Source organism: Mixophyes fleayi, chromosome 3 (genome assembly GCF_038048845.1).
Source record: "Mixophyes fleayi isolate aMixFle1 chromosome 3, aMixFle1.hap1, whole genome shotgun sequence".
Lineage (NCBI taxonomy): Eukaryota > Metazoa > Chordata > Amphibia > Anura > Limnodynastidae > Mixophyes > Mixophyes fleayi.
In genome coordinates, this window is record NC_134404.1 from 60,607,133 (window position 1) to 60,679,221 (window position 72,089).

General features: G+C 40.6%; 1 protein-coding gene across 1 annotated transcript; it reads left to right on the top strand.

The window, feature by feature from the left end:
* The first annotated feature begins 5,034 nt into the window (after positions 1-5,034).
* LOC142143595 (alpha-1,4-N-acetylglucosaminyltransferase-like) lies at positions 5,035-39,152 on the top strand. Its single transcript, XM_075201562.1, has 2 exons — positions 5,035-5,309; positions 38,466-39,152. Exons 1-2 carry the CDS (start codon positions 5,088-5,090, stop codon positions 39,051-39,053), a joined length of 810 nt encoding a protein of 269 aa, XP_075057663.1. The 5' UTR covers positions 5,035-5,087; the 3' UTR covers positions 39,054-39,152.
* Positions 39,153-72,089: the final 32,937 nt, after the last annotated feature.

Sequence of the window (72,089 nt, forward strand, 5' to 3'; positions counted from 1 at the left end):
TGAAGGGTGTCATAAACAGACAGACACTATACTGCCTTTGTTCATTTCTATTTTATTATTCAGTCTATGCAGGCTGGGTTTTTTTTTCTATTTAACTACAAGTGGAGGGTGTCATATACATACAGACACCAAACTGCCTTTGTCCATTTCTATTTTATTGTACAGTCTATGCAGGCTGGTTTTTTTTCTATTTAGCTAAAAGTGGAGAGTGTCAGATACAGACAGACACTAAACTGCCTTTTTCTCAGGGCCATCTTTTCCATTGGGCATGATGGGCAGCTGGCTGGGGTCCCTACGAGCAAGGGGGCCTCATAGGCACGGCTCTTAATGAGAATAAATAATCCTGCAAAAGAAAAAAAACCTGTAAAAAAAACCTTTAAGGGTCACTGAGCAAGTACATCTATCTATCTATATCTCTATATATCTATATATGTATCTGTATACATCTATATATCTATATCTAGGGGCCCCGGTGCACTGCTTTGCCTGGGGGCCCATAATGTTGTTAAGATGGCACTCCTTTTTCCATTTCTATTTTATTGTACAGTCTATGCAAGCTGGTTTTTTTCTATTTACCTACACTTGGAGGGTGTCATATACAGACAGACACCAAACTAACTTTGTCAATTTCTGTTTTATTGTACAGTTTATGCAGGCTGGGTTTTTTTTCTATTTAACTACATGTGGAGGGTGTCATATACAGACAGACACAAAACTGCCCTTGTCCATTTCTATTTTATTGTATAGTCTATGGAGGTTGTTTTTTTTTTTCTATTTAACTACAAGTGGAGGGTGTCAGATACAGACAGACACAAAACTGCCTTTGTCCATTTCTATTTTATTGTACAGTCTATGCAGGCTGGGGTTTTTTCTATTTAACTAAAAGTGGAGAGTGTCAGATACAGACAGACACCAAACTGCCTTTTTCTCAGGGCCATCTTTTCCATTGGGCATGATAGGCAGCTGGCCGGGGTCCCTACGAGCAAGGGGGCCTCATAGGCACGGCTCTTAATGAGAATAAATAATCCTGCAAAAGAAAAAAAACCTGCAAAAAAAACCTTTAAGGGTCACTGAGCAAGTACATCTATCTATCTATATCTCTATATATCTATATATGTATCTGTATACATCTATATATCTATATCTAGGGGCCTCGGTGCACTGCTTTGCCCGGGGGCCCATAATGTTGTTAAGATGGCACTGCTTTGTCCATTTCTATTTTATTGTACAGTTTATGCAAGCTGGTTTTTTTCTATTTACCTACACTTGGAGGGTGTCATATACAGACAGACACCAAACTACCTTTGTCAATTTCTGTTTTATTGTACAGTCTATGCAGGCTGGGTTTTTTTCTATTTAACTACATGTGGAGGGTGTCATATACAGACAGACACAAAACTGCCCTTGTCCATTTCTATTTTATTGTACAGTCTATGGAGGTTGTTTTTTTTTTCTATTTAACTACAAGTGGAGGGTGTCAGATACAGACAGACACAAAACTGCCTTTGTCCATTTCTATTTTATTGTACAGTCTATGCAGGCTGGAGTTTTTTCTATTTAACTACAAGTGGAGGGTGTCAGATACAGACAGACACCAAACTACCTTTGTCAATTTCTATTTTATTGTACAGTCTATGCAGGCTGGTTTTTTTTCTATTTAACTACAAGTGAAGGGTGTCATAAATAGACAGACACTATACTGCCTTTGTTCATTTATATTTTATTGTACAGTCTATGCAGGCTGGTTTTTTTTCTATTTAACTACAAGTAGAGGGTGTCAGATACAGACAGATATCAAACTGCCTTTGTCCATTTCTATTTTATTGCACAGTCTATCCAGGCTGGGGTTTTTTCTATTTAACTACAAGTGAAGAATGTCGTATACAGACAGACACCAAACTGCCTTTGTCCATTTCTATTTTATTGTACAGTCTATGCAGGCTGCGTTTTTTCTATTTAACTACAAGTGGAGGCTGTCAGATACAGACAGACACCAAACTGTCTTTGTCCATTTCTATTTTATTGTACAGTCTATGCAGGCTTTTTTTTCCTATTTACCTTCACTTGGAGGGTGTCATATACAGACAGGCACCAAACTGCCTTTGTCAAATTCTATTTCATTGTACAGTCTATGCAGGCTGGTTTTTTTTCTATTTAACTAGAAGTGGAGGGTGTCATATACAGACAGACACCAAACTGCCTTTGTCCATTTCTATTTTATTATACAGTCTAAGCAGGCTGTTTTTTTTTTCTATTTAACTACAAGTGGAGGGTGTCAGATACAGACAGACACCAAACTGCCTTTGTCCATTTCTATTTTATTGTACAGTCTATGCAAGTTGTTTTTTTTCTATTTAACTACAAATGAAGGGTGTCATATACAGACAGACACCAAACTGCCATTGTCCATTTCTATTTTATTGTACAGTCTATGGAGGCTGCTTTTTTTCTATTTAACTACAAGTGGAGGGTTTCAGATACAGACAGACACCAAACTGCCTTGTCCATTTCTATTTTATTGTACAGTCTATCAAGGCTGGTTTTTTTCTATTTAACTACAAGTGAAGGGTGTCATATACAGACAGACACCAAACTGACTTTGTCTATTTCTATTTTATTGTACAGTTTATGCAGGCTGGGTTTTTCTCTATTTAACTACAAGTGGAGAGTGTCATATACAGACAGACACAAAACAGCCTTTGCCCATTTCTATTTTATTGTACAGTCTATGCAGGCTGTTTTTTTTCTATTACTTACACCTGGAGGGTGTCATACGCAGACAGACACTATACTGCCTTTGCTCATTTCTATTTTATTGTTCAGTCTATGCAGGCTGGGTTTTTTATTTAACTACACTTGAAGGGTGTCATATACAGACAGACACCAAACTGCCTTTGTCAATTTCTATTTTATTGTACAGTCTATGCAGGCTGGGTTTTTAATTTAACTACACTTGAAGGATGTTATATACAGACAGACACCAAACTGCCTTTGTCCATTTCTATTTTATTGTACAGTCTATGCAGGCTGGGTTTTTTCTATTTAACTACAAGTGGAGGGTGTCATATACAGACAGACACCAAACTGCCTTTGTCCATTTCTATTTTATTGTACAGTCTACGCAGGCTGTTTTTTTATTTATTTAACTACAAGTGGAGGGTGTAATATACAGACAGACACCAAACTGCCTTTGTCCATTTCTATTTTATTGTACCGTCTATGCAGGCTGTTTTTTTTTCTATTTAACTACAAGTGGAGGGTGTCAGATACAGACAGACACCAAACTGCTTTCGCCCATTTCTATTTTATTGTACAGTCTATGCAGGTTGCTTCTTCTATTTCAATTTTAATCAATGGGAAACTTCTAGACCAATGGTTCCCAAACTGTTCGCCTAGGCTCCCTGGGTTGCCTCGGTTATCTCACAGGGGTGCCTCAGCCAGGGGCAATGGTAAGCAAGTCGGGGGGCTACTTGGCAACTATTTTGGCTTAGGGGTGGCTTGAAAAAATTATGGAGACCCTAAGGGTGCCTTGTATTGAAAAAGTTTGGGATCCACTGATCCAGAACATCTGCTTTGGGCATTTCTATTTAATTGTACAGTCTTTGCAGGCTGCTTCTTCTTCTTCTATTTCATTTTTAATATCTTGAAATCATCTAGATCCAAACAGAACATCTGCTTTTGGCATTTCTATTTATAAAATAGTCTTTGCAGGCTGCTCCTTTTTCTATTTAACTATAAGTGTAGAGTGTAATATACACCCAAAAAAGATGACTACATTGCCAATAGTCAAAGATGGGGAGGAGGACAAGCAGGCTTGTCTATAGAATTTGCATGCAAGTGTTACATTACATTGAATAATCATGAATTTCTATAGCTCCTTTTACACCGTTGGCTGCCACCCTGGATTGGTTTGTGTAGCTGTAGAATTAAGGACGGCCTACCTGGGATTAAACTGCATTTTTCCTAATTTGCACTAATAAGGTTTGGGTGTACACTAGAGCCAAACAGAAAAGATGCTTTGGGCATTTCTATTGATCGTACAGTGTTTGCAGGCTGCTTTTTTTCTATTTAACTATAACTGTAGGGTGTAATTTACAGATAGACACCAAACTGCCTTATTTGATATGAATTTCGATCAATCTTTTTAGTGCATTGTCTGGCACCCTGGATTGGTGTGTGTCTGATAAAAGCACACATCCCGGGGGGTTCAGCGCTTGTTGACATTTATTAGCTGTAGAATTACCTCACTTATCCAAGAAACAGGTGGAGCACTAAATTATGTTATTTTACCCCGTAAAAAATTAATTTTTTACAAATTGCAAAACAAAACCAAACAAAACCAAAACCAAAACACGCAAGGGCGGTTTTGCCAAAACTAAAACATGAAGATAATCCAGACCCAAAACCAAAACCAAAACATGGAGGTCAATGACCATCTCTAGTTGTAGCTGACCCTCAATTTGCCTTCTCCTCCACCATGTCTTGTTTTTAATAAACTGTGACCTTTATTGACAAAATTTACTGGTGTCCGTGTTTTTTTATTTATTTACTTACAGTAATAAGTATTAACATGTGAATAAGATTTTAGTACAATGAAATAGAGGCATCAACACTATCAGTTTTTGGGATCCAGATTACCTTTGATCTTTTCAGCTTGCCATAGCAGATTATATGATACATGTTCATCTGTTTTACTTTATTTACAACTTTCTGTTGAAATATTAAAATGTGTTAATCTGTATTACATTGTCTGAGCTACCTAATAATGAATGTACTTTCTCTCACAGTTTGACAACCACACTACAACAATGTTGAAAGCCCTGAGGATATTGGTCTTTTTCCTTTTCTTGGTAGCCATTGGGTTCTTCTGCAGAATCACCTACAAACAACATATTTATCCATTCATATCTTTATTCTCAGAAGAAAATATATTTAAAGGTTTGACCTCAAAACTGTTAGCAAATCACAAAGATGCCACAAATGAGTTGCCTAATAAAGCAACAGGAATGATTTCCTCCAGTCCCCTAAATCCACTCGACATTTTAGGAGGAGGGGATAGTATCATATTTTTGGAGACCACAGACAGAATGCAGCCACCTTCACTAGTGCTATGTGCCATTGAGTCAGCAGCTCGTGTGTACAAGGACAGACCAGTGGTCTACTTCATGAAAGGATTGAATAACAGTAACTCTGAAGATACAGCAAAGACATATTTCCCCACCCTGTCATCTTTAAAAAATGTGTTATTCTTCCCTCTGAGAATGGAAGACGTTTTTAGGGACACCCCACTTCTCCCCTGGTATGCAAAGGTAAGGTACTGTGTTTTAATTTAGAGTTTGCTACTTCAATGCAGAGAACACATATACAATTTGATTGCACCGTTTCCTGTTCTGTCAAACTGTTTAAATTCCAGAGAACAAAAAAATATGTCTCTTTCTGCGTTGTTGTTTCATTTCTTTACCCTGGGGGTCCCAAGTTTCCCAAAAATTTTTATATTTTTGAACATTGAGGGACTAAATAAATTTTATGGTTTTAAGTGTGATAAATCTTCATGGGTGAAAATTAGATAAATTTTTAGCTTTATGACAATAGAAAGTATAAGGTGCTCATATCTTATTCAATTCATTATACTTTCACAAGTGTGCATAGAATTGATATTGCCCCTACTTTGACTGGCAATATTGTATGCAGTAGGAAAAAAATGAATATTTTCTCTGATTCCATCCAAACAGTGTGAACCCAGGAACTTCTCCCCCATGCCAAGTTGTTTGTATCGACCTTAAAGGTTGAAATTTAAAAGAAAAAAAAAACAGCAATAGGGCTTTTTTGTTGGGTGAGATTTGGGATAAAAGGATTATCTCAGGTTCCCAACATTCTTTTGAATAGGGGAGTTTATTTATCAAGTATACCTGTTCTGTGATTACACTTTAAGAATACATATATTATATCTTATGCCACAAAAAATTTTAAAAAAGAAAAAAATGTTTATCTTTCTGTATAGCTTTCACCAGGGCATATGAAAATTGCTCACCTGCCACTGTAAAATTGCAGGGTAAAGTAACTTCTTAATGAGTGTCAATGACAAAAAAAATACACTTATCACCATAATAAGATGAATTTTGGGCCTTTAAAAAATAAATAAATAAATGGACAGTACCCTTTCCAAAACCTCAACTAGCCCCAGTGCTACACATCCTGTGCTGGGTCCCATTATAGTAGGGAAAAGCAAGCATACACGCCCTTCCAAAGACGACTACACCTGTGGTGCTTGCGTACTGAAAAAGATTTGAGCCCCTGGATTGGCAAATCTAGAGCATCCGTATTCCCAGTATATTATACCAGGGTCCCTACGAACCCTGTTCATTAGGTCAAAAGTGTAAAAATAGGCAACTAAAACACAAATACACATTTTTTTAAAATACAGTTCAATTGAATAAAATAGACTCCAAACCATTGTTGTCCATTTTATTATAAAATAAAATATTTGTTTTGTGATGCAATACAATGGCTTCTGGTTTTGTAATCCAATTTGAAACTGTTCTGTCTTTGTAATCCAAAAGAAGAACCCTCTCCCCATACAAGCATATGCAATTACTTGCTACAAGCATCCTCCACTGAATGATGGTGAGCCGGAGTGTCTGTTAGCCACTCTGTCTGCTTGTGTTTGGCAGCTAAGGGAGGTTTTGAATATTTCAGATCACACTCATTTAATAGCGGGAGTTTATCAGCTTTGTGTTTTTTTTCCATTGTAACAAATGGTTAAGTTGATAAAACAAATAGAGAATATATAAGCATTGCACCTATCTTATACACAGAGGGCCTGATTCATTAAGGAAAGTAATGCAAAAAGAGGAAATTGTCTTCTGCAGAAACCATGATTCAATGTATGGGGTGCAAATTAGTTTATTACTTTGCACATCAGCTAAAATAGGATTTTTACTTACCGTAAAATCTGTTTTTCTGACTCCATTGGGGGACACTGCGGTACACTGGGGTATAGTAGGTGGACTATGTACATGATACACTCCTCCCCTACTATGCCCCTCCTCTGTCACAGTAAGCTCAGTTTTGTAGAACCAAGCAGAGAGGAAGAACCAACAAGGCAAAAACCAGAATAAAGTAACTAAAACAGAACAGAACAATTTTCAGTTGAAAGCGAGGGTGTGCAATGTCCCCCAATGGAGTCAGAGAAAAAGATTTTACAGTGAGTAAAAATTCTATTTTCACTTTTCTACCATTGGGGAACAAAGTGGTACACTGAAGACATACTAAAGCTGCCCCCTAAGGTAAAGATTGTGCCCAAAACTTGCATCCGTGGATGCAAAGCCCTGCGACCTACAGAATTTTGAAAAGGTGTGGACAGACGACCACGTCGCCGCTCGGCACATCTGCTGCGCCGAAGCACCGTGATGTGCTGCCCATGATGCAACTGCAGCCCTGGTGGAATCCGGCTTTAAGGAATCCAGCACAGGGTGAGATGCACATACATAAGCCAAGCGAATGGTGGAAGTGATCCAGCGAGCAATGGACTACTTTGCGGCAGGCCAACCCCTCTTATGTGCGTCATAACGGATAAAAAGGTTTTTCGTCTTTCGGATAGAAGATATGCGATCAACATAACTCTGAAGGGTGCAAATAACGTCCAATCAAGGTAGAGTCTAATCCAAAGATGCTGAAGAAAGACGATATGTTGGAAGGACAATTTCCTGATTCAACTGGAACCCAGGGCCATCTACTCCATTGGGCCCAATGGGCAGGTGCCCTGGGGCCCTACGAGCAAGGGGGCCCCATAGGCAGGGCTCTTAATTAGAATAAATAATCCTGCAAAAGAAAAAACCTGCAAAAAAAACTTCAAGGGTCACTGAGCAAGTACATCTATCTATCTCTATCTCTTTATATCTATATCTATATCTATATCTGTATCTGTATCTGTATCTCTATACATCTATATATCTATATATATATATATATATATATATATATATATATATATATGTAGGGGCCACAGTGCACTGCTTTGCCCGGGGGCCCATAATGTTGTTAAGATGGCCCTGCTGGAACCGGGTCACCACCTTCGGAACAAAATGATGGTTTAGTTTTGAGGACCGCCCTATCCTCATGGAAAACTTGGAATGGAGAATTGCAGCAATGTGCTCCCAGCTCTGACACACACCGAGCCCAAGCAATAGCTAAGAGAAATACTGCCTTCCAAGTGACATGACATAGGTCCACTGAATCCAAAAGCTCAAAGGGAGCTCTAATTAGAGCCCTCAGCAATAGATTGAGGCCCCATGGTTCCACGAGATGAATAAATGGTGGCTGAACGTGTAAGACACCCTAAAGGAACGTTTGTACTTCCGGGAGAGATGCCAGCTGGTGCTGAAAATATAAAGAAAGTGCAGACACCTGCCTTTTAAAAGAACCTAGACAAAGTCCCTTACCCAGACCCATCTGCAAAAAGGATTCACATTAGAGGATGTATACCTTCCGGACCCGATGATAGATGACCAAAGATGAAGATTTTCGTGCTCTGATCATGGTACTCACTACACCTTTCAATAAACCCCTCGCCCTGAGAATTAAGATTTCAAGAGCCACACAATCAATTTCAGCTGTTCTAATTAATGGTAGAGAAGAGGACCCTGGACAAGAAGGTCTGGTCGAACCGACAGATGTGATGGAGGCTACATTGACATTCTCTGAATGTCTGTGCCGTGCATGGCCAATTTGGAGCCACTAGAATTGCAGGGACGTGTTCTTTTTTTAATTTTATTAGCAACTGGTGAAGCATTGGGAATGGAGGAAACAGATACAGGAGATTGAAGCACCATGAGATCATCATGGCATCCAAGTACCCCACAGGGAGATCCCTTGACTGAGCAATAAAGCCTGAAAATTTAGACGGAATGCAATAAGATCGATCTCTGGAGTGCCCCAACGATGTACCAGAATAGCACAGACCTCTCTGTGGAGAGGAAGTCGGCTTCCCAATTGTCCAAAAATGGCAGAGATGATCAGAACATAACTTTACAACCAGGAAATGATCCTAGATGTCTCTTGCGTTGCCATGGAGCTGTGTGTTCCCCTCTTCCTGATCGTTCAGATAAGCCATTGACGTGGTATTGTCTGACTGTATCTTTAATGGTTTCCCAGTTAGAAACCTATGCCCCTGAAGTAACACTCAATGAACCACTCTAAATTTCAGGACATTGATGGATAGTGTGGTCTCCTGAGGGGACCAGAGAACCTGATACCTAAATTTTGTCTTCTCAACCACCATGAGAGAGATGAGCTTGTGGCTCTGGACAGTTTGATGCTCTGCCTCTCCAAATGTTCATGGGAGCAGGAAAATTTCAAAAGAATCTCTCTCTGGTGAGGTAGAGAGTGGAATTGTGGCAACAGTTTCATGCAACAGAGAATAGATACTTCCCGTCGCACCATGCAAATCCTGGTCTTGTGCAGAAGTGAAAGGACCTTGTCTTCCAGAAGGTAGACCCTCTTGGTTGCCATGTTGAAATTGAGACCCATCAACCGCATCTGCTGAGATGGATTGAGAGAGGATTTGGGTAGGTTCAGCACCCAGCCATGCTCCTCTAGAAAGAGAATGGTGATCAGGATGTGGTGTAAGAGCAGAGCTGTGGACTGTGAGTTCAGTAGGAGATTGTCCAGAGAAGGAATGATCATGACTCCCTGGGAATGCAATAGTCCTGCCATCACCTTGGTAAAGACCCTCGGGGCAGTGGCCAGGCTGAATGGTAGAGCCCTGAATTGAACATGATGTTTCTGTACGGCAAAAAGGAGGAGACACTGGTGTCCCTCATAAATGGGTACATGTAAATAGGCATCCCCGATGTCTGTGGAGGCCATGAACTCTCCCTGTTCCATGCTTGCAATACCCGTGCGCAGGGATTCCATCCGGAATCTGAGCATGTAGACCTGTTTGTTGAGCGTCTGTGAATTCAGTAAATTCAGGAGGTTGGAGTAATACCCTCACCCTCCCTCCTGCTGCAGGACTGGAAAAATCACTCCAGATGATAGGAGCTTTCTGATGGCGTCCTGAAGTACCATGCACCTGATGGTACAAGAGGGAAGTGCTCTGGTAAAGAAACATCTTGCAGGAAACTGCACTAGGTTAACCTCGTGTTACAATCCCCCGCACCCAAGTGTCTGTGGTTGAAACCTGCCATTGCTACTGAAAGCGTAGTAGATGAGCCCCTCCACAGTACTTACGGGTGGGATCTTGTCACACCTCAAGCTTGTCCACTGTCCTGAGAGTTCCATGTCTGGCTGAGCCCCAGTCTCTATGATACCCTCCTCTAGGGGCTGATGACTATCCTATAGTGGGATTTCCGCAAACTTTACCGAAGGACCAAAACCTTGACTTTTTAAGTTTAGTGGACCTAACGGGTAGAGAGGTACTTTTGCCCCTGTGGCCACCTGAATAATCTATTATAATTCAGACCCAAACAATGTGATGCCATCAAAAGGCAAAGCTTCCAAGGTGCACGTAGAGTCTGCATCCAGCGCCCGGAGCATAACCACAAGTTACGACAGGCTGCACTGATGGGGCCCGAGAACCTAGAGTTGACTGACACAGCATCCATAGATGCTTGACCCACATAATCGGAAGCCTCCTGAATGTGTTCTATTAATGTAAGAAGATTAGTTCAATGTACATTTTCCTGGAGACCCTTAATCAACTGTTCTGAACACAGCTGAATGGCTTTATTAACCCAGGCTATGGACATGTTGTGTCTAAACAAGTTACCTGCCACCAGGTAAGTCAAGCGAAGTGTAAGATCATATTTTATGTCCATTGGATACCACAGAGAAACCCTGCCCTGCACAGGAATCGCCGTAGAAGTGGACAAACAAGCAACTGAGCGGTCCACTCTTGGGGTAACCTCCCACTTATGAAATTTCTCAGATGGTAGTGGATAGAGATTTGAATCTGCCTGGCACTTGATAATGTTTCTTTGGATTCTGCCAAACGTCGAACACAATGTCCAACATCCTGAAGGGTAGGTGGAAAACAAACAACCTGTTTCCTAGGTCTTTTGAAGAAAGAAAAAGGCAAAGGGGTCCTCCGCCTCCGGCTCTGCAAAGCCTAATGAGTGTCTGACTCCCAGAATAAGATTATCCACATTGAAAACTCCTCTGAGCCTAGTGCATCCTCTCCGTCTGATTCTAAAAACAGCTCACCATCTTCCCCTGATGAGTGTTTGGAATCTGGATGGGGACTTGGAACTATACGAATACTTCTATGGGAGACAGTAAGTGAGCATGTCAAACCCTAGGTGGATTCGGTCAGTAATACTGGCAATTGTGTCTCAGTCAGGGAAGAACCACCTGCTACAGCCAGAAAGAACACAGACTGTGTGTGTAGTGCAGTCAAAGAAGGGTCACACTGTCCTAAAGATAATTTACCATTACACTTTGCAAAGGTATAATGCTGCACAGACGTTCCACTGGTTCCGCTGGTGTCTCTTAGCGCTGCAGAGTATTAAACATGCCCAGACCCGCAGCTGCTATTCCGGTGAGCGAATTGCCTCCTATGGAGTGCAATCACCTGACTTATCCCCAGTATAGACTGTTCACTTTCATGGGAAATTTTGCCGGCAAGTCACCCGGGTCATTATTAAAGTCTTGACAGCTTCACAACTGCCCAACACTATCAGCAACCAACCACTGCCATTTAGGTGTTGAAATACGTACAACAGACTATGGGTTTGTTTATATGCATGTAGTTACCATCGAGGGTCAGCAGATGGCGCTGTATTCATACAGAGGTGTATTGTTTGTCTGCTGTATATGCATGTACTTGTTTGTATATTTCCTGTCTCATGTCTCTGTGTTCTAGAAGAAACTCTCCGGGAAAGGAGGTGAGCTGAGCAGCTCATGTTACTGATATGTTATGTTAAGAAGCTATTACTGAAAGCTGTTGTTATACTGATCCTGGTACTTAGTACTATATAAAGAAGATATACATCTCAAGACTCGTTCTGTCTGAATATAAGGTAACTCCTGAGGTGATTCTTTATCTATGAGACCTCCTGCTGCACACCTATGGTATCATCCATCGCAGCCTGCCAAAAGGTTATGGGCCCAGACTGGAGTCTATACAAGATAAAGTTATCAGGAGTGCATCCTAAGCAGCATCCAGATCACGAGCTGCACTGCAAGTCCCAGCAGGCACAGACAGCAGACTGTGTAAAGTACACAAGAAACACCCAGGAGAACCTTGGAGAGAAAACTGTGAGTAAAACAAGTTTAATACCACAGAAGAATAGAGAGATTCATACACGGAAGGGTTATGGCCAATTACACAGATCTCAGACTAGCTGCTAGCAAGCTTTCTAATGAGAACTATCAGACATGAAAGTTTAAAGTAGAAATGCTATTAACCAGAGATGATTTATGGGAAGTCATAAGTGCAGACAGACCTGAAGGAGAGGATCAGCAGTAGATTAAGAAGGACAAACAGGCAAGAGCCACCATAAGTTTACTAGTGGAAGATGATCAGCTTATACACATAAGACAAGAGAGTACAGCTAAAGACATGTGGATTGCATTACAGAGGGTGCATGAAGGATCAAGTTTGAACAGCAAACTATTCCTATTAAGAAAACTATACCAAATGAGATTTAACAAAGGCAAGACAATGCAAGAACACATCAGTGCACTACTAGAGATAACCATACAGCTCAGGTCAATGGGAGAAGAAATCAAAAGCAACCACATAGTAGCTATCCTCCTGTGCAGCTTACCAGATACATACAGTGCACTAATAAATGCACTAGAAATGAGACCTGAAGCAGAAATCACACTAGACTTTGTGAAGAACAGACTTATAGAGGAGTATCAATGCAGAAAGGAGCTTGCAGAGTGCAATACTGAGAGTGACATAGAGAAAGCACTTAAAATGGTGGACACTAAGCCACACACCAGGGAAACAAGAGCATGTTTCAGATGCAAGAAAATGGGTCACCTGAAAAAAGATTGCACCATATGGAAGAGAGAGCAGCACAAACCACCAGAAAGATTACACAAACAAAGAGCCAAAGCCACACTTACAGATACAGGAGCACACAATTGGAATGGAAAATTTAAAGCGACAGTAACCCAATTGTCAGAAAAGTGGTATGTAGACTCAGGAGCGACTAGTCATATGACAAACAACAAGGACTTCTTTACTGAACTTGATTTGAACCATAAAGAAACAATCTACCTGGCAGATGGAACAAATATCATTGCAGAAGGGAAAGGGAATGGTCAATTCCTATGCTCCAAGGGTAATGGCAGCTATGCAGAGATACCCGTAACAGATGTGCTATATGTTCCCAAGCTTGAAGGAGCATTGCTGTCAGTAAAGAATCTAGTAGAAAAAGGACTTACTGTAAAGTTTCAGAATAATAAGTGTTTTATCCAAAATGGAAGAGAAACGCTAGCTACAGCCAGAATAAGAGAACATTTATACTGTCTGGATATCGCAGAACAGCAGGCAAAGCTGAGCGCACAGAAACACGCTGACTGTATTCACAAGTGGCATAGAAGATTAGGACATAGACACCCAGATTGCATAAAGGAAATGCAGAGGAGAGACCTAGCCAGGGATCTCACAGTGTCAGACTGTTCGGAAATGATGAAATGCCAATGCTGCATAAAAGCAAAAGCAACAAGGATGACAATTCCTAAGAAAAGTGAAAACAGAGCTTCCAGACCACTAGACCTGGTACATAGTGATGTATGTGGACCTATGAAAACGCGAACCGTAGGAGACAAAAGGTATATGCTGACATTCATTGACGACTATTCCAGGTTCACAGTCACTTATCTAATACAAAGTAAAGATGAAGTCTTAGAAAAGCTGCAAGACTATGTGACCTTGACCAGAAACAGGTTTAAGAGAAATATGCTAACTCTTCGCAGTGACAATGAAGGCGAGTTCACAGGCCAGAAAATAGAACAGTACTTAAGAGGACTCGGTATTGAGCATCAGAAGACAGTACCATATACACCAGAGCAAAATGGTGTATCTGAGAGGAAAAACAGATCACTAACAGAAATGATAAGGTGCATGCTTACATATTCAGGACTACCTGACAAATATTGGGGTGAAGCAGCAGCAACAGCCACCTATCTTCAAAATAGACTACTTTCCAAGGCAGTAAGGAAGACACCATACAAGCTGTGGCGTGGTAAGAAACCCAGCTTAAAGCACATTAGAGTTTTTGGATGCAGAGCCTTCATCTACATTCCCGCTGAAAAACGAAGCAAGTTGCAGAACCAAGCAGTAGAGGGCGTTCTAGTTGGCTACAGTGAACATTCAAAAGGCTACAGAATCTTAAATCCAAAAACTGGAAAAAATAATTATAAGCAACAGTGTGACATTCATAGAAGAAACACGAAATGATGTCATAATTCCGGTAGACTCTACTGAAGAAGAAAGTACAGAATCCAAAGAAACAGATGAAGTAGAGATCACTCAAGAAGTTGAAGTACAACACAAGACAGATACCAGCGACACTCGGGAGAGTACATCTGAGGGGGTGAGACGCTCTTCAAGAGAAAATAAGGGAAAACCACCTGCACGTTTATCTTACAAAGCAAAAGCTATTAACATACAAGAACCTACATCATGGGAAGAAATTGCCAATTTTTCAGAAAGAGAAGCACAGAAATGGTTAAGAGCCGCAAAGGAAGAAATGGAATCAATGGAAGACAACCAGACATGGACATTGACCAGACTACCAGTAGACAAAAATGCCATAGGATATAAATGGACTTTTAAGGTCAAGTATGATTCTGAAGTAAAAATAGAAAGATACAAGGCAAGACTGGTCGCTAAAGGATATTCACAGAAATTTGGAGAAGATTATGATGAAACGTTTGCTCCAGTTGTGAAGCACACTACCATTAGAACCTTACTCCTAACAGCAGCCATAAAAGGTATGCAAGTGAAACATTTCGATGTAAAGACGGCTTTCCTACATGGTGAACTAAAGGAATATATATACATGGAACAACCACCAGGCTTTGTGAATTCTCAAAACCCAGATCATGTATGTAAGCTTAACAAGAGTATATATGGTCTTAAACAAGCAGCAAGAGCATGGAATACAAAGATAAATGGAGATCTGACAGAGAAGGGATTCATCAGAAGTAAAGCAGACCCATGTCTCTAAACAAAGTTGGCAGAGGAAAGATGGTTCTATGTATTGATCTACGTGGACGATTTGCTAGTTTGTTTTGAACAAGAAGGGGACGAAATTGAATTGCTACAAGAACTAAACCGTCAGTTTGAAACAAAAGACCTCAGCCACATAACACATTACTTGGGAATGCAAATCTCAAGAGAAGATGATGGAACATTCACACTAAGTCAGAAATACAAGATTCAGGAAACCATTGAGGAATTTGGTATACAGGAAGTAAAGACAGCAAGCACTCCTATGGAGACAAGTTATGTAAAAGAACCAAATGATCAGAGCAACCTGTTACAGGATAACCATCTATACAGAAAGGCCATAGGAAAATTGCTATATATTGCAACCGTCACCAGACCAGATATCTCCACAGCAGTCGGGATTTTAAGCAGAAAAGTTTCTAAACCAACCAAGATGGATTGGAATGCAGTCAAGAGGGTAATTCGTTACCTAAAGAGAACGATTAAAAAGAAGCTTAAGCTCTCAGCAAGCACAAAAGTCACAAGTTAACAGGATATGTTGACGCAGATTGGGCTGGAGACACAAGTGACAGAAAATCCACAAGTGGATATCTATTCTCTATCGGAGAAGGATTAATCAGCTGGACAAGCAAGAAGCAGTCTTCCGTGGCACTATCCTCTACAGAGGCTGAATATATCGCAGCAGCTCACGCCAGTCGAGAAGTGGTATGGTTAATGCAACTACTATCAGACCTAGAAATGCCTCAAGAAGAACCTATCAAGATATATGAGGATAATCAATGATGCCTTGCATTAGCGCAAACAGAGTGAACCCAAGAACCAAGCACATTGATGTCAAGCATCACTTCCTGAGGGATCTACAGGAACAAGGTCTTATAGAGTTGAACTATTGCCCAACAGAAGATATGACAGCTGATATCCTGACTAAGCCTCTTGTCAGAGAGAGACATCGGAGACTTACGTCAAAGATGGGTCTAACTGAAGAAACCCAGTCTGTTGAGAAGGGGTGTTGAAATACGTACAGCAGACTATAGGTTTGTTTATATGCATGTAGTTACCATGGAGGGTCAGCAGATGGCGCTGTATTTATACAGAGGTGTATTGTTTGTCTGCTGTATATGCATGTACTTGTTTGTATATTTCCTGTCTCATGTCTCTGTGTTCTAGAAGAAACTCTCCGGGAAAGGAGGTGAGCTGAGCAGCTCATGTTACTGATATGTTATGTTAAGAAGCTATTACTGAAAGCTGTTATACTGATCCTGGTACTTAGTACTATATAAAGAAGATATACATCCTAAGACTCGGTCTGTATGAATATAAGGTAACTCCTGAGGTGATTCTTTATCTATGAGACCTCCTGCTGCACACCTATGGTATCATCCATCGCAGCCTGCCAACATTAGGCAGGTCTGAATAGTTTACCAGCAGATTGTGTCTCTACTGCTCGTTACTAAGGGAGGGAAATTGCAACTGCCAGCACTGGTGTAAGGGGAGCTGGCAGGCTTCTCACCACTGCGCAGAGACCTGGAGTCAATGAAGCCAACTGGCTATTCACTCTGCTGGGTCTTTTACAATGGTCCCTGCGGTGCACCTGTAATGGGAGAGAAGAATAAAATAAAAACATGAACAAATAATGCTAACTACTGTATAAGCAGGAGCCTAACAGACGTGTCCTATTTCCTATGCACTTAACAAAAACTAAGCTCACTGTGACAGAGGAGGGGCAGTAGTAAGGATTCCATGTTTTGATCCCCGAGACACTTTATTATCACTTTTGCCTTATGGCAAGGTGCTCCATCGTGCTGAAAAAGGCATTGTTCGTCACCAAACTGTACTTGGATGGTTGGGAGCCATTATTCTTGGAGGATGTTTTGTTACCATTCTTTATTCAAGCCCTTGGTTGAGAAGCAACCTCACACATGAATGATCTCAGGATGCTTTACTGTTTGCATAACATAGGACTGATGGTAGCGCTCACCTTTCGTTCTCCGGACAAGCATTTTTCCAGATGCCCCAAGCAATCTGAAAGGGGATTCATCAGAGAAAATGACATTACCCCAGTCCTCAGCAGTCCAATCCCTGTATCTTTTGCAGAATATCAGTCTGTCCCTGATGTTTTTCCAGGAGAAAAGGTGGCTTCCTTGCGGGCCTTCTTGACACCAGGCCATCCTCCAAAAGTACAAAAAGACATATAAATATACGGTGCTAATATGGAGTACAGTAAAGAATGTCAGTAAACATAAGTGTCAAATAACACTGGTAAATATCAATTATTTGTAGTGTTTCTTCAATAAATTCAAACCAATAAGGAAGGCGACCACATCACCAGAAACTACATGCAAGTGATTGGATATAACTCTTATATATGAAAAAAAAAAAAGATTGACCTTCCATCATCTACTGTTGTGGTCCTCGATCTATCAGCATTTATACCATTGCTGTATTACTCTTTCTGGTTTCCTTCCTCATTGGTTTGAAACATTCTATCAAGTCTTGATGTTTGCCAGCGTGATTTGACATTTATGTTTATTGGCATACTTTACTGTACTACATATTAGCACCAGTCCTATGTAAATGTCTATTTGTACCAATTATATTCCAGACTAGCTGGTTTATCAGAGTCCTCACATAGGTGGCTGCTGTTAGATTTTATATTTTGTGTTTGCGCTGGAATACCACCTATATTGATTCATTCATCCACCAAAAGTCTTCGCCTCACTGTGCATGCAGATGTACTCACACCTGCCTGCTGCCATTCCTGAGCAAGCTCTGCACTGGCGGTGCCTCGATCCTGCAGCTGAATCAACTTTATGAGACGGTCCTGGAGCTCGATAGACGCTCTTGGGCACCCTGAAGCCTTCTTCGCAACTATTGAACCTCTCTCCTTGAAATTCTTGATAATCCGATAAATGGTTAATTTAGGTGCAATCTTACTAACAGCAATTTCCTTGCCTGTGAAAGCCTTTTTATGCAAAGCAATGATGACCGCACATATTTCCTTGCAGCTAATCACGGTTAACAGAGGAAGAACAATGATTTCAAGCACCACCCTCCTTTTAAAGCTTCCAGTCTGTTATTCTAACTCAATCATCATGACAGGGTGATCTCCAGCATTGTCAATACCCATCATCAACATTCTCACCTGTGTTAATGAAAGAATCACTGACCTGATGTCAGCTAGTCCTTTTGTGGCAAGGCTGAAATGCAGTGGAAATGTTGTTTTGGGATAAAGCTCATTGTCATGGCAAAGAGGGACTTTGAAATGAATTGCAATTCATCTGATCACTCTTCATGACATTCTGGAATACATTCAAATTGCCATCATAAAAACGGAGGCAGCAGACTTTGTGAAAAATAATATTTGTGTCATTCTCAAATCTTTGGGTCATGACTGTACACTGAAATTTAAAGTTGATCTAGGATATGCACTACCCCAACTATAAATCTGTCCCCACATTTTAAATTTACCTCCATCTCCAATGCAACATGGTTTTGCCAAGCTGCAAAATTACTCCTTTTTCTTGCCTTACCTTCCTCACTGAATCAAGCCCAGAATCTTTGCTAATGCAGATTGCTTTTATTGGGTTTCCCAAAATCTAATTTCTTGTCAATTCCCCTCCACTTTAGGTTGGTCAAATTATGTCTCGAGATCACCTCACATTTGTTAGCTTTTGCCTCTTGTCTGCTCCTCTTGTGTCTGTTCCTTTGACTTTCTTGTTAAGCTTCCCCAAATGTCTTTGTAGGAAGAAATGAAACAATAAATGACAAATGATATTACCAATGTTTCATACACATAAAGGGCCTGATTCATCTTCGGACACAACGCCAATGAACACAATTGTATGCAATTTATGCCTAAATGCAAATGATATTTACTACTGCCTACAACTTGAAGGGCGGAACGGGGTAGGGGAAGGTGGCTGATGAAAGTAGGTATTGTACAGTAAAGCAAGCCAAGGGCATGCCAATGCAATTGTGACCCATTAGAGTACTGGGTTTCTCTTATGTTCTCCTAACCATATAATTTGCACCAGTTACAGGGTAGGTGTAAATGCCAACTGATAGTGATGACTTTCACATTATCATCTTTGTATATAAAGCTACACATATGCGTGCTACTAGATAGCACAGAACGTGTATGCAAGTAAGAGAAACTATAAAAATTGCATTGTGTGTATAGCATGTATTAAGAACATCTTTATTTATCTATTTAATGTAAAAAAAATGTTTACATTCCATGCTTTTTAAAAACCCAACTTATGTGCAGATTGAAATGTAGGTTTTCGACTTAATTTTTTATTATAGCATTGAATGTTGAATGGGGTAATACTGCTGTCATTTTTAAGAAAACTTATGTGTAACACCCTAGAGGAATGGAGTGACTACAATGCAAGGACTTACTACTTTTTCCTCTATGCTGTCCTTCATCCTTCTTCGCAGTTTAGATTCAGTTGATATGAGAATGAATATGGGTGACAGAGGGGCACTGATACTGGTAAAATTACTCACTCCCAACTCAATAACCAACAGCAAGAACCTTTAACCTTTTATTTCTGGATCAGAGAGGTTAAGGTAGAGAAGGCAATTTATAAATTATATATTCAATACACATGTTATGGCATACTTGCCAACTCCCGGAAACTTGCTTCCGGGAGTTGGGGGGCGTGACTGGAGGGCGGGGGGCTGTACGTTGCAGGGGGCAGGGTAAAAAAATTACGCGATTGGCCTCGCCCCGCCCCCTCCCGCCCTCCAAAATGGCGTGATTCACAGAGAATTGCGTCAAATGACGCGATTCTCTGTGAAATCTTGGAGCCCGGGAGACTGACCCGAATTTCGGGAGTCTATATGCAGCAAGCGGCGGGACCACGATGATGTGCGATTCACGTCCCAAGCCCCGCCCCATGTCACTTTACTACTTCGGTCTTTAGGTACCGGGAAGTTAGCTTGCTCTCCCAGGAGTCCAGGAGGTCTCCCAGAAATTCGAGAGTCTCCCGGACATTCCGGGAGAGTAGGCACTTATGTGCCTCCTACAGGTCAGGTGTGGAGGATATTAATATGTTATAAACAGTACAATGGCAAAGTCAGTGTAGTACACTTATGGGAAAACTAAGAGTGGTAAATAAGGAAGGTTTCAATTTTTTTTTCGTATTTCAAATATTATGGAATATTATGGAAGTACAGAACGGTAAAGGGTCGTAAATTCTGATTATCACTGACCATAGTTAGACTGTTCCTTGTATCCTTAAGGAGTGGTGTTGTGACGAAAGAAGCGTTTAATTTCACCTCAACCAGCATCACATTTTTCACATAAATAGGGACTGCCATCAACATACTCTTTACCCCTATGGTTCGCTCCCTGGTAGTTGTATTGTACCACAAACTATTATGGTGTAATCATGTATTTATCATAATGTTGTTACCAGATATGCTTGTTTTTATTATTTTTAAGCAAACACTTTATTTGAATCAACTGTATGCTAAACCAAGTTCCTTTTACTTTCCAAAAGAGTTGCTGTGGAACTACTTCACCCAGCAAGAAGCTAATTAAAGTGCTCTTGCCTAGTTAATAGTAATTTCAGTATTCAGGAGGGGGGTCCTATTGTCCATATTGTCCTGCGATTGGTCTGGCCACAGCAAACTGTAAGGGGATTATCCAGTCTGGACGATGCCTTGCATATGCCAAAGCAACATGTAGTTTTCAATAGGAAAAATTTGTTCTTAGTTATGTACTGTACGCAGGTGTTGAAGATGGAACATTTATATTTATACTTTACTAAATGTACTGCAAAGCATATGTGTTTACTGGTTATCCTACTTAAATATCTGCCTGCAGCCAGAGAGCCAAGTTCTGTTGTACAACCACACCAACGGCTAAGCACTATAACTTTTCCATCATTAGAGGGCCTAGATGTTTTTTTAGAGGGGGCAATTTAGTCCCCGCCCCCTCTAAGAAAAAATTTAGGCCCGCTAATGATGGAAAAGGTATAGTACTTAGCCTTTGGTGTGGTTGTACAACAGAGCTTGGCTCGCCATCAGAGCTTTTTTCGATAGTGGCAAAATGATTGCCTTTATGTAAATGACAAAATATTGAGGCGCATACTTCGCTATATTTTAAAAACATATATGAACTTACATTTTGAGTGTATGAGTCACATGTATTCATCATCTAAAAAATGTATAGTTATAGCAAATGACAAACCTTTAAACATTTCACATATTGCATTTATCTCTTCTTGGCAAAAATCAACCAAGAAACAATTTGGTTTCCAAGCGGGGTTCCATTCTTTGAAATGTGTAATGTCTCCAGGATACATGCGGATGTTTCTTGCTGGGTTGCAAAGGCACCAACTTTGGCATAGCAGACATTTGTTCTAACGCATAGGAAAAAAAGTGGAAGTGTATATCGAGTAGTTTGATATGTCACATCTAATAGTGTAATCTGATTGCTATACTTTAGTAAAGTCTTCTTTTGCACTCTGTTTGATAGCATAAGATAAATGTATTCTTATCCATCATTTCTTCTGAAGCAGTATTCGGTCAAAAGTAAATGTTCATTTCTGGAGTTTCTTGCTTCCATTCATTCAACATGTTTACAACATTCTTTTGGTCTTGGTTATTGAGCTTTGGCAGACATATTTGGCTTTGTACATTAGATTCGCAAAATATCTTCTTGGTGGAATGAAACCGTCTTCGTGATTGTGATTGCGCTGGTGCTTCGTCACCTGGAAATAATTCTTGTGACAAAAATGAATCTAAGTGACGTATCATTTCACTTATTTTTCGCACATCATCGCGGTGCAAACAAATCATTTTCTGTTGGATTACGATGTCAAATTTTTCATATATGTTGGCTAACTGTAAAAAAATAAATTTTTGTATCATTAAGAAATATTAATAGATTTCATGTGTGTATCTGTAATATGGTAATTATATAGTGTATTAACACATTGCATAATCCTAACCAAGAATATGTACACCAGTTATGGGCAACCTTACACACTTCAGGGACTGCATGTTGCGGCCCAAAAATTCAAAAGGGCGACATAGTACCATTAACCTCAGTTATAAGTTAAAACAGTAAATTTCATGAAACAGACACCTTAACTTCTAACAAATGTTATTGTACAATTTTAGTTATGGTTTGTTAAATAAGATGTAGTTGAATAAAGATGAGCTTATGTTTTTACAAAGAAAATAAACTTAAAAAAAAATGGAACATATTGAAAATTAAATCTCTTGTTCGATATGTAAAAATTAAAAAAAAACACAAAAAAAAATTATTGCAAAATATACTACATGTCATAACAAGGACGGTTTAAAAAAATAAAACTATTCTTGAAAAGACAGTCACCTAGGTCTGAATGTGCACATCACACTTCCCACAAGAGCTACATTATCAGTACACTTCAGATATACAAGCAGTCCTCACAGCCTACATGTCACAATATTTTTGCTTTTATCATGTTTTCCATCTATGCCATCAACTATATTATTTCTTTGATTTATGACATATTGGGGCTTGTTTTTACTCTAGACAAAACCTAGCTTGCAGACAAAAATTGGATATAATTTTATATGCCTTATGCCTTACTAACATTTTTGTGGAGTAGGACCTGCCGTAGATCCAGTGTGTAGATCTACTCTAGTACACAACTAATGACCATTTAAACCGCTTAAAAATTACATTAAAATCAAGGTTGCAAAAGAAATTAATGAATATTTATCTACAGACTAAAATAAAGATCAAAGTAATGTAAAGTAAAAGTAAAAATATGTAGAAGTTGTTTTTCTTGCTTCAACATAAGTGTTCATTAGTGTTCATAATGTCTCAAATTTCATGATTTTAAATTAAATATTTAGTATAACAAAAGTAAAGTCTTACCTCTCCACTAATTGCATGGAATGTATGTTCAGATTCCTGTGAGAATTTGCATACATAAGCAGGGGTGCCTTCAAGTGTACCATGTACAAGGGCTTCTTTACTCCTTGTTGCTGTATTCTTTCTTCTTTTTTTCTGTATCAATCATGATCTAGATTCTAGATTATTAATAAAAATGTTGATTGTGTTATACATAGTTGTTAAAGTGGGCTGGTACATAGTGTCATAGTGTTATGACAAACCACCACTTCTCCTACAGCTTTTATTGTTAAACTACCAGATTCCATTCACTTACATTCCTATTTTTATATACCGCCACTTCTAAATATCCACTTCAACAGCTGCTTATATATTATTTAAACAAACACATTTTAATTCTTCTTTCAATATTATTTGACTTGTATAATCTTAAAAAAAAAAAAAAAAAACAGATGTGTACTATAAATTTACTTTAAAATAAGGGAACTTAATAATATGTGAAATGTGGATTTCAGCAGTGCATTCCATTTTTTTGGTGTGTTGTATCATATATCTGCGCTTTAGGAAGGTATGATCTTCACCCTTCAAAAGTATAGATTTAAAACAGATTTATCAGAATAACTTATTATCATCAACAAATTTATGTGTAAGGTTTTACAGCATACATATAACAAACATGAGAAATATCAGAGGTTTCTGAATACTTATGAGGCAACGCCATGTGAATGAACAGACTGTTCACTAAGACTGCCAGATAGAAGGATCTTTATCCCTCTGAGGAGACCCGATGGTTAAAGTGGAGAAATATTTAAGAGTTTTGCTCCAGACAGAGTCTATTGAGCGTTACCAGATCCAATTTCATGACGACAGCATTGCTATTTACATCAAGCGGGGAACTGTGTAATTGCTGCAAAGACAGAGAAACATTATTATTATTATTATTATTATTATTATCTTTAACTTATAAGGCGCCACAAAGGGTCCACAGCGCTGTACATTACATATACAGAAACAGAGACCCAAGACACAACATGATACAAAAAGAACAAAAATATATACAAACACAGGTAACAAGGTAAAGCAAATCAAATTATTTCTGGGACAGTTAGTGAAAAGGATGGTAGAAATCTAAAGAAAACAGGGCTAGAGAAGCTGGCCAAGAGGTACAGAGGGTAATGGAATAGTAGAAGGAGCACACAAGGAGAGAGGGCCCTGCTCCTGAGAGCTTACATCCTAAAGGAAAGGGGGAGACACAATAGGGTGGTACTAAATGGGGGAGAGAGCCAGGACACGGAAGTTAGGAGGAGGGCTGATAGACTTGAATAAAAAAATGAGTCTTAAGGGCATGCTTGAAGCCCCTTGAACATCTGACCGCCTCAGTGAAATACAGAACAAGTAATTAAGAACATGTCCTGGAAATGGGTAATCATTTGAGCATGATTATTTGGTGGAATTATTAGTGTTAGTGTACTCAGCTGTCAGCATACAGACGTGCCGATTGTGGTATATTTATTAAGTCTACATGTATTTTTCATACAATTGATAATCCTGGGAACTTTCAGGTGGCAGTAGACTCTCATCAACATTATACATATACTGTTGCTATACAATGCAATGCGTTTATTATTATTATTATTATTATTATTAACATATATTTATAGGGCACCACATGAGGTCCACAGCGCCATACAGAGGGCCCACAACAAGACAGTATATGGTATAACAATACAATAGAGTAAACCATTAACATTACAACTCTCAACTCAGCTACTGGAGCGCAAGGGATATATTCAGCACAAGATAAAACCTGTGTCCATTAGCATGGGCGCAACTAACATGTTTAGAGCAACTGAAAGAGTCGCAAAGACAATAGAGGAGTGGAGTCCATAGGCAGAGAGCCCAAGGAGGAGGTATGCAGTGTAGTCGGTGAGCAAAAGTTATAGGCAATGAAAACAGGAGGGAAGAGGGCCCGTTCACTAAAGCTTACAATTTAAAGGGACAGGGGCAGACAAATGTTTGACACATGGGGTGAACCAATGTAAGGGGATCTGAGGGCAAGAAGCAACAGTGGGAGAGATGGAGGATGAAGGAGGGTGAAATATACTACATGGTGAAATGGTTAAATTGAGGACTGGCAGGTCTTTCTAAACAGGTGGGTTTTCAATGACAGAAGTAACACAATTGCGGGGATAGTCTAATAGTAGGGATCCGCCTTCTTGCTGCTGTAAGACTGCTGTAAGGTAATAAAGTTCTTGCATGCTAGAAATGTTTGGATTGTGTTGAATCCTGGTGGTATTGTACAGGTATATGACATTAATAACCAACGCTTTTCGCCCGTGGTTAGAAGACCGATGGGCTTCCTCAGGGATAAGTGCACTTATCCCTGAGGAAGGTGGATCCGGTTCATGGTTAACAGAATAGAGCGCACATGCGCCACCTCTGTAATAGAATTTGGCTGCAGGAGTTTCAACCACATCCACCTGCATTTAGGGAGGAAAAGACACACTCATACCACAGGAGTTCTTTCTCTTTGGACTGGACCACCGCACCGGCATCTGTAATGTAAGTCTCTTTTTGAACTTTTCATCCGTTGTTCATTTCTGCACGACATCTGGACCCTTCAATTATTGGAACTCTTTGCTTGATAGAGTCACATCTTTACGCAATACCAATATCACTCTCCATCCTCCACTACTATATGGATCTTTTGTTTATCTAGCGGGACAGAGTGTTGTTTGCATCGGGCCCCGAACATTTAACCCGATATCAGTACATCACTATGTGAAACGATTCAACTGTCATATTATATTATATCTATTTAACAGGAGGTAGTAAGCGATTTCATTGAGCTTGTGATTTCACTGCTGTTTGATTTCAAGTGCTGTTTGTTTAAAGTGTGGAGTTAAATCCAGTAAGGATTGCTGTGCTGTGTTGAGAGAGTGATATAGTTTGGAGATTTATTCTGTGTGTTTATTGAAGGGGATTCGTTTTTCTGTGTGTTATTAAGTGTCCTTTTTTTCTCTTTTTTTTTCTTCTTTCTGCTAGAGCTAGTGGGTGTGGTTTAATTGCATAAGTTGTTACAGCTGAGTAGAGCAAACTCTATTTAACAGGAGGTAGTAAGCGATTTCATTGAGCTTGTGATTTCACTGCTGTTTGATATCAAGTGCGTTTGTTTAAAGTGTGGAGTTAGATCCAGTAAGGAGTTGAATCCAGGAAAGGGTTTAATCTGGTAAGTGGCTAGCAAAGTTTAGTACTCTCAAGTTCACTGTAGGCTATAAGAAGTTAGGTTAGCCATAATAAGATGAGTGGTAGCAGGCTTGATGATCTCACTCAATGCATATCTTTTCATATGTATGCACACTTGGAGCAAGTGTTCCAAGGTTTATACCTCTGTGAGAAATGTGAGCAATTGGTCTCTTTGGAAGTCCAGGTAACTGATCTAAAGCAGACCATTGCAACATTGAGAGACATTGCCAACCTAAAGCAGAGTTTACAGCTCACAGTTGATGCGTTAGCTGAGCAGGGTGGAGCAGAGACAGAGGAGGATGCACAGGTAGGCAGCTGGGTAACAGTTACTAGGGGTAGCAGAGGGAGGAAGAGGCAGGCCAGTTCTGAGCTAAGCAATCCCAGCAGATTTGCCAGATTGGATGAAGATACTGTGGAAGGCAGTTCAGAATTGGTAGAAATGGATGAGACTGCTTTCTCTAGCAACTAGGGAAATGGTCTCTCCAGCATAGAGGGAACCAAAGTTACTCAGGGACCCAGGCAGATTGTGGTGGTAGGGGATTCAATTATTAGGAAGGTAGATACGGCAATCTGTTACCGGGACCATGCATGCCGAACAGTGTGTTGTCTCCTGGGTGCTCGGGCTCGGCATATTGCGGATCGGGTGGACAGATTGTTGGGAGGGGCTGGGAATTACCCAGCGGTTTTGGTGCATGTTGGCACCAATGACCGAGTTAGAGGAAGAAGGGGTGTCCTAAAGAATGACGTCAGGGACATAGGTCGCAAGCTTAAGGCAAGGACATCCAAGGTAGTATTTTCAGAAATACTACCTGTGCCACGCGCTAGTCCAGGGAGGCAGCGGGAGATTAGGAAGGTTAGTGCGTGGCTAAAAGATTGGTGTAGGAAGGAGGGTTTTGGATTCTTAGAGCACTGGGCTGATTTCTCGGTCAGTTGCCATCTTTATTGTCGTGATGGATTGCACCTGAATGAGGAGGGGGCTGCAGTGCTAGGGGAGAGGATGTTTAGAAGGTTGGAGGAGATTTTAAACTAGGCTCCGGGGAGAGGGGCAAGCAAGTATTTATGGGATAGACATTGAGAGTAGTAAGGAGGAATTTAACAAGAGTCAAAGGGGTGGAGAGGGGGGAAAGGGAAGCATAGCCAATAAGGAGAGGCCCTTTGTAAAGCAAAAATAATTACCTAAGGGAGGCAATAGACTTAAGTGTATGCTTGCAAATGCAAGAAGCCTGACAGGTAAATTGGGGGAGTTAGAACTAGTAGCAATGAATGAGCAGTATGATATTATAAGTATTACGGAGACCTGGTGGGATGATACACATGACTGGGTAGTCAACTTGGAAGGCTATTCTCTCTTCAGGAGGGATAGGGTAAATAAAAGGGGAGGAGGAGTTTGTCTTTATATTAAGCCAGAATTAAAACCAATTATTCAGGAAGTTATATATGAGAATATTGGTGATAATATAGAGGCATTGTGGGTGGAAATATCCAGCTGAGGAAAAAGTTCAGAGAAGTTGCTGATAGGGATATGCTATAAACCACCAGATATTAGTACGATTGAGGAGGCCCAACTTCTACAGCAAATTGAATAGGCTACTCAACTAGGTCAAATTATAATTATGGGGGATTTTAATTATCCGGACATTATATTGGAGTACTGAGACCTGCGGTACAGCTAGGGGAAATAGGTTTCTGAGCACACTAAAAGACCATTACATGTCCCAATTAGTAGAGGAACCAACTAGGAACCGGACTATACTAGACCTAGTAATAACAAACAATGTAGACATAATATCAAATATTCAAGTAAGGGAGCACTTGGGAAGCAGTGATCATAATATGGTTTCATTTGAAATTAGTTTCCAGAAGCAAAGGTATAAGGGATCAACTAGGACTTTAAACTTTAGAAAGGCAAATTTTAACATGCTAAAGGAGTCTATAAAGAGCATAGACTGGGACAAAGCCTTTGAAGGAAAAAATACGGAAGAAAAGTGGGCTGTCTTTAAAATGTTGTTGGAAACATACACTATAAGTTCATTCCTATGGGAAATAAATGTAAAAGAATTAAGTCTAAACCAATGTGGCTAAATAAAAAGGTAAGGGAAGATATGCAAAGGAAGAAGCGTGCATTTAAATTGTTTTAAAAAAAAAGTCTGAAGGGTCAAAGGAATCCTTTCATAGGTACAAGGAATGTAATAAAACATGCAAAAAGGAAATTAGATTGGATAAATTAGAAAATGAAAGACACATTGAAAAAGAAAGTAAGCCAACCCCCCAAAAAGTTTTTTAAGTATATAAATGGCAAAAGGATTAAAAAAGATAATATAGGACCCCTAAGAAGTGAGATGGGTGAATTGATAAATGATACTAAGGAAATAGCAGAAGTATTAAACACTTTCTTTTCTTCAGTATTTACCAGAGAGGAACAAATGGTAGGAGTAATACATAAAAATGGAACTGAAACCATGCCATTAATTGATACTTGGTTGTCAGAGGAAGAAGTCCAAAAGCGACTGAAGAAAATTAAGATAAATAAAGCTCCAGGTCCAGATGGCATACACCCAAGGGTTTTTATGGAGTTAAACTCTGAAATAGCTAGACCACTATTCTTAGATTTCAGAGATTCAATCTCATCATTCTCAGTACCAAGGGATTGGCGAATAGCAGATGTGGTGCCGTTGTTTAAAAAGGGGACGAGATCACAACCAGGGAATTATAGACCTGTAAGCCTGACATCAATAGTGGGGAAACTACTGGAAGTTATTTTAAGGGATAGCATTCAGGATTACTTGGTACGCAATAAAATCATTAGTGGGAATCAACATGGATTTGTGAGGGATAGGTCATGTCAAACTAATCTAATTTGTTTCTACGAGGAAGTTAGTGGGAACTTAGACCAGGGCAGCACAGTAGATGTGGTCTACTTAGATTTTGGTTTACAAAATAAGGGAACTGGGTCTAGGAATCAACATTTATACTTGGATCAAAAACTAGTTAGAGAATAGGGAACAGAGAATTGTGATAAATGGAACATTTTCTAATTGGTCAAAAGTGTTAAGTGGAGTACCTCAAGGTTCCGTGCTGGGGCCACTCCTCTTTAATATATTTATTAATGACCTTGGTGATGGTTTAGAGAGTAAAGTTTCTATTTTTGCAGATTACACTAAACTCTGTAAGGTAATAAAATCAGAGCAAGATGTGGCTTCTCTACAGAGGGACTCAAATAAACTAGAGGATTGGGCGGCCAAATGGAATATGAGGTTTAACACAGATAAATTTAAGGTTATGCATTTAGGGATCAAAAACAAGAACGCAATCTAATAATTAAATGGAATTAATTTAGGAGAATCTATAATGGAAAAGGATTTAGGAGTGCTCGTAGACAGTAGAGTAAGCAATAGTGCTCAATGTCAAGCAGCAGCTGCAAGGGCAAACAAAGTATTGGCATGCATAAAAAGGGGCATAGATGCAAGGGAAGACAGTGTAATTTTGCCACTGTATAAATCGTTGGTAAGACCTCATCTTGAATATGCAGTACAGTTCTGGGCACCACTATATAAAAAAGATAATTTGGAACTAGAAACGGTTCAGAGAAGTGCGACAAAATTGATAAAGGGTATGGAGTCATTAAGTTCTGAGGAAAGGTTAGCCAGTTTAGGCATGTTTACTTTAGAAAAAAGGCATCTAAGGAGAGATATGATTACTATGTACAAATACATTAGGGGTCAATACAGAGAACTTTCATGGAAACTTTTTACCCCATGGACTCTACACAGGACACGTGGTCACCACCTAAGATTAGAGGAGAGGAAATTTCACAACCAGCAAAGAAAGGGGTTCTTTACAGTAAGGGCAGTCAAGATATGGAACTCATTGACAGGGAAGGTTGTGATGGCAGATTCAAATGATATGTTTAAGAAAGGGTTAGACAAATTTTTAGTGGAAAGGTGTATCCAGGGATATGACCGTTAATTACAATGAAGGATAGTAGTGGATATAGGGTAAAAATAGGACTGCAATATTGAGTCTGGGGGATTTTCACAATTGAAACAGATTGGCGGTTGCTTACTCTGGATCAATTTGAAATATAAGTGCAGGATCGCAGGAGATCCAAAATAGGTTGAACTTGATGGACTGGTGTCTTTTTTCAACCTCATTACCTATGTTACTATGTTACTATGTTATATGTGCTAACTTGTGCACCATTGCAATTTGTCTACGATCTTTGCTACATCCAGCGGGACAGACCATTGTCTCTATTGGTACTAAAGCACATATCCAGTTATCAGTTCATTTATTCATGTGAACCAATTAATTTGCTATATCGTATGTACATCCTCCATCTCTCCCCCGTGTCTTTCTGTCTGTCTACCCCACCCCTTAGATTGTACGCTCCTTTGAGCAGGGTATTCTCTCCTCCTGTCTTCACCACTGTTAACTCTGCTCTCCAGCTACTAAGCCCTCCTCCTTGAGGACCTTATTCCCCCGTCCCCTCTTGCTCCCTCCTCTCCCCTTGGGGCTCTCCCTGTCATCCGTGCCTTCCCTCTTGGACTCCGTCGTTGGCGGACCTTCCCCTCTCCCGCCCTCTCTAGCTGTGCTTTGAGCTCACTGAGTTTCTGTGCTTATTGTTTACTGTACTGTGCTGTCTCACCTCGTATTGTAATTTCGTTTGTCCCTGTACGGCGCTACGGACACCTAGTGGCGCCCTATAAATAAAAATGTATAATAATAATAATACTTACCTGAGCACACATGAAATTTTGTATTATTGAGTTATTTTTATCACATTTGTTCTGGCCGGAACAAGCTAAATCTATGTGTGTTACATTTATGTGTGTACCTTCATATTAAAATGTCCCCCTCTTTTACATTACCCAGCGCCCAGAACCTATTTCCACATCTATACCAGTACCAATCATTGGGAGAGTAGGGATTCCTACCTATACACTTATAGGTTCATTCCTGTGGCTGCATCTTATATTTGGAGGAAGTGCAACCTCACCCAATCTCTCTTTCTTGCAGAGTATAATGTCTGCATTTGTAAAGGAGCAGAGATTTATACAGGCCAAGGGACGAAGTTATGCAGCACCCTCCTCACATGCCCCCCACGTACACCAGTGTTCCTATCACATGCCCCCCCGCACACCATCGTTCCCCTCACATGTCCCCTTGCACACCATCCTCGTGTCTTCCCCAGTATCTCTCCTCATGTCTTCCCCATTATGTAGCCTTCTTGGGGTTCTTTACCTATGTTAATAACCACCTGTAATTGAATAAGTCAGTCAGCAGTTTATCAAATATCTATAGTAACGATCGATCGGAGCACAGAATAAGAGACCACACAAGTGTCTGGTTTCCAAACTGAAACTGCTTTACTCCAGAAATAAATCATATAATTATACATAACAGTTTTTAGGGGTATAGTAGTGTAACAACCAATTAGAAGTTTTAGAGGCATAGAAGCATAACAACCAATTAGAAAACAGTAAATTATGAATACAATAAGCTAATGATACATTATGCGTATTCTGCAATTTGTAAGTTTTAAACAAATCTTCCTTATGTTTTAATCTTCTCGTGCATTTTCCCACCAGTCTTAATGTTACTTTTCATAAAACAATCAGCTGTGCATCCTTGACTTGTCCATATTCTCTGAGAACATTTTTTGCAACATTTTACAAAACTTCAATTTTCAACTTTGTCTTTTCTTATTCTGAGTACAATATCTGCTAATTTCTTTTAAAGCTATAACATAATGATTACTTATATGGATATATAATTTTTATTTTGCAAACTCTCACAGCCTCATGATGTATTTTAAGCGGTTGTGTGGCTTCAACGTAACAGATAATTTACAAACATATGTAAGAACAAGTAACCTTGCCAGCCAGAGAGTCACGAGACAATCAGCAAACCTTGCCAAGAATCACGAGTCCTTAAGCATTGTCTTGTGATCCTTCGGCACGCTATCTGTGAATCCTCCCCACTGTCTTTGAGGCCGTCCCGTGTCACCGCCCTGTGCGTACATCATAGGGTCCTTACAGCGAAGGGGAACTAGCTGCTACCTTTAAGAACTACAATTCCTTTAACCGATGGGAAGTCTTAATTAGAGTTCTAGAACAATGATATCTTACTGCTAGTGAGGTAGTTTTCCTTATGATGTACTGCAAAAACTTTAATTGCTAGTTGCTTTTATATCCTGAAGCTGGCAGAGACTTGTAGTGCCACTCTGTTGCACAGACTCTAACATACTGGGACTCACTCTCTCAGTTCCTCTGGATAATAATACAGGAGTTCCACATATAGTAGAACTGTACTCTTGTTTCTCACTACTGTTCTGTCTCAAACAGTACAAAGTCCCCACTCTTATAGGGTATAGTTTATAGACTCACCCCAGCACACTGGGCTGGTCTGTCAGAGAAAACTTGTCCTTGTAGCTGCTGCTATCTCAAACTAGCCTTTTGCTTGCCTGTTTTTCTATTTCAGTTTTATTCACACAGCACCTCGCATCACAGTTCTTCTTTCCTCTCAACAACAGTGCCTTGCACAAACATGCCCAAATCTCACGGGATTATTGCTGTTATATCACTCTCAGGCTGTCCCTCCTTGACTGATAGCTGCGTGAACCAATAAGTAGTAGAAGCAGGGAAACTCATGGGTCCTTTGCTTCCTGAGCTTGCACAGATCATATTTTAGAGAGACCATACACATATATTATACTCTGGGGCACTACATATGTGCTTACTTAACAATTTTCTGAAGTTGGCTTCCAGGATCCTGCCGGGGGAGGTGGGCGTGAAGGGGGGGGCGGCAAAAATCGCGTAATTTTGGACCAAATTCTGCCCACTTCATTAGGAAGTGGGCAGAATTCGGGAGATTGCCATACTCTCCCGGGAGTCCGTGAGACTCACCAAAAATGCATAATTTTGTTGAGTATTTTTAGCTATAAGTGTTGGGTTTTATATGTCTATTATTACTTGTGTTTAACAGTGATAAATAAAAAAGTTGTTTTTTATTTACTGGTTGTTTGGATAGAGGTTTACTCCCTCTTTTTAATTTTTATTTTTTGTATTTTAGCAGAGGTATATTGTATAAGTTATAGGCCCCCCTGCGCAGTTCAGTGCTTTTTTTATTATGTGCAGGTTGTGTTGGAAGATGAATTAGGCCCATGGTAGGCCACTAATACCACTTTTACATTGTCCCCTCGGCAATATCCCATATGTATGAACCTGGGATATTGCCAGGCGACTGACCCTCCTACCCCTGCAAATTCCCGGGTCGACCAGGTTCACACTGAATCCAGGTCTCCATGGCAACATCACAAGAGGAGCTTTGGTTGGCTCCACTTGTGATGTAAGTTTTTCTTTTTTCTCTTTTCAATATCTTTCGGTTTGACCTGGGTTGAAAAACTCGGGTCTCAGACTGTAGGCTACCCGGGTCAGACCCGGGAATAACCCTCCAAAAGACCAAGGTCTTATTCCTGGGTCATCCGACCCAGGAATTAGCAGAGGACCCATTCACACAGAGCCTTCGACCAGGGTTGTCGGGGCTTGCCGTAGCAATAACCCAGATTTTTGAGGCAATGTGAACGGGGTATCAGTTGTAAGTAAAAAATAGAGCCCTGAGGCTGAAGATGGACCATGGCATAAAGAAGAAAAAAAAACACAATCTGTGTGTGGTAGAATATAAACAAAACAAAATCCAGATTTGGCTACATGCAAACAAAAATAGTCTTGAAAAGTAGACTGAACAGCAGGTCAAACACAGCAGAAGCAGAAAACTTACATACAGAGGATATGTAGACCCAGGTAAATGCTGAGAACTTGCATGCAGGCTCTTATTTTATCATTTTATCATAACAGTAATGTAGGACCAATAATACAAGTACGACTAAGAATAAAACACTGGTATACAGGATGCATGTGATACAAGCAATCAATGACCGGCAAGGTGCATTTGGGGTGGGCATATAAAGTTAGTGAAGCAGGTGCATGTGATTAATCCAGGAGAAAAGGTTAACTCCTGCAGGTGAGCTACAAATTTGTCCAAAGGTCCACAAGAGCAGCATCTGGTAATACAGAGGTACTGCAGTGGTAATATAATAACAGCAGAGGTCTGACATCGGATTCACTTAGAGCTTTAAACCTCCAAACCACAGATAAACATGTGGTTTTTATCTGAAGACTGCTGTCACGGGCACTAGGAGTCTTTGCCCAGGATATCACCAGATGTAGTCTTACCAGAGTAGTGTATGCACACAGTGGTCCTCTGGTAGCAGGGTGACTAGCGGAACAGGAGAATCAGCAGATGGTGAGAGGATGCTAGAGAAAAGTCTTATGACTAGCAGCAACAGGTTATGAGTTAAACAATATGCACACGAGGATCTTGATGGACGTGAAGACGTGAGGAAAGTCAGTGGTCTGCATACAGCAAGTTGTACCACTGCTATAGTGAGAGGAATGTCCAGGGATAGATAGGAGGTAGTGAAGTCAGTGGTCTGCGTACAGCAAGTTGTACCACTGCTTGTAGTGATGGGACTGGTTCCAGGTGCAAGTAGGTAACGGGGAAGTCAGTGGTCTGCGTATAGCAAGTTGTACCACTGCTTATAGTGAGGAAACTTGTAACTGGTGCCAATAGGAAACAGGGAGTCAGTGGTCTGCGTTCAGCAAGTTGTACCACTGCATATATATGTGAGGATAGGCGCTAGGGTAGATGAATGGAACATCAAAGGTAACACGGAGAGCACAAGGAACTTGACTCCAATGATATATATATTATCATAGCAAATGACTAGCGCTGCTTCAAGATACAAAGTCTCAAATGAAATCCAGATCATATAAGGCAAAGTCAATAGCATCTATAACTTCGTGAAATAGAGGACTCCGTAGATGAGCAGAACACAGTCCAAACGGATATGCAATAAACTGGTACAGTCAATAAAAGATAAGCATACCGCGATTCAGTTGAGCAGGCTGTCACGAGAGAAACACAGGGATAGCTGAGCGGCTGAACGCCAACAGGAGTAGAGGCCACAGGAGCTTGGTAACGGTAATCCGTGTCTGTGAAGCACACAGACAGAGAACATAACACGAGTGGAGCAATGATTATTTTTGCGGAGGTCAGCAGGAATAGTAGGCACGATGAAACACAGGAGAGTTGAAGCGGTCAGGAAACCGGTAGTGCAGTAGCGAGGAATCAGCTGGACTGAAGACACGATGAAACACAGAAGAGTTGAAGTGGTCTGGAAGCCGGCAGTGTAGTAGCGAGGAATCAGCTGTACTGAAGACACGATGAAACACAGGAGAGTTGAAGCGGTCTGGAAGCCAGCAGTGTAGTAGCGAGGAATCAGCTGTACTGAAGACACGATGAAACACAGGAGAGTTGAAGCGGTCTGGAAGCCAGCAGTGTAGTAGCGAGGAATCAGCTGTACTGAAGACACAATGAAACACAGGAGAGTTGAAGCGGTCTGGAAACCGGCAGAGCAGTAGTGAGGAATCAGCTGTAGCTGAAGACACGATGAAACACAGGAGAGTTGAAGCGGTCTGGAAACCGGCAGCATAGTAACGAGGAATCAGCTGGAGCTGAAGACACAATGAAACACAGGAGAGTTGAAGCGGTCTGGAAACCGGCAGCGTAGTAATGAGGAATCAGCTGGAGGTGAAGACACGATGAAACACAGGAACACCTTCAGAGACTCACCGGGAATGAGACTCCAAGATCAGGCAACGAGGTAATGACCACAGGTGCTTTAAATAGGAAGTGTTGCCTGATCAGCCAATTAACTAAAAGCAACAGGTCTGAAGAGTTCATAGAGGCTGCGCATGCGCAGACCATCAGGATGGCAGGCGGCCCCGGTTCCTAATAGCGGGAGAAGAGGCACTTACGGTCCGGTGAGTGACAACTGCATTTGATGTGTGGAAAACCACATACTAAAAGTGCTACTTAGTAAAGTCCCCAAGTGTTTAATCCTTAAGGACTTGTGGCAATGTCTAAGACCATGAATGTATAAAAGGCCAAATTATCATTGGTGCAATGGAGCAATTGCTGTAGGTAATGGAAAAGTAGAGACGAATACATTATAAGGGAAGAATGTGGGACGATATGTGAAATAGGAATTGAGGGTGGGAATGAATGCATATTTATATCTTTGCCATTCAATATTTATGTTGTGCTGGTAATGCTAGGGTTAATGTTCCAATGAGAGTTTTAGTGCATGGTGCCCGATTTAATGTGTCATGCAGTGCTTGTTTTACATTTAACATGCTTTTCCAATACATTTGTTAATACATGTCAAAACACAAGTAAATATAAATATATGCAATATATATGATTTTTGCTAAGCTTTTAAAGAAACAATGTTTTAATTGCATTTGACACACATATAATGCACTGAAATGGAATGAGAAGAATTCTAAATAAAGCACAGCAGTGCAACGCAAGTTAAAAGCATGTAACACTCAAAAATATATGGTCTCAATTTTACTTTTACATCTGTTTACATTAGGGATGAGCGGGCTCGGATATCTGAAATCCGAGCCCACCGAACCGGATCCGAGACAGATCAGGGTATTCCCGCCAATTGCAAAACTGAAAGCGAGGCTCTGAGTCATAATCCCGTTGTCGGATCTCGTGATACTCGGATTCTATAAATTCCCCGCTGGCCGCCGCCATCTTCACTCAGACATTGATCAGGGTAGAGGGAGGTTGTGTTAGGTGGTCCTCTGCCCTGCTATATCCTGTGCTGTGCTGTGCTGTGCTGTGCTCAGTCCAGTGGTGCTGTGTCCTGTGCTCTGTCCTTCTGAGTTCAGTGGTGCTGCTGGGTCCTGTGCTGTGTCTGTTCAGTCCAGTGGTGCTGTGTCCTGTGCTCTGTCCTTCTAAGGTCATTGTTATTTCCCCATTATTCCCAAGTTATAAAAAATTTTAAAAAAAGTTATAAAAATAAATAAAAAGAAAATAATTATAAAAAAAAGAAATAAAAAAAACAATATCCAAAAACAATCCTGCAGTATAAGTCCATTGGTACTGCAATATTACAAAGTTCACTGATTCTGCAGTATAAGTCCAGTGGTACTGCAATATTACAAAGTTCACTGATTCAGCAGTATAAGTCCAGTGGTACTCTCCTGTGCCGCATATAATTTTTAAAGGCTTTGCCGAGTGTGTGTGGCTTAGGGGTACGCTCTCTTGTGCTACATATAATGGAAAACAAAAATTTGGAGGATAAAACTGCGAGGAAAAAGCTCAGTTTTCCTAAAAGACCCGCTGGCGGGGATGCTGATAACATCTGGTCCAGACTGAAGGACCTGCCAACCATTGCAGACATGTCTACTGTTGCTGCATTGGATGCTGTCACAATAGAAAAAATGGTGGAGGATTATTTTGCTGACACCATCCAAATAGACATGTCAGACAGTCCATATTGTTACTGGCAGGAAAAAAAGGCAGTTTGGAAGCCCCTGTACAAACTGGCTCTATTTTACCTGAGTTGTCCCCCCTCCAGTGTGTACTCGGAAAGAGTTTTTAGTGCAGCGGGGAACCTGGTCAGTGAGCGGCGAAGGAGGTTGCTTCCTCAGAACGTTGAAAAAATGATGTTCATAAAAATGAATTATCAATTCCTCAATCAAGTACAGCACTGCCCTCCAGATAGTACAGAGGGACCTGTGGTTGTGGAGTCCAGCGGGGACAAATTGATAATGTGTGAGGAGGAGGAAGTACACACTGTAGGGGGAGAAGAATCAGAGGTTCAGGATGAGGACGACATCTTGCCTCAGTAGAGCCTGTTTTGGACTAAAAACAATATTGTGAGGTGTGAGGTGTTCAGAATAGACTGGGAATTAGAGGAAATGATTGTTATTGAATGTTATTGAGGTTAATAATAGCGTAGGAGTGAAAATAAACCAAAAAAACTTGATTTTAACACTTTTTATGTTTTTTTCAAAATAAATCCGAATCCAAAACCTTTAAATCCGAACCAAAACCTTTCGTCGGGTGTTTTGCAAAACAAATCCAAACCCAAAACCTCAAGGAAATCCGAATTCAAAACAGAAAACACGAGACACCAAAAGTGGCCGGTGCACATCCCTAGTTTACATAACAACAACAGAGTTTCCACTATCTGTTTAATAGTTGTCTTTATTTATTAAATACTGACAGGTATCTGTGTTTTCATTTTACTTGCAGGTCAATCCAAAACAGGAGATTCACTGGACTCATGTCAGTGCTGATGGCTGTCGGTTGGCCCTGATTTGGAAACTTGGTGGCCTTTATATGGACACTGACACCATTTCAATTCGGACCATCCCACATAAGAACTTTCTGGCTGCAGAGTCTTCTCAGGTCTCTAGCAATGGTGTCTTTGGCTTCCCTCCCCATCATTATTTCAACTGGAAAAGTATGATAGATTTTGTTAAGAAATATAATGGCAAAATATGGGGGCAACAAGGACCACATCTCTTTACACGTATTCTAAAACAGTTCTGTGTCTTATCTAACTTTAAGAGTGTAAAAGACATCACATGTGGAAACATCACTTTCTTAAATCCTCAGCGTTTTTATCCTATTCCTTACCCAGCTTGGAGAAGGTATTACCAGGTGTGGGAAAAATTGCCAACTTTCAATAACTCTTATGCATTGCACCTATGGAATTACAGGAATCATGGAAAAGTAACTATGGTACCTGGTAGTAACACATTGGTGGAACATCTCTACGAACAGTATTGTCCTTCTACATATGCTGCAATGATAACAAATCAGACTGCTCATCTTTAAACATATCCCATTTGGCAGTTGTCTATTTACATTACACCTGTTTGCACGTATCCCTGAGGCAGCACAGGAGAATGTGGCCACAGTGATCTCTTTCATAATAATTTACTAATAGCCGACGTGGCAAACTAAGAGTTTTCAGTAACCACGTAGTGAATTTATGCACATAACTCATGGCTTTACCGTGTCTATCATTGTATTTTGATTGATGCAGGCACAAATCGTGTAAATATTCTTGCGCTAAGCATTATTCTTACACATGCTTTCTTTTATCTATACAGTATATTCTACTCCCTTTCTTTGTCAGTGTCTGTGAAACCTTAGTCTCACAGATTCCAGGCTTTAACTGGACTGGAATGTGTGGTTTATTCAAGTTTACTTGCTACCACAAGACACTGCTTGGACTTAATGTCTTGAATTGTTTTTATTCTTTATAGATTATTAAAATTATGTTTTTGAATTACAATTCTAATTGTATTAATTTATTTTACATACAGTCATGACCAAACATGTTGGCACCCTTGCAATTTTTTCCTAATAATGTACTATTTCTTCTATAAAATTCTTTAAACTTTTCTACACGTTTGGAAGTTGTTTTTGTTCTCCACCCTGAATCAGGTCCAAAGTAAGCAAATTAGTATATTGGACTTTGGAGTAACATTTCATTCTTCCCACCATATACATTTTCAGGTATATCTGCAAATCCACAAAAGTGAGCAGATATTAATTTTGCAGGGACAGACTGGGAAATTGACATGAACCTTGGAATGCACAGTGTGGGGCTGCATTTTGTGAGGTTTATAAAGGAACTGTATCAGTGCTGGTTAGTCCCAGGATAGAACGATTTGGCAAGGGTTTCTTTTAGAAACACACCACAACTGGCAAAGCTGGTTAGACATGAAACAATGTGTCATGACGGACAAAGTCAAGGTCAATAAATGGAGACTGAAGAATTGTGAGAGAAGTACCTGGGGTAAATATATCAAGGTGCGATTTTGCCAGCGGGTTTTACTGTAAATAAACATAACGCAATGAACGTAGTTCATTGCGTAACGGAGTTCCTACTAGCTTGAAACTCCGCTACGCAATGAGCGTAGCTCATGCGCTTGTTCCATTTATTTTATTAGGTGATTTCCCCACTAGCGTAGGAAAATGACCTAATACTGTAAATAGACATTGCGCATGAGCAACACTCATTGCGTAGGGGAGCTCCTAGCTTGCTAGGAGCTGTTTGCGGCAGCTCCTGCCTTTTTTTTTCTGCAATCAAGAACAAAGGATTTGTGGATGTACAAATATGTGGCCCTCCTGGCCGAAGAAATGAAGACTACTAAGAACAATGGGCCCCTCCTGGGCGAAGAAATGAAGAGATTACAAGCCAGGACTTTGGAAGTATAAATAACTTGGGGACTGGGGCAAGCCGGACTTTTGGATCTATAAATTGTTTTTGGACTTGGTCAAGCCTGGACATTTGGAGGTATAAATAACTTGGGGACTGGGGCAAGCCATACTTTTGGATCTACAAATTTATTTGGGACATTTGTGACAGCCATTTTTGGATTGAAAGCTGCTGACAAAAGAAAGAAGACTTCATTGGTGAGTATCAGGGAATTTATTATTTTTACTAAAAATATATGGTGTAAATGAGGGTGCTTTCTGTGTTTATTGTGTTTTTTTTATTTGTATTAAATGTTAGTGGTTTTTACGAGGGTGTGGTGGTTTTTTAAACATTTTCTTTTGTGGAACTACAGGTCCATGGATGTCAGGGCATGTTGGCACTTGTGGTTCTCCAAGTGCCAACATGCCCTGGCTGCCGTGGGTATGCTGGTGCTTGTAGTTATACAAGCAGCAACATAGCCACAATATTTTGGGCAACCTGGCTGGCTGGGACCTGTAGTTCCACAAAACACAATGGCGTCTGTTTGTTTTTTTACACCTTTATTCTCCGTTATTACCCTACACCCACTGCCCAGATGTGTAGGAAGAGCCCTAGTGCAATCAGCACTGGGCTGGGTGTCTCTAGGGGGGGGAACCGCTCGTTTTTTTCGGTGGACCCCACTCCCTAGGTAATCCAGCCCAGCGCTGAACAGCCTGGGGTTGGTTAGTCATTATGGCAGGAGAACCCCTGCTGTGTGTCCTCCCTGCTATAGTGCAGCCAACCCCGGGCTGGTTTGCCTAGTGCTGGTTCAGTGAAAATCGGGGGGGGGCCCACGCAAAATTTTTCACCGATCTTCACGGAACCAGCAGTAGTCAGGCAGCACTAGGGTTAAGCAGGAATAGAGGGGGGACCCCACGCTTTTTTTTTTTTACTTTAATCTATTCTTTACAATTTTTACTGACAGGCAGTGTAACAGTGATATGTTAATACAACACGCTGCTAGAATGCAGCCTGAGTTTGCTTACTCGCAGCGTCATACATTTGAGACTTGTATAGCTGCAGTGGCAAGCAGTCGGGAGTTTGATTTCTGGCGATTTTGCAAATAGCGATTTTGACAGAAGAACAGCTCTGGCGATTTGGCATGAAATCTCAGCTTCATACATCTGCGAGTTTCAACTCTCCCGAAAAAATCGCTGATTTTGCAAAATCGCACCTTGATACATTTACCCCCTGAAGTCAGTAAACAGGCAATCAAAACAAGGCTCTGGAAGCAATAGCATAGAAACAAACTGTCTTTTAGCAAAGTGTTGATTGCAGTAAATGAAAAATAATGTACATTTGTCAGTATTGATGGTATACTGCCACCTATTGTCTATAGCTGGTATTGTGGCAGATTCTCAAAGGAACCTAAATGCGGGACTTGTGTTTGGCGGTATCTGCGGAATGTGTGATACTCGGTAACTTTATTCGATTTTCCGGATATTAACACTATTTCACATACCTGACATCTGCCAAGCCAGGGTGAATTTGGAGATCCCGAAGCGGAAACTCTCCATTACAAGAAAGTGACGGAATCTGGAGATCTTGAAGTGGAAACTTTCTCCTCCACAAGATGGTGATGGGACTCGTATGTTATCTGGAAGTCCGGACGTTTTAGAGGACATTGATTACATTATGTGCATGTCCCCTTCAAACTGGGGGTAAGAGTCCATCTTCACTGCATACTCTGATTTCACGTATTCTATACATGTTTTTTATATATGTTTTTATTTTTGCAAGTGCAAATTAAATGTTTTAGGATTTTACACTATGAGAGATTTTTCTTTATATATATATATATATATATATATATATATATATATATATATATATATCTATCCTGAATTGGTTTGAGTGGATTATCATTACAAAAGAACCACTTAGGGATCTCCAAATTCACCCTGACTTGGCAGATGTCAGGTATGTGAAATAGTGTTATTATCCGGAAAATCCAATAAAGTTACCGGGTATCACACATCCCGTAGATACCGCCAAACACAAGTCCTGCTACCTAAACCTAAATGATACTAAAAAAAGCAGACCAAATATCTCTTTACTTACTTGCAATATAAAAAGTAATAATAACAATAACTGAGAAGGAAACATGGGGGGCAAAAAGACCCTAAAAAAAGAAGTACCTTTACTAGATTAATTAGCTCATTGCAGTAGTTGCATCCTAAAGTGAAACAGCAACCCACAGTCCAGTATTAAACAGTATGTGCAATTTCTCTTCAGATATTTATACAACTGAACTACAGTATTTTCCCTTTCTCTATAAATAAAATAACTGCATTTAGAGATAATCAGACAGTTAAATTATAATAACCTTTTACCTCACTCACAGTAAGATAATGAACACTTAAATTAGAGATGAGTAGTTCGGATTACTTGAAATCCAACGAAATCTGATGTTGGGGATCTGAGTGAAACTGAGCCATTCTCCTGCTAACTCGGATCTCAAAAGGAGGTGAAACACCTAACTTAATAATACAGATTTAACAAAAGTAAAAATAAAAGCACTTTTACCAACCTAACTGTAGGAACATAACAGTGGGGCTGACTGCATCTATAGGTCAAAAGTGACACCACTTCCCAGCCTCTGAGGCAAAATTATATTGCTTGCATAAATTTAGAAAGTGTTATGGGAAAGAACATCTACAGAAAATTTCTGATCCCATATTCGCCCATTGAAGTAAGAGTAAAGCCAGTATCTTGAACCATACTTAGCAAAGAAAAAATAGTAATTAGATGAATCCCATGCATCTTAAGCAGCAGATAGACTGAGGTTCCAAACTCCTAATTAAATATAATTGCACCTAAAAAAGTTTCCATAATTATTTTTTTTCGGAAACTGCCACTGTTTCAGACTGATTCTGTATTAACTAGCCTAGCAGTTTTGTCCATTTAAAGCTATGCAAATATCTACAAATATTAAAAGTACATTAAAAGTACATAAAAACAGCTTCTATGTCTATCTGGATCAGTAGAAGACATCTGGGGGGGGGGGGGGGGGTGGCTCCAAGTAATATGCCATCTTGCACCATTTAAGATTGTGTTCTTGTTGTCTGAGCCATCTTTTCCACTGGGCACTATGGGCAGGTGCCCGGGGGTCCCATGGGCAAGGGGGCCCCATAGGCAGGGCTCTTAATTAGAATAAACCTGCAAAAAAAAACTTCAAGGGTCACTGAGCGAGTACATCTCTCTCATATATATATATATATATATATATAATTTATGTAGGGCCCCGGTGCACTGCTTTGCCCGGGGGCCCATAATGTTGTAAAGATGGCCCTGCTTGTTGTCTCATCGTCTGTTAAATAATGTCTACTGATGCCGATGCTAACCATCTAATGACCTTTGATACTGTCATTGCTGTCCCTTTTCCAATGTATTTGCTGCTGACCCTCTACAATGTATTTGCTGATGACCTTCTCAACTGTATTGCTGCTGATGATCTCAAATGTAACTAACTGTAATGTAATGCCTAACTGTTTTCAGCATATTTCTAGTACTGCCAACTGCCAACTGTCAACTGACTGGTGGTTGGGAGACCAATATTCCAAATCTGTCTCTTAATTTCTCAAAATGTGGACTTTCAAATTTAATTGCATTGCCTTGTCAAGACAGATGTCTGGCAACCAAATCTGCATCAATGTGAGTTATACATACTTACTTGTGTGCGAGGGCCAACTATTGTCAAATTTGAACTGTCTGGTTTACATATTATTTACACTTCACTAATATAACATATATGTATTTGTCAGGTATGTGGAGCTACCTGCTGATTTTGGCACTACTCTATATGGAGGTGTGTAGTCTAACTGCCTCTGGTCTGCACCGGGGGCCCCCGCAAGGGAGTTTGGATTTAGCTGGAAGAGACACGCAGCTCGCGGGTCTCCAGTAGGGTAATCAGCCAGGTAGATAAAGATGAAGGGATGGTCAGGAATGCCAAGGTCTAGCCGAATAATTTCTTTGGAAATGCATTTGATGAAAGGTTATCTAATGTGGCAACAATATTGAAAATGGAAACTCTCTTCATTTTCTATTGTTTTATTCATTAATTCAAGACAGATCGATCAGCATGAGTAAATTACAAAAATTGCACAATATTCAATTCCCTGATTATACCGGACACCTCAGTGCTGCAACAGTTCAATACCTCAACTGCCCCATCGGCCATTCAAGGGTAATTTGCAATATCTATATCTATATAGATAAATACATATATATATATATATATATATATATATATATATATATATAGGATAGGATTTAAATATAGGATTTATTGTCATTTTGTCAACAGGAATAGAACAGTTAGGTAGGTAACTTCTGTTGGCTGGTGGGAATATTCTTAGATCAGATTTTGCTTCTCATTGACTGCGTGTGGGAAAAGCCCCCAGCTTATAAATAGACCTCACATGTTTTAATATTTCATTCTACTGCGCATGTTCCTCCATAGAGCAACTAAGTTCTTGTCATGTACATGGCTTCTTATTTTGCCATGCTGTATCGAGAGGAATATTTTGGATACTTCAAGGATGAAGAAAAGAAGATATTTTTACAACTATCTGTGGAATATCAGAACTTTTTTTTATGGACAGCTAAAGGATGCAGTATTTTTTTTAGTATGCCCTTCCTTTTGTAGGTTAGACATAGAGTAAGACATTTAACTCAGCCTCCTGCATAAATGGGAGGAGGGGGATGTTTAAATTACCCTTTCCCCATAACAATTTTGGTATTAACCATGATGTGCCTAGCTACTGTAATCTTTAATTTAATTGCCCTCTGGCCAGAACAAACCATTTTGTACTGTTTCTAACCAACTTCAACTAACACCAGCATTTTACTTTGTGTATGGAAATAAGAGAGCAGACAATAGCCAGTGACATGACAGACTGTGCATGTAGTCTCATGCACAACAAGGGCCTGATTTATTAATGATAAGTGAGGCCCCTTAGTCGAACGCACTTAAATGGCAACAGTGTTTGCAACTGTACTTACACTTACCTTTAAGGGTTAAGTTCAGTTCTGGCCTGACCAATGTTGATGTAGATGTTGTGGGAGGGTCTTGGTTTTATATAGGAGGCAGCACTTCCTGGTTGCTTCACTCTTTGTCACGAGATCATGCCCACCCACCCCTAGTTTACTGTGGTAGTTGTTGCTGTTTTAACCATTTTTCTCGCTTCGGCACAGAGTAGGCACAGTTAGTAGGAAGGCACTGTGTTTAGCGGCTAATTAGTAGGCGCTAGTGTTGTTTGGTCGCAGGTCACTGTCCCCTTTGAGGCAGCAGTAACTCTTTTGTCCTTCGGGGTACAGTCACTCTGTAGCCAATTTAATGCATGCCAGTATTTAGGGATGAGATCCCCTGTTAGTGGATGTACGGTGGTTTCGCCATTTCCCACGTTTATTTGGTTGCATCAGCTTGGTAGCTGTCCCGCAGTGCCCTTTCTCCGCCAACAAGGGTTATTTAAATGAATAAACTGTTACCTCCATTTTTGCAAAACTTATACATGTCTCTGTGTGTTTATTTTAGTTGCATTGATAAGCTTTAAAGGTTTGTTAGGGTAGGAAGACATGCACAGTGAGCCTTTTAGGATAACAAAGCAAGAAAATTAGTAAATGTAATCCTGGACAAAGCATGTTACAATGCAAGGGGTGCAAATTAGTTTAATTTTTTGTTCGGACGGAAAATACTGGCTGCTTTTTCATGTAGCACACAAATACATATTAAAATTGATCTAGGACATGCCATACCCCAACTATAAATCTGTCCCCAGATTGTATATTTACCTCCACCTTCAATGCAACATAGTTTTGCCAAGGTGCAAAGTTACTAATTTGTTTTTTACTTTCCTCTCCTTAAGGTTTCAAGCCCTGAGATTGTATGCATAGGAGGTGTAAATATAAAAAAAAACCTGACCTGTCCTGTCTATAGACAGGTTTCTATATAAATTCAGGAGAGAATTACTGTAAACAGATTTTGTTACTATTGAGCAGGAGGAATTCTTCCCTTTAGAGGACATATGAAATAAGCATATCCCGTGTACCGCTCCCACAAAAGCTTCCTGCTATTTGGAATTTGAGAACACCACTTCAGATTGTCTTTTTTCTTTTCTGATCAAGCTGTTGACAGCCTTGAGAGCATTCACAAATGCCATGGTTTTCCTCCAAGTTCAGTGAATCATGTTCATAATCTACCTGGATGACTTACTATTCAAGGGATTATCCAGCAGGGAGACCAGTTTACTCAGCCTACATATTGCCCTGAACACCCTCTCACATTTTGGTTAAATTATCAACCACAGAAAAACACTCTTGTTCCAACATTGAAAATGGAGGTGCTGCGGATGGAGTTCAGCCCTTGCATGGCAAGAGTTTTCCTACCTGTGGAGAATCTAAGCCTTCTTTTTGTATGTATGACTCTCAGATCACCTAAGTGCAGTGTGTATAGGCTAGGCTCTGCATTAAAGTCCAGTGTGCCATGGTCTCCACATTTCAGATGATTCCATATGCAGCCTTGTAAAACCTGTTAAACGGCCAAAACCTTTGTCCTGTGGCCAATATCTGCTGCCTTCCATCTTATGCCCCAATCCCTTGGAATCCTGGGACAGCTGATGACCAATCCCTGATGTGAAACTGTCTTCAATCCTGCAACTCCTCCTAAAAGGTAGCAATTCCAATCTGGTATGTCACTACCTGGCCTCCCTCACCAACCCTGGTGCATCTGTCCTTTTGCTATCAAGGACAGCTGGGGAATACTCTTTATGTAGAAACCAGTTGGTGATTTCTACACATGTCCTGCACACTACTCACTCTCCTAAAGTACCTGGACAAAACCCTATTTATTCTCCCACATCTGACTCTCTCCATATCATTTGCTTCCTCTCTCACATCTCTCAGTTAGAGATGAGCGCACTCGGATTTTGTGAATCCGAGCCCACCCGAACCTTTCCGATCCGAGTAGGATCCGAGACAGATCCGGGTATTGGCGCCAAATGAAAACTTGAAACCGAGGCTCTGAGTCATAATCCCGCTGTCGGATCTCGCGATACTCGGATCCTATAAATTCCCCGCTAGTCGCCGCCATCTTTACTCGGGCATTGATCAGGGTAGAGGGAGGGTGTGTTAGGTGGTCCTCTGTCCTGGTAGATCTCGTGCTGTGATGTTTAGTTCTGTGCTGTGCTGTTTAGTTCTGTGCTGTGCTGTGCTCTGTCAATTTTGAGTTCAGTGGTGCTGTGTGCTGTGCTCTGTCAATTTTGAGTTCAGTGGTGCTGCTGGGTCCTGTGCTGTGTCCTGTTCAGTCCAGTGGTGCTGTGTCCTGTGCTCTGTGCTTCTAAGGGCATAGTTATTTATTTCCCCATTATTCCCAAGTGTTTTAAAAAATAAAAAAAAGTTATAAAAAAAAATAATTAAAAAAAAAATTAATTACAACAAAATTTGCAAAACCAATCCTGCAGTATAAGCCCATTGGTACTGCAATATTACCAAGTTCACACATTAAACAGTAAAAGTCCAGTGGTGCTGTGTGCTGTGCTCTGTCAATTTTGAGTTCAGTGGTGCTGCTGGGTCCTGTGCTGTGTCCTGTTCAGTCCAGTGGTGCTGTGTCCTGTGCTCTGTGCTTCTAAGGGCATAGTTATTTATTTCCCCATTATTCCCAAGTGTTTTAAAAAATAAAAAAAAGTTATAAAAAAAAATAATTAAAAAAAAAATTAATTACAACAAAATTTGCAAAACCAATCCTGCAGTATAAGCCCATTGGTACTGCAATATTACCAAGTTCACACATTAAACAGTAAAAGTCCAGTGGTGCTGTGTGCTGTGCTCTGTCAATTTTGAGTTCAGTGGTGCTGCTGGGTCCTGTGCTGTGTCCTGTTCAGTCCAGTGGTCCAGTGGTACTATGTCCTGTGCTCTGTGCTTCTAAGGGCATAGTTATTTCCCCATTATTCCCAAGTGTTTAAAAAATTTAAAAAAAGTTATAAAAAAAAATACAAAAAAATAATTTAAAAAAAATTTAATTACAACAAAATTTGCACAACCAATCCTGCAGTATAAGACCATTGGTACTGCAATATTACCAAGTTCACACATTCAGCAGTAAAAGTCCAGTGGTACTGCAATATAACAAAGTTCACACATTCTGCAGTATATCAGTCCAGTCCAGTGGTGCTGTGTCCTGTGCTCTGTCCTGCTGAGTTCAGTGGTGCTGCTGGGTCCTGTGCTGTGTCCTGTTCAGTCCAGTGGTGCTGTGTCCTGTGCTCTGTGCTTCTAAGGGCATAGTTATTTACCCATTATTCCCAAGTTTTTAAAAAATAAAAAAAAAGTTATAAAAACACACAAAAAAAATAATAAAAAAAATAAAAAATAATTAAAACTAAATTTGCAAAACCAATCCATCAGTATAAGTCCATTGGTACTGCAATATTACCAAGTTCACACATTCTGCAGTATCTTGTGCTACATATAATGGAGACCAAAAATTTGGAGGATAAAGTAGGGAAAGATCAAGACCCACTTCCTCCTAATGCTGAAGCTGCTGCCACTAGTCATGACATAGACGATAAAATGCCATCAACGTCGTCTTCCAAGCCCGATGCCCAATCTCGTAGTACAGGGCATGTAAAATCCAAAAAGCCCAAGTTAAGAAAAAGTAGCAAAAAGAGAAACTTAAAATCATCTGAGGAGAAACGTCAAGTTGCCAATATGCCATTTACGACACGGAGTGGCAAGGAACGGCTTAGGCCCTGGCCCGTGTTCATGACTAGTGGTTCAGCTGCACCCACGGATCTTATCCCTCCTCCTCCTCCCCCACCCCTACAAAAAATTGAAGAGAGTTATGCTGTCAGCAACAAAACAGCAAACAACTCTGCCTTCTAAAGAGAAATTATCACAAATCCTCAAGGCGAGTCCAAGGGTGTTGGTGGTTGTCAAGCCTGACCTTCCCATCACTGTACGGGAAGAGGTGGCTCGGGAGGAGCCTATTGATGATGTAGCTGGCGCTGTGGAGGAACTTGATGATGAGGATGGTGATGTGGTTATTGTAAATGAGGCACCAGGGGGGGAAACAGCTGATGTCCATGGGATGAAAAAGCCCATCGTCATGCCTGGTCAGAAGACCAAAAAATGCACCTCTTCGGTCTGGAGTTATTTTTATCCAAATTCAGACAACCAATGTATGGCCATATGTAGCTTATGTAAAGCTCAAATAAGCAGGGGTAAGGATCTTGCCCACCTAGGAACATCCTCCCTTATACGTCACCTGAATAACCTTCATAGTTCAGTGGTTAGTTCAGGAACTAGGGCTAGGACCCTCATCGGTACAGGGACACCTAAATCCCGTGGTCCAGTTGGATACACACCAGCAACACCCTCCTCGTCAACTTCCTCCACAATCTCCATCAGATTCAGTCCTGCAGCCCAAGTCAGCAGCCAGACTGAGTCCTCCTCAATACTGGATTCATCTGAGGAATCCTGCAGCGGTACGCCTACTACTGCCACTGCTGCTGTTGCTGCTGTTAGTCGGTCATCTTCCCAGAGGGGAAGTCGTAAGACCGCTAAGTCTTTCACAAAACAATTGACCGTCCAACAGTCGTTTGCCATGACCACAAAATACGATAGTAGTCACCCTATTGCAAAGCGTATAACTGCGGCTGTAACTGCAATGTTGGTGTTAGACGTGCGCCCGGTGTCCGCCATCAGTGGAGTGGGATTTAGAGGGTTGATGGAGGTATTGTGTCCCCGGTACCAAATCCCATCGAGATTCCACTTCACTAGGCAGGCAATACCAAAAATGTACAGAGAAGTACGATCAAGTGTCCTCAGTGCTCTAAAAAATGCGGTTGTACCCACTGTCCACTTAACCACGGACATGTGGACAAGTGGTTCTGGGCAAACGAAGGACTATATGACTGTGACAGCCCACTGGGTAGATGCATCCCCTTCCGCAGCAACAGCAACAGCTGCATCAGTAGCAGCATCTACAAAATGGCTGCTCGTGCAAAGGCAGGCAACATTGTGTATTACAATAAGAGGCACAACGCTGACAACATATTAGAGAAACTTAGGGAAATTATCTCCCAGTGGCTTACCCCACTTAGACTCTCATGGGGATTTGTGGTAACAGACAATGCCAGTAACATTGTGCGGGCATTAAATATGGGCAATTTCCAGCACGTCCCATGTTTTGCCCACACCATTAATTTGGTGGTGCAGCATTACCTCAATAGTAACAGGGGTGTGCAGGAGATGCTCGCGGTGGCGCGCAAAATTGCTGGACACTTTCGGCATTCAGCCAGTGCCTACCGCAGACTAGAGGCACATAAAAAAAAGCATGAACCTGCCCTGCCATCACCTCAAACAAGAGGTTGTGACGCGCTGAAACTCCACCCTCTATATGCTGCAGAGGATGGAGGAGCAGCAAAAGGCCATTCAGGCCTACACAGCCACCTACGACATAGGCAAAGGAGTGGGGATGCGCCTCAGTCAAGCGCAGTGGAGACTGATTTCCGTGTTGTGCAAGGTTCTGCAGCCATTTGAACTTGCCACACGAGAAGTCAGTTCCGACACTGCCAGCTTGAGTCAGGTCATTCCCCTGATCAGGCTGTTGCAGAAGCAGCTGGAGAAAGTGAGGGAGGAACTGGTAAGCCATTGCGATTACACCAAGCATGTAGCTCTTGTGGATGTAGCCCTTCGTATGCTTTGCCAGGTTCCGAGGGTGGTCACTCTTTTAAAGTCAGAGGAATACATTTTGGCCACCGTGCTCGATCCTCAGTTTAAAGCGTATGTTGTGTCTCTGTTTCCGGCGGACACAAGTCTACAGCGGTGCAAAGACCTGCTAGTCAGGAGATTGTCCTCTGAAGAGGACCGTGACATGCCAACAGCTCCACCCTCATTTTCTTCCACATCTATGGCTGCGAGGAAAAAGCTCAGTTTTCCCAAAAGAGGCGCTGGCGGGGATGCTGATAACATCTGGTCCGGACTGAAGGACCTGCCAAACATTGCAGATATGTCTACTCTCGTTGCATTGGATGCTGTCACAATTGAAAAAATTGTGGATGATTACTTTGCTGACACCATCCAAGTAGACATGTCAGACAGTCCATATTGTTACTGGCAGGAAAAAAAGGCAGTTTGGAAGCCCCTGTACAAACTGGCTCTATTTTACCTGAGTTGTCCCCCTTCCAGTGTGTACTCGGAAAGAGTTTTTAGTGCAGCGGGGAACCTGGTCAGTGAGCGGCGAAGGAGGTTGCTTCCTCATAACGTTAAAAAAATGATGTTTATAAAAATGAATAATCAATTTCTCAATGAAGTACAGCACTGCCCTCCAGATAGTACAGAGGGACCTGTGGTTGTGGAGTCCAGCGGGGACGAATTGATAATGTGTGATGAGGAGGAAGTACACACTGTAGGGGGAGAGGAATCAGAGGTTGAGGATGAGGACGACATCTTGCCTCAGTAGAGCCTTTTTAGTCTGTACAGGGAGAGATGAATAGCTTTTTTGGTGTGGGGGCCCAAACAAACCAATCATTTAAGCCAAAGTTGTTTGGTAGGCCCTATCGCTGAAATGAATGGTTTGTTAAAGTGTGCATGTCCTATTTCAACAACATAAGGGTGGGTGTGAGGGCCCAAGGACAATTCCATCTTGGAACTTTTTTTTTTGCATTATATGACCAATCAACAGTCGTTTGCCATGTTCAAAAAGTAAAACCAAATTTAAACAAATTCAAGAAATTAAACCAAAAGTAAAATGCCCTGTCATAATTTAAAACAAGAGGTATTGACGTGCTCTAAAACTACTGTATTGCAAATTGAAAAATATTCAAAATGCACTGACTATCAAAAACAAGAGGTTTTCACACGCTGAAACTCCAACATGTATATGATGGAGAGGATGGAGGAGCAGCCGTATGTGCAGTGTAATGCAGACCTGTTGAAGGTTTTTTATATATTTTATTGTGGTGCCCAGTGCCCACTACTCTACGCAGTCCAGATACTATTTTTGGGTGTAATTCTGACCTGTTGAAGGTTTTCTATATATTATATTGTGGTGGCCAGTGGCCAGTCCTCTACGCAGTCCAGATACTATTTTTGGGTGTAATTCAGACCAGTTGATGGGTTTTTAATTGTATTGTGGGGAACACTCCTCTACGCAGTCCAGAAAGATACCTCGTTGCAAGGTTTTGTACTAAAAAAAAAAAATTATATTGAGGTGTTAGGTGTTCAGAATAGCCTTTAAATTAGTGGAAATTATTGTTATTGGATGTTATTGAGGTTAATAATAGCGTAGGAGTGAAAATAAGCCCAAAAACTTGATTTTTTTACTTTTTATGCTTTTTTCAAAAAAAATCTGAATCCAAAACCTTAAATCCGAACCAAAACCTTTCGGCAGGTGTTTTGCGAAACAAATCCGAACCCAAAACATCGAGAAAATCCGATCCAAAACACAAAACACGAGACATCAAAAGTCGCCGGTGCACATCCCTAGTTGTAAACAACCATAAATAAAATTTGGGGTAGTCCCCAGGCGCCTATACAGAGACAATGAAGTCAAGTGGGCGAAATAGGTGTTTATTTGCATGAATCCATAATAATGAACGTTGGCATAGAATATATTTTCCTCTATGACTGCGATATAAAAACATATATATAAAGAAACGTGAAACACAGCAAAGATTTTCCAGCAGTCTTGCTGGCAAACAAACTTCACAAGATAGTGAGCTGTTATGCATAAATGGATGATAGAGTCCAGAGTAATTAATAACCTGTTTTGGTTATCAGAGATAGAGAGAGAGAGAGAGAGAGAGAGAGAGAGAGAGAAAAGCTCATTATTGTTACCCATCAATGCTTCATTCTTTTTGGCTCTTGAAACACCAGCAGAGAAACAAAATTCCAATTTTGTTTGTGAACTTTAGCTAAGTACTGATTGCAGTAAAGGATATATTGTTGTCAATTTTAAAAAACACACTGCCACCTGTCATCTGAGCTGTTATTGCAGTGAATTCTTATGGTCAACCTGAAACTGCCATCAGGATTACACGAAGGAGAAATTGGTTCTTATCCAGTGTCAATGTGTTCTTCTGACACTTTGATGTGCCTGCTTTGATGTATGGGATATTGACTATTTCCTTTTTTTTATGAAAGTCATTAACATTAATATTATTATCATTATATTTTACATTAACACTTGACAGAGCTGTGGCTTTAGGAAAGGCCATCAAGTGTTTTTTTTTGCCAGGCTCAGTCTTCTTATTAGGGATGTGCACCGGCGACTTTTGGTGTCTCGTGTTTTATGTTTTGGATTCCGATTTTCGTGATGTTTTGGGTTCGGATTTGTTTCGCAAAACACCTGCCGAAAGGTTTTGGTTCGGATTTAAGGTTTTGGATTCGGATTTTTTTTGAAAAAAGCATAAAAAGTTCAAAAATCAAGTTTTTGGGCTTATTTTCACTCCTACGCTATTATTAACCTCAATAACATTCATTAACAAGCATTTCCACTAATTTACAGTGTATTCTGAACACCTCACAATATAGTTATTAGTCCAAAAAGTTGCAACGAGGTATCTTTCTGGACTGCGCAGTTGAGTGGTCCCCACAATATAATAAGAAAACCATCAACTGGTCTTAATCGCACCGAAAAATGTACCTGGACTGCGTAGAGGAGTGGTCACCACAATATAATTTAAAAACCCTGAACTTGTATGATTCGCACCAATAAATGTATCTGGACTGCGTAGAGGAGTGGTCACCACAATATAATTTAAAAACCCTGAACTTGTATGATTCGCACCAATAAATGTATCTGGACTGCGTACAGGAGTGGGTCACCACAATATAATAAGAAAACCATCAACTGGTCTTAATCGCACCAAAAAATGTACCTGGACTGCATAGAGTAGTGGGTCACCACAATATATGATAGTAGATGCTGCTACTGATGCAGCTGTTGCTGTTGCTGTGGAAGGCGATGCATCTACCCAGTGGGCTGACACAGTCATATAGTCCTTTGTTTGCCCAGAACCACTTGTCCACATGTCCGTGGTTAAGTGGACAGTGGGTACAACCGCATTTTTCAGAGCACTGAGGACACTTCTCTGTACATTTTTTGTATCGCCTGCCTAGTGAAGTGGAATCTCGATGGGATTTGGTACCGGGGACACAATACCTCCATCAACCCTCTAAATCCCACTCCACTGATGGCAGACACCGGGCGCACGTGTAACACAAACATTGCAGTTACAGCCGCAGTTATACGCTTTTCAATAGGGTGACTACTATCGTATTTTGTGGTCATGGCAAACGACTGTTGGACGGTCAATTGTTTTGTGAAAGAATTAGCGGTCTTACGACTTCCCCTCTGGGAAGATGACCGACTAACAGCAGCAACAGCAGCAGTGGCAGTAGTAGGCATACCGCTGCAGGATTCCTCGGATGAATCCCGTATTGGAGAGGACTCAGTCTGGCTGCTGACTTGGGCTGCAGGACTCAATCTGATGGAGATCGTGGAGGAAGTTGACGAGGAGGGTGTTGCTGGTGTGTATCCAACTGGACCACGGGATTTAGGTGTCCCTGTACCGATGAGGGTCCTAGCCCCAGTTCCTGAACTAACCACTGAACTATGAAGGTTATTCAGGTGACGTATAAGGGAGGATGTCCCTAGGTGGGCAAGATCCTTACCCCTGCTTATTTGAGCTTTACATAAGCTACATATAGCCATACTGTTATGATTATGATGCCTTAGTCAGTATTAGCACAGGCTTACCTAGGGCGCGGAGTCTAACGGCCTTCCGGTCTTCACCAAGAACCACCGCAAGGTAGTGTGGACTTTGCTGCCGAAGAACCGCAGGTCGCGGCCCCCAGATTAGCCTACTGACGTAAGGGAAAAAGTTCTAAGTGATGGCAGGCAGACAAGACAATAGACAATGCGGTGCAAGTACAGGCACTAACCGTTAATTCCAGGTGTTGTAGGTCTGGAACAGTAACCGGTAGATGCACGGAGCCAATGGGTGCGTGGCAGGATATGGGTCCAGAGACACGACCGGGTCAGTACACTGGTGATATCAGATATACGGTACCAGAGGGAAATCCAGAGAATAGTTGGTAACACAGCCGAGTCGGTACACAGAAGGTATCATGTATACGGTGCCAGAGGGAGATCCAGAGAATAGTTGGTAACACAGCTGAGTCGGTACACAGAAGGTATCAGGTATACGGTGCCAGAGGGAGATCCAGAGAATAGTTGGTAACACAGCCGAGTCGGTACACAGAAGGTATCAGGTATACGGTGCCAGAGGGAGATCCAGAGAATAGTCAGGTCACAGCCAGGTAGGTACACAGGAGTAGGAGGAATAGAGGAATACACAGGGAGCAGGTTCACAGGAGTCAGGACACAGGAACTGTAGCCAGGAACAGGAAACACATTGCTCTGACACAGGCAGCGTGTCAGAGCAGGGGAGATATAGGAGTTTGAATTCCCCGCCCAGGAGTCACATGATCGGCAGCAGGGAGAACCCGGAAGTGCGGCAGCGCCAACAGAAGAAGCGCTGCACAGATCGGACACCGCTGTCAGACCACGCTGACAGCGCAGCGGAACGGGAACAAGGTAAGTTCCTAACATATACATTGGTTGTCCGGATTTGGATAAAAATAACTCCAGACCGAAGAGGTGCATTTTTTGGTCTTCTGACCAGGCATGACGATGGGCTTTTTCATCCCATGGACATCAGCTGTTTCCCCCCCTGGTGCCTCATTTACAATAACCACATCACCCTCCTCATCATCAAGTTCCTCCACAGCGCCAGCTACATCATCAATAGCCTCCTCCCGAGCCACCTCTTCCCGTACAGTGATGGGAAGGTCAGTCTTGACAACCACCAACACCCTTGGACTCGCCTTGGGGATTTGTGATAATTTCTCTTTAGAATGCAGAGTTGTTTGCTGTTTTGTTGCTGACAGCATAACTCTCTTCAATTTTTTGTAGGGGGGGGAGAGGAGGAGGGCTAAGATCCTTGGGTGAAGATGGACCACTAGTCATGAACACGGGCCAGGGCCTAAGCCGTTCCTCGCCACTACGTGTCGTAAATGGCATATTGGCAACTTTACGTTTCTCCTCAGATGATTTTAAGTTTCTCTTTTTGCTTTTTTTGAGAACTTGGCCTTTTTGGATTTTACATGCCCTGTACTATGAGATTGGGCATCGGGCTTGGAAGACGACGTTGGTGGCATTTCATCGTCTATGTCATGACTAGTGGCAGCAGCTTCAGCATTAGGAGGAAGTGGGTCTTGATCTTTCCCTACTTTATCCTCCAAATTTTTGCTCTCCATTATATGTAGCACAAGATACTGCAGAATGTGTGAACTTGGTAATATTGTAGTACCAATGGGCTTATACTGCAGGATTGGTTTTGCAAATTTTGTTGTAATTAAAAAAAAAAATATATATTTTTTTGTATTTTTTTTTAAAACTTTTTTAAAAAATGTTAATCACTTGGGAATATTGGGGAAATAACTATGCCCTTAGAAGCACAGAGCACAGGACACAGGACCACTGGACTGAACAGGACACAGCACACAGGACCCAGCAGCACCACTGAACTCAAAATTGACAGAGCACAGCACCACTGGACTTATACTGCAGAATGTGTGAACTTGGTAAAATTGCAGTACCAATGGGCTTATACTGCAGGATTGGTTTGGCAAATTTTGTTGTAATTAAAAAAAAAGACACGACCGGGTCAGTACACTGGTGATATCAGATATACGGTACCAGAGGGAAATCCAGAGAATAGTTGGTAACACAGCCGAGTCGGTACACAGAAGGTATCAGGTATATGGTGCCAGAGGGAGATCCAGAGAATAGTTGGTAACACAGCCGAGTCGGTACACAGAAGGTATCAGGTATACGGTGCCAGAGGGAGATCCAGAGAATAGTTGGTAACACAGCCGAGGTACCAGGTAGGTACACAGGAGTAGGAGGAATAGAGAAATACACAGGGAGCAGGTTCACAGGAGTCAGGACACAGGAACTGTAGCCAGGAACAGGAAATACATTGCTCTGACACAGGCAGCGTGTCAGAGCAGGGGAGATATAGGAGTTTGAATTCCCCGCCCAGGAGTCACATGATCGGCAGCAGGGAGAACCCGGAAGTGCGGCAGCGCCAACAGAAGAAGCGCTGCACAGATCGGACACCGCTGTCAGACCACGCTGACAGCGCAGCGGAACGGGAACAAGGTAAGTTTCTAACAGTACCCCCCCTTCAGGGGTGGCCTCCGGACAACCTATAAGGCTTTTGAGGGAACTTGGTATGGAATTTCTTCAACAAACTCGGAGCATGAAGGTCTCGTGCAGGAATCCAAGAACGCTCTTCAGGACCGTAACCTTTCCAGTCAACCAGGAACTGCAAGGAACCTCTGGAAATCCGAGAATCTAGAATCTCCTTCACCTCAAATTCCTGATCTAGCACAGAAATAGCAGCAGGAGGTCTTCTTGAAGAGAAGAATTTGTTAATAACAAGTGGTTTGAGAAGGGAAATGTGGAAGACATTGGGAATCCTCAAGGTAGGGGGTAATTTTAATCTAAAGGCCACCGGATTAATGACCTCAATGATCTTGAAGGGACCGATAAATCGGGGAGTGAATTTCCTAGAAGGGACCAACAAGCGAAGATTCTTCGTAGACAACCATACTTTGTCACCAGGAGTAAGTAGTGGAGATGGTTTTCTTCTCTTGTCAAATGCTCTTTTACTGATGGCAGAGGTGTGAAGTAATTTGCGTTTGATAAGATCCCACCTAGACGAGAAGTCCGATAGAAGGGAATCAACTGCAGGAACTCCAGAAGCGGTTAACTCTTTGAAGGGTGGAACTTAAGGATGAAATCCCTGAAGAGCAAAAAAGGGAGAAGTGGAGGTAGAATCGTGTGAATTATTATTGTGAGCGAATTCTGCCCAAGGTAATAAATCAACCCAATCATCATGTTTAGCTGAAATGAAACATCTGAGGAATTTCTCCAATTGTTGATTCGTCCTTTCAGTGAGACCATTACTTTGAGGATGATATGCAGAAGAGAAATTTAACTTAATTCCACAAAGACGAGAAAAGGCCCTCCAAAATCTTGCCACGAACTGAGTTCCTCGATCAGAAATGATAATATCTGGACAGCCATGTAGGCGGAAAATTTCTTTAATGAAGAGTTGAGCCAGAATAGGAGCAGAAGGAAGACCTTTTAATGCGACAAAATGAGCGGCTCAGGAAAGGCAATCAGTGACCACCCACACTACTGAGAACCCTCTGGAGGAGGGTAAATCTGTGATAAAATCCATGAAAAGATGACTCCAAGGTCGATCCGGAATTGGCAGAGGCTGCAGCAGACCATATGGATCTTGACGAGGAACTTTATTTTGAGCACAAGTGGAACACGCCGTCACAAACTGTCGAACGTCCGAACGGATAGCCGGCCACCAATAACTACAGGAGATAAATTCCAAGATCTTCTTTATACCGGCATGACCAGAAAAACGGGAGGCATGAGCCCACTTAAGGAGTTTAGTTTGGAGATGTGGAGGAACCAAAGTCTTCCCGTGAGGAATAATCAAACGAGTAGGAGTAGTAGCCAAAATACATTCTGGATCTAGAATAGACCTAACACTCTCTTCTTCGGTATCCATAGAATCAAAGGAACGAGAGAGAGCATCAGCCTTCTTGTTCTTGGACCCTGGTCTGAAGGTAATGATCATATTGAATCGTGAAAAAAATAAAGACCATCTGGCCTGACGGGGATTGAGGCAAGATGCAGTTTGTAAATAAAGCAGGTTCTTGTGATCCGTAAAAATAGTAACAGGAAATCTGGCTCCCTCCAAATGATGTCTCCAAGCTTCCAAGGCCAATTTGATAGCAAGTAGTTCTCTGTCTCCAATGCCGTAGTTTTTTTCGGTGGGTGAGAATTTACGAGAAAAAAAGCCACAGGGAGAAAATTTTCCAGTAGAATTCTTCTGAGACAAAATAGCTCCCACTCCAGCGGAGGATGCGTCAACTTCGAGAAAAAAGGGGAAGGAAGAATCTGGCTGTTGAAGAATAGGTGCCGATATGAAGGCTTCTTTAAGATGCTTGAAGGCCTCTACCGCCTCTGGTGGCCAGGTTTTAGCGTTGGCAGATTTCTTGGTCAAGGAAGTGATGGGTGCAATAACAGACGAAAACCCTTTGATAAAGTGGCGGTAATAATTAGAAAACCCAATAAAACGCTGGATGGCCTTAAGTCCAACCGGTTGGGGCCAGTCAGAAATCGCCTTTAATTTCTCAGGGTCCATACGTAATCCGGAGCCAGAAACCACATGACCAAGAAAAGGAAGATGCGTTTTTTCAAAGACACACTTGTCCACATTACAGTACAGATGATGTGACCGAAGGCGTTGAAGAATCAAGGAGACATGATGGCGATGAGTAATAATATCAGGTTAAAAAAAAATAAGAATATCGTCTAGGTAGATGACAACAAATTGATACAGGAAATCCTGAAAAACTTCGTTAATGAAATTTTGAAAAACCGCAGGAGCGTTACAAAGTCCAAATGGCATGACAAGATACTCAAAATGCCCATTGTGCGTATTGAACGCCGTCTTCCATTCGTCCCCTTGTTTAATACGGATAAGGTTGTAGGCCCCTTTCAAATCAAGTTTAGAAAAAATTGAAGCTCCCTTGATCCTATCAAAGAGTTCAGAGATCAATGGTAAGGGGTACCTATTCTTTTTCGTTATGGCGTTGAGGCCACGGTAGTCTATACAAGGACGCAATACGCCGTCCTTCTTTTTTACGAAAAAGAAACCTGCTCCTGCTGGTGACGAGGATTTCCGGATAAAACCCCTGTTTAAATTCTCCTTAATATATAGGGACATAGCATCTGATTCGGGTAGAGACAATGGAAATACCCGTCCTCTGGGTGGTATCTTATCCGGCAACAATTCAATGGAGCAATCCCAAGGTCTATGAGTGGGTAACTTGGAAGCCTCCTTTTCACAAAAGACGTCAGAAAAGGAATGATATTGAGGAGGAATACCGGAGGATGTTGGAAGACAGCCCATAGCGGGTCTATGAATCCTGGGAAGACATCCGGAATGACACTCTGAACCCAATGCAAGGACTTCTGGTTTCTGCCCATCTAAAGTGGGGGAGTGAAGTCTGAGCCAAGGTAAGCCTAAGATCAACGGGTTGATAGCCTCTGGAATGATTAGGAAGAGGAAGGAGATTTCCTCAGTGTGTAAGGCTCCAATGCGTAGAGAAATGTTGACAGTTCTGTTCTTAATGGATCCTCCAATGATACGACTGCCGTCTATAGCTTTAATGGCAATAGGTGGATCTAAGGGTTGCCTAGGCAATGACAACCGCTCTACAATGTCAGCTCGTAAAAAGTTCCCCGCTGCACCGGAGTCAATAAGCGCTGGAAGAGACAATTGTTTATCAGTATATTGCAGAAGAACTTGGATAGAAAAACTAGAATCCATAGGAGAGAGAATGTTCATACCTAACTTAGTCTCTCCATCATCAGTTAGGTCCGATCGTTTCCCGGCCGCTTCCCACATTGACTCAGGACATGACCGGGTTCCCCGCAATAAAGGCATAAACGATTCTTGAACCGCCTCTCTCTTTCCTCCTGGGATAAACGTGCTCTTCCCAACTGCATAGGCTCTTCCTCCGGTGTAATAGGACTTTAGAAGCGAGGAGCCAAACGGAAAGTAGATCGATGGGAACTCTCTCTCTCCTGAGTGCGTTCACGGAAACGTATATCAATCTGGTTACAGAGAGAGATCAAATCATCCAGGGTAGTGGGTAACTCTCGGGCCGCTAGCTCGTCCTTAATACGATCGGACAAGCCTTGCCAAAATGTGGCCACTAAAGCTTCATTGTTCCAACGAAGTTCGGCCGCCATAGTGCGAAATTGAAGGGCGTATTGGCCCAGAGTAAGGGTACCCTGGCGCAGACGTAGGAGTCCAGAAGCTGCACTGGAGACTTGTACGGGTTCATCAAAAATGCGTCTGAAGGTTTCCAGGAAAGTGGCACAATTATGGAGGATGGGGTCATCATGTTCCCAGAGAGGAGAAGCCCAGGCAAGCGCTTGACCAGACAATAAGGAAATAATATAAGCGACTTTAGTTTTCTGTGTAGGAAAGTTTCCAGGCAAAAGTTCAAATTGAATAGCACACTGGTTCAAGAACCCTCGGCATTCCTTGGGATCCCCATTGAACTTGGGTGGGTTAGGTATGCGGAGTTGAGAGGTTGTGGGAGCAGATACAGCCGAACTGCTTGGAGCGGGGGCAGGTTGTGGGGCCGGAGCAGGTGGAGGATTAGGAGCTGCCACCTGAGCTGCTTGAAGCGTATCCAACCTGTTAGACAGAGTCTGCAGAATTTGTAAAAACTGTTCTTGATTTTTCCCCTGTTCTTCAACCTGAGCCGCTAAGTTATCCAGTAGTACTCTCGCAGTGGGATTCCCTGTCGCTTCCATCCGTTAGATAAATGGGTCAGAGCAAACTGTTACGATTATGATGCCTTAGTCAGTATTAGCACAGGCTTACCTAGGGCGCGGAGTCTAACGGCCTTCCGGTCTTCACCAAGAACCACCGCAAGGTAGTGTGGACTTTGCTGCCGAAGAACCGCAGGTCGCGGCCCCCAGATTAGCCTACTGACGTAAGGGAGAAAGTTCTAAGTGATGGCAGGCAGACAAGACAATAGACAATGCGATGCAAGTACAGGCACTAACCGTTAATTCCAGGCGTTGTAGGTCTGGAACAGTAACCGGTAGATGCACGGAGCCAATGGGTGCGTGGCAGGATATGGGTCCAGAGACACGACCGGGTCAGTACACTGGTGATATCAGATATACGGTACCAGAGGGAAATCCAGAGAATAGTTGGTAACACAGCCGAGTCGGTACACAGAAGGTATCAGGTATACGGTGCCAGAGGGAGATCCAGAGAATAGTTGGTAACACAGCCGAGTCGGTACACAGAAGGTATCAGGTATACGGTGCCAGAGGGAGATCCAGAGAATAGTTGGTAACACAGCCGAGTCGGTACACAGAAGGTATCAGGTATACGGTGCCAGAGGGAGATCCAGAGAATAGTCAGGTCACAGCCAGGTAGGTACACAGGAGTAGGAGGAATAGAGGAATACACAGGGAGCAGGTTCACAGGAGTCAGGACACAGGAACTGTAGCCAGGAACAGGAAATACATTGCTCTGACACAGGCAGCGTGTCAGAGCAGGGGAGATATAGGAGTTTGAATTCCCCGCCCAGGAGTCACATGATCGGCAGCAGGGAGAACCCGGAAGTGCGGCAGCGCCAACAGAAGAAGCGCTGCACAGATCGGACACCGCTGTCAGACCACGCTGACAGCGCAGCGGAACGGGAACAAGGTAAGTTCCTAACACATACATTGGTTGTCCGGATTTGGATAAAAATAACTCCAGACCGAAGAGGTGCATTTTTTGGTCTTCTGACCAGGCATGACGATGGGCTTTTTCATCCCATGGACATCAGCTGTTTCCCCCCCTGGTGCCTCATTTACAATAACCACATCACCATCCTCATCATCAAGTTCCTCCACAGCGCCAGCTACATCATCAATAGCCTCCTCCCGAGCCACCTATTCCCGTACAGTGATGGGAAGGTCAGTCTTGACAACCACCAACACCCTTGGACTCGCCTTGGGGATTTGTGATAATTTCTCTTTAGAAGGCAGAGTTGTTTGCTGTTTTGTTGCTGACAGCATAACTCTCTTCAATTTTTTGTAGGGGGGGGAGAGGAGGAGGGCTAAGATCCTTGGGTGAAGATGGACCACTAGTCATGAACACGGGCCAGGGCCTAAGCCGTTCCTTGCCACTACGTGTCGTAAATGGCATATTGACAACTTTACGTTTCTCCTCAGATGATTTTAAGTTTCTCTTTTTGCTTTTTTTTTGAGAACTTGGGCTTTTTGGATTTTACATGCCCTGTACTATGAGATTGGGCATCGGGCTTGGAAGACGACGTTGGTGGCATTTCATCGTCTATGTCATGACTAGTGGCAGCAGCTTCAGCATTAGGAGGAAGTGGGTCTTGATCTTTCCCTACTTTATCCTCCAAATTTTTGCTCTTCATTATATGTAGCACAAGATACTGCAGAATGTGTGAACTTGGTAATATTGTAGTACCAATGGGCTTATACTGCAGGATTGGTTTTGCAAATTTTGTTGTAATTAAAAAAAATTAAAATTATTTTTTTGTATTTCTTTTTATAACTTTTTTAAAAAATTTTAAACACTTGGGAATATTGGGGAAATAACTATGCCCTTAGAAGCACAGAGCACAGGACACAGGACCACTGGACTGAACAGGACACAGCACACAGGACCCAGCAGCACCACTGAACTCAAAATTGACAGAGCACAGCACACAGCACCACTGGACTTATACTGCAGAATGTGTGAACTTGGTAATATTGCAGTACCAATGGGCTTATACTGCAGGATTGGTTTGGCAAATTTTGTTGTAATTAAAAAAAAATTTAATTAGTTTTTTGTATATTTTTTTTATTAACTTTTTTAAAAAATTTTAAACACTTGGGAATATTGGGGAAATAACTATGCCCTTAGAAGCACAGAGCACGGGACACAAGACCACTGGACTGAACAGGACACAGCACACAGGACCCAGCAGCACCACTGAACTCAAAATTGACAGAGCACAGCACACAGAACCACTGGACTGATACTGCAGAACACAGCACAGCACAGCACAGCACAGAACTAAACAGCACGAGATCTACCAGAACAGAGGACCACCTAACACACCCTCCCTCTACCCTGATCAATGCCCGAGTGAAGATGGCGGCGACTAGCGGGGAATTTATAGGATCCGAGTATCGCGAGATCCGACAACGGGATTATGACTCGGAGCCTCGCTTTCAAGTTTTCATTTGGCGCCAATACCCGGATCTGTCTCGGATCCTACTCGGATCGGCAACGTTCGGGTGGGCTCGGATTCAGGAAATCCGAGTGCGCTCATCTCTACTTCTTATGTGACCTTTTTTTTTAGAAGGTCTGCTAGTGCTGAGGTGCTCCTGTTCAATAGACTGATCGATGACAACAGCAGTAAAGCTGGATAAAGCAGTGTCACTGTAAAATAAAGGAAATGAAAGTATTTTCTTGTTTTAGCTATCACCGTACCAGGTAAACACACAATGAGATAAGAAACGGAGGGTTTACATAATTGTGATTCACTGCAAAACACCTACTGCCACAAAATTAAAAGTTATTTGTTCCATGATTACTCATGTATGTTGTGCGTGTGTGCGCGCATCACGTGCTTTAGGTAGAAAGTGCACAGTCAGTTCTTTATGTTGATGTTGCAGGGAAAAACAGCAAGCGTAATGATCTGGGCAACAAGGGCCAAATTGTGATGACTAGAAGACTGAGTCAGAGCATTTCCAAAACGTCAGTTCTTGTGGGGTGTTCCCGCTAAAGGGCAACTGGGTCACAGGCACCCAAGGCTGATTAATGTGTGTGGGGAGAGAAGTCTAGCCCGTCAATTCCAATCCAACAGAAGAGCTTCTGTAGCACAAATTGCTGAATAAGTTAATGCTGGCATTGATAGACAGGTGTCAGAACACACTCTGTATTGCAGCTTATTACATATGAGGCTGCATAGCCAAAGACCAGACAGAGTGCCCATGTTTACCCCTGTCCACCACTGAAAGTGCAGTGAGCAGCAGAACTGGACTCTAGAGCAATAGAAGAAGGTAGCCTGATCTGATGAATCATGTTTTCTTTTTTTTTACATCTTATGGATGGCCAGGTGCCTGCGCATCATTTATCTGGGGAAGAGATGGCACCAGTATGCACTATGGGAAGTGGCAAGCTGGTGGAGTCAGTGTGATTCTCTGGGCAATGTTCTTCTGGGAATCCTTGGGTCCTTGTATTCATGTGGATGCTACTTTGACATGTGCCACCCACCTAAACTTTGTTGCAGACCAAGTACACCCCTTCCTGGCAACAATATTCCCTGATGGCAGTGACCTCTTTTAGAAAGATAATGGCGTTCAACTCGTTGTGTGATTTTCAACCACTGATAGTTTTAGGCAGATAGATTAGACAGTTTAACCACTAGTCAGTTAGTTTTATCCCTAGGAATTCGAATCAGCTTACTCTGAATATGTTAGCGGGATCTAGTAGCCGCATTCTAATTTAACTTATTAACTACTAGTTTCTCTGTGGCATTACAAAAAGACCATATTGAGAATCACCTTCGTCATTTTAAATCTGTTTATTTTTGACAACAAAAGGAACATAAAGTGAAAAACAATTGCCATTAGATATTGGACTTCTAAATAAAAATTACATTATTGCATAGAATTTATATAGCTAGAAAAAATAAATGTGGTACTAAATATATTTGTAGAGTAGGGAGCATTTTCCAATATAACTTATTGCAATAGTGAAATATAGTAAACCTGTTTCTGACAGGTAATGCCTGGTTCTGAATCTAATCCTGGAATCCAGGCTGGGAAAAGTACAATGTTGTTGGATTTTTCTGTATAAATGTAGGAAGGGGGAAGGGACCAGCGATGGGAAAGGGGGTGGTAAGGGAAGACAAAATATATGTCAATCTGGGGTGGGGTGGTCTGCACCACTACCGCCCCAGGGGGTAAAACAGACAATTATTTGGGAGAAAAAAGAAAAGAGAAAAATTCTTAACTGTAAGGAAGTGAGGAAGTGGCTTATCTAGTACCAGGTAATGGAGTGTGATAAAATGTGTAACATATAATAGAAGAGATAGAGAAGTACTACTTATATGGAAGGCACACTCATGGAGAAAATCCTGTGTTGTTGAAGGAACACTTCATTGTGGATAATAAACATGGATAAAAATGAGCAAATAAATTGACACTACACTATAAAACTACTATTTATTAGTTATACAAATAAAACTGAATGGTTAAAAAGCAAAATATTAACATTTCGGAGTCTTGGTCGAGTACGTATATTCCATAGATATATACCGGGAGTCTCTATCTATGGTACTTATATTGTACAGATGTCTTATGATGGGGTCTTGAGAATACCAACAATTCATGAATTGTGATCATATAAGGTAAGTATATTGTGTTTCCATCATATGGACATGAAGATCATACAGTCATGTGTGATTTACACAAATGAGGTATAAGGTAAGTGTCACTCTGGTAGGTATGTCACTATCATATGTCAGTATAGACCGAGAGATCCCCAATAATAAGGAATAAATACAGTCCTGGTAAGTATATTACTGTGCTAATCATCAGATCACATGAAATGCCACGTTGGCATAAAGATGGCAGGTTATTTCATGTTTTTAATTATTCTACAATAATTGTGAATAAGCCATATAATTTTCACTCTTAATTTTATGGTATGCAGAGCTTATCTCGAGAACCACACGGATACCACCAGCTGGGTAATACAGGTAGAGGTCCCAAAAACTCTCTAGTGTCCTTTCATTTATGCACTTGAGTTTTGGAATTCTTCATAATGGTTATATGTGATTTGATCTGATCGTGGTGAAGATAAAATCATGGTATTTTATTCATGTGAAATAATCCCACTATTAGATATTTCAAAGATATGGGGGGTAAATGTATCAAGCTGAGAGTTTTCCGGCGGGTTTGAAAAACCAATCAGATTCTAGCTATCATTTATTTAGTGCATTCTACAAAATTATAGACAGAATCTGGTTGGTTGCTATAGGCAACATCCCCACTTTTCAAACCCGCCGGAAAACTCTCAGCTTGATACATTTACCCCATGGTGTTTAAATATATATGGCATCAAACAGGATATGGTACATGTATTATTATATGAGAATTATATAAGAATTATAGCTTGTATACACCTGTTCTGCTGTACCAGTGCAAGGCTAGTATATCTCCTTTCCTTGGAGTTTAAATACACATAGCATCAGTCAAGAACATTCTACATGTGTTCTTGTATACGAATGGTACCATATAAACACCTGTGCTGCTGAAGCAGTACAAGGCTAATATATCTTCTTTTATTGGTAATTTAATATAAGAATGGCTGAGTGTTACTTATTTCTAATTTATCTACAATAATATTTGGTAAGCCACATAATTGTCACTCCTCGTTTTACGGTGTGCGGGATTTATCTCAAAAACCGCACTAATACCACCAGCTAGGCAATACAATTTAAGGTCCCAAAACTCTAGAATCTTATCATTTGTGTATCTCAGTTTTAAAATTCTTCATAATTATACATAATTAAATGATTGTAATGGAGATAACGTCACCGTGTTTCATTCATGTAAAGTGGTCTCGCTATTCAGTATTTCAACGGTCTATGCCTAATTATATATAGCATCAGTTAGAGATATTGTGCTTATAGTCTTCTGTTAGGATTGTACCATGTATGCACCTATTATACTGAAGCGATACACGGCAAGTATGTCTCCTTTTCTTGTTAATTTGATACCTGTATATATATGCTTTTTACCTGTTGTTTCTCCCGCTGGCAGTCAATTATTATCTGCATAAATAAAGATCTTGAATCGGTGGTATTCCTTGTGTGAAAAACTAATCCATGTGAGAATCTTACTTTATGTAGGTATTGCTATATATCCCACATTAATTCTTATTATTATGTGGCCACAAATTGGGTAAAGTCTCTAGTGTTCTGACATGCATAACTGAAATTCGAAAAGTTTAAAATTTGTATAGAAAATGTGATTATAGTATATCAATTATGCTTTCTTAATCATAATATATCTATAAATAAGTGCCTGTCAGTAAAGGGACAGTGTAGCAAAATATTTTAGTATGTTAATGAGAAATCTATCATAGTTAGCTACATGTTCCCTATACCATTTGGTATATTTTCTACAACTGACATTCATCACAGCTGGTTAATTAGTTATATAAATCACAGTTCCAATGCTATTTCTCAGATGTTTAGCAGCCAGGACTGATAGATAGATAAATCTTAAATTGTATGGGTATTTTCGTTTATTTTTCCTATGTTTCTTATGGAGTATTTTTTATACGGTCACAATTTGTTTTGGGTTTCAAGTATTCTGACACAAGCAATAGAGACCTAATTGGGTTGATTTATGATAAAAAAAAACCTGTAAGAATTTCATCACAGTATATCTGTTTTGATTTATGTTAATGACATCTTTAGTTGTCTACCACTAGATTCATATAGATGAGTTCCTTTGTAGAGCAAAAATCATATTCTGATATATCTATGAATCCTCTTATAACCAGCTAGATGCTGGACTTCCTGCTTGACCTGACAGACCTCACAGACTCCTTCTAAAAACAACACCTGACGTATGTTTCGCTAATTGCTTCTACTGTGAGGCAACCAGTGTGTAATTCGGGCTGGTTATTTAAGTAACTATTCACCAATGGCTACTTAATAATTTGAATGGCATACAATTCAACTAATGAAATGAGTTTTAGTATAAATTTTATTTAGAATATATATATATATATATATATATATATATATATATATATATATATATATATATTTACATATATATATATCAACAGTTTTATACCGATTTATGATCCCAGGCTATGAATAATATAATAAACAGATAATTACACAGGCATGCAATTAGTAATAAAAATGATAATAAAGAAAGACCCAGAGATAAACAGACAAAATGACACAAAAAACATAAATAAAATTCAGACAGGACGCATTGGAGTATAGAATTGATTCAAGTGTGAAGCTGATAATACAATATATTGAAAGTATTTAGATTAGGTGTTTTTATTAGGAGTCCAAATAGATTTTTTACAAGATGTTACTTGATGCATGTATATCCAGAGTCCACATATGTTATCGATAATATATATACACGTCAAATAATTGATATTTATAACGTGAAAAGACATGTAATATTATATATTATTTATTATATATAATTATCTATAGTGATGAGTTACTAACGGATAACTATAAAATAAAGTGAAAAAAATAATAGTGAAAATTAATGTGGGAAAATGTCTGTGACAATATACTCAAAAGTGAAATATGTAAATGTGATTTAGGTAACGGAAGTGCAACCTGTGAATGTGCTAAGATGTAATAATTGAATAAGTGAGAAAAATTTAATAATGTGTACATTTAATACATACACTAACTAAAAGTGAAAATAATAGTGAATAAAAATAAATAAAAATAAAAATAAACACTCCATATTTTTCGTTGTGTTTTTTGTGTGTTAATTGGTTATTACATATCTTTACCAATCAAATCAAAAGATTTTTCCTTTTGTTCGATGTTCTCAAAACCACAAAGGGTCCATCAAAGTGAACAGTGAAATGTTAAGGTTAAATTTGGTGATTAAAAATTACTCTAAATGGTGGATATAATAAATTCAAAAATGTGTGTCTCGATCTCGTCCTTTGTGTCTGTTATTTTTGTTATCTTATTTAATATCTTGTTTCTTTATTCATTTGATTATGATTTTTGATTTTTTTTAAAAAATTTGAAATATTTTTTATTTCATGTATTTTTGTTATTTTTTACGTCTTACTTCCTAGTTCCCTTGCTGTTTAATTTTTATAGTCTTAAGTTTTATTTGGTGTTCTCTATTTAATGTTATATATTTTTTGTATAGATATTGCTGATGTGTATTGTAATTTTGTTCTCCCTAAATTATTGTACATTATAATGTGATAATCAATATATAAATAAAAATAAAACAATTAAATCATATACTGTAGACTCATAGAAAAGCTGTATAGTTAATATTTTCATTTGATCCCTTGGGGTATACTACATCCAAGAGAAACATGTATCTGCTTTCATCTTTCAACATTTCCTGAATGAGATTGCCACCTCAATTTCCTAAATTAGTTCTCATAATTCCAAAAGCATATATACCTGTTGGGCTGGCATCATGTTCTTTCAAAAAATGTCTAGCAACTGAGGTTAAGACCTTCAAGTTTTCTTTATCTGTTCTGGCTCTTTTGATGTTACCTATGTGCTCTAAGATTCTTCTTTTAGAGGTCTAGTTGTCATAATGTTTATCACATGAGCATGTAAGACTTTATATAATCTAAGAAAATATATATAATATAAGAATATATATATAATATAAGAATATATGCACAATATCTCTTACTGACGCTATATAGGCATACACCATTGAAATACTGAATAGCGAGACCACTTTACATGAATGAAACACGGTGACGTTATCTCCATTACAATCACTTAATTATGTATAACTGTTAGGCGGAATTTTAAAACTGAGATACACAATGCTAAGATACTAGAGTTTTGGTACCTTAAATTGTATTGACTAGCTGGTGATATTAGTGCGGTTTTTGAGATAAATCCCGCACACCGTAAAACGAGGAGTGAAAATTATGTGGCTTACCAAATATTATTGTAGATAAATTAGAAATAAGTAACACTCAGCCATTCTTATATGAATGTGGCAATCTATCCGATCTGATGGTTCGCACAGCAATATATTCACTAGGATTATATTCACTTTATATTTATAACTGACCGCTAGTGGGAGAAGCAGTGAGCAGAAAGCATATACATAGGCATTAAACTACCAAGAAAATGAGATATATTAGCCTTGTACTGCTTCAGCAGCACAGGTGTACATATTTAACCTTAACACACACTCCTTGTAATTTAGAGGACAACATTCACTGTTCACTTTGATGGACCATTTGTGGTTTTGAGAACATCGAACAAAAGGAAAAAATCTTTTGATTTGATTAGTAAAGATATGTAATAACCAATTAACACACAAAAAAACACAACAAAAATTATGGAGTGTTTATTTTTATTTATTTTTATTCACTATTATTTTCACTTTTAGTTAGTTAGTGTATGTATTAAATGTACACATTATTACATTTTTCTCACTTATTCAATTATTACATTTTAGCACATTCACAGGTTGCACTTCCGCTACCTAAATCACATTTACATGTTTCACTTTTGAGTGTATTGTCACAGACATTTTCCCACATTCATTTTCACTATTATTTTTTTCACTTTATATTATAGTTATCCGTTAGTAACTCATGACTATAGATAATTATATATGATAAATAATATATAATATTACATGTCTTTTCACGTTATAAATTTCAATTATTTGACATGTATATATATTAACAATAACATATGTGGACTCTGGATATACATGGATCAAGTAACATCTTGTAAAAAATCTATTTGGACTCCTAATAAAAACACCTAATCTAAATACTTTCAATATATTGTATTATCAGCTTCACACTTGAATCAATTCTATACTCCAATGCGTCCTGTCTGAATTTTTTATTTATTTTTTTGTGTCATTTTGTCTGTTTATCTCTGGGTCTTTCTTTATTATCATTTTTATTACTAATTGTATGCCTGTGTAATTATCTGTTTATTATGTTATTGATAGCCTGGTCTCATAAACCGCTATAAAACTGTTGATATATATATTTTCTAAATAAATTTATACTAAAACTCATTTCATTAGTTGAAATTTAAGCCAATCAAATTACGAAGTACCCATTGGTGGATAGTTGTCACACTTTTACACAAGGAATATCGATGACTGGTATTAGCGCTACTAA

What these genes read in the sequence shown, in the direction of transcription:
- LOC142143595 (XM_075201562.1), top strand. Translation starts at nt 5,088, where the DNA reads ATGCAGCCACCTTCACTAGTGCTATGTGCCATTGAGTCAGCAGCTCGT. An exon ending in TTCTCCCCTGGTATGCAAAG is followed by an intron (nt 5,310 to 38,465) that starts GTAAGGTACTGT and finishes TTTTACTTGCAG; the next exon opens with GTCAATCCAAAACAGGAGAT.